The 70,075-nt window shown below is 43.2% G+C and overlaps 5 protein-coding genes across 9 annotated transcripts in view; all 5 read left to right on the forward strand.

The window, feature by feature from the left end:
- Window positions 1-2,641: 2,641 nt before the first annotated feature.
- Window positions 2,642-4,173, forward strand: or95a1 (odorant receptor, family 95, subfamily A, member 1). The gene has a single exon (XM_035792162.1). The coding sequence runs from the start codon at window positions 2,684-2,686 to the stop codon at window positions 3,647-3,649; it is 966 nt and encodes a 321-aa protein (XP_035648055.1). The 5' UTR covers window positions 2,642-2,683; the 3' UTR covers window positions 3,650-4,173.
- Window positions 4,174-4,216: 43 nt separating this feature from the next.
- On the forward strand, window positions 4,217-15,126 carry p4ha3 (prolyl 4-hydroxylase, alpha polypeptide III). Of its 2 annotated transcripts, none has more exons than XM_052467608.1 (13): window positions 4,217-4,704; window positions 5,183-5,350; window positions 5,499-5,728; window positions 7,276-7,425; window positions 7,570-7,621; window positions 8,103-8,266; window positions 8,591-8,767; window positions 10,467-10,531; window positions 11,007-11,166; window positions 11,651-11,713; window positions 12,042-12,110; window positions 12,900-12,996; window positions 13,636-15,126. In XM_052467608.1, exons 2-13 carry the CDS (start codon window positions 5,254-5,256, stop codon window positions 13,704-13,706), a joined length of 1,395 nt encoding a protein of 464 aa, XP_052323568.1. In that variant the 5' UTR covers window positions 4,217-4,704; window positions 5,183-5,253; the 3' UTR covers window positions 13,707-15,126. The 2 variants fall into 2 exon arrangements, with proteins under 2 accessions (XP_052323568.1, XP_035648054.1); XM_035792161.2 differs by having other exon boundaries at window positions 5,196-5,350.
- Window positions 15,127-25,585: 10,459 nt separating this feature from the next.
- c2cd3 (C2 domain containing 3 centriole elongation regulator) lies at window positions 25,586-48,729 on the forward strand. 4 transcript variants are annotated; one of them, XM_052467609.1, is made up of 36 exons: window positions 25,586-25,774; window positions 26,366-26,635; window positions 26,748-26,905; window positions 27,056-27,258; window positions 27,352-27,518; window positions 29,197-29,329; window positions 29,576-29,728; window positions 29,884-30,022; window positions 30,262-30,377; window positions 30,499-30,702; window positions 30,887-30,996; window positions 31,199-31,317; window positions 31,476-31,607; window positions 33,069-33,309; window positions 35,009-35,253; window positions 35,626-35,777; window positions 35,923-36,155; window positions 36,320-36,505; window positions 36,742-36,925; window positions 37,215-37,387; window positions 37,499-37,631; window positions 38,402-38,576; window positions 38,676-38,769; window positions 39,084-39,164; window positions 39,264-39,896; window positions 40,100-40,438; window positions 40,612-40,750; window positions 41,394-41,458; window positions 41,577-41,779; window positions 41,981-42,114; window positions 42,344-42,490; window positions 42,664-42,854; window positions 43,430-43,534; window positions 44,254-45,154; window positions 45,321-45,429; window positions 47,743-48,729. In XM_052467609.1, the coding sequence occupies exons 1-36, from the start codon at window positions 25,723-25,725 to the stop codon at window positions 47,875-47,877; spliced, it is 6,954 nt and encodes a 2,317-aa protein (XP_052323569.1). In that variant the 5' UTR covers window positions 25,586-25,722; the 3' UTR covers window positions 47,878-48,729. The 4 variants fall into 4 exon arrangements, with proteins under 4 accessions (XP_052323569.1, XP_052323570.1, XP_052323571.1 ...); XM_052467610.1 differs by having other exon boundaries at window positions 35,012-35,253; XM_052467611.1 differs by having other exon boundaries at window positions 30,887-30,993.
- Window positions 48,730-49,122: 393 nt separating this feature from the next.
- Window positions 49,123-52,355, forward strand: LOC118397434 (mitochondrial uncoupling protein 2-like). Its single transcript, XM_035792166.2, has 8 exons — window positions 49,123-49,240; window positions 49,468-49,583; window positions 49,697-49,910; window positions 50,164-50,371; window positions 50,529-50,732; window positions 50,965-51,066; window positions 51,152-51,332; window positions 51,473-52,355. The coding sequence occupies exons 3-8, from the start codon at window positions 49,785-49,787 to the stop codon at window positions 51,585-51,587; spliced, it is 936 nt and encodes a 311-aa protein (XP_035648059.1). The 5' UTR covers window positions 49,123-49,240; window positions 49,468-49,583; window positions 49,697-49,784; the 3' UTR covers window positions 51,588-52,355.
- Window positions 52,356-62,509: 10,154 nt separating this feature from the next.
- Window positions 62,510-70,075, forward strand: part of camkk1b (calcium/calmodulin-dependent protein kinase kinase 1, alpha b) — a 23,636-nt gene continuing 16,070 nt past the window's right edge. Inside the window, exons 1-15 of the mRNA XM_035792168.2 lie at window positions 62,510-62,618; window positions 63,280-63,542; window positions 63,799-63,846; window positions 64,004-64,057; window positions 64,203-64,254; window positions 64,373-64,506; window positions 64,598-64,634; window positions 64,830-64,851; window positions 65,235-65,323; window positions 65,707-65,906; window positions 66,117-66,170; window positions 66,432-66,505; window positions 66,743-66,830; window positions 66,998-67,126; window positions 67,514-67,617. Coding sequence (XP_035648061.2) covers window positions 63,288-63,542; window positions 63,799-63,846; window positions 64,004-64,057; window positions 64,203-64,254; window positions 64,373-64,506; window positions 64,598-64,634; window positions 64,830-64,851; window positions 65,235-65,323; window positions 65,707-65,906; window positions 66,117-66,170; window positions 66,432-66,505; window positions 66,743-66,830; window positions 66,998-67,126; window positions 67,514-67,617 — 1,340 coding nt within the window. The 5' untranslated portion in view covers window positions 62,510-62,618; window positions 63,280-63,287. The remainder of the gene's footprint in view (window positions 62,619-63,279; window positions 63,543-63,798; window positions 63,847-64,003; window positions 64,058-64,202; window positions 64,255-64,372; window positions 64,507-64,597; window positions 64,635-64,829; window positions 64,852-65,234; window positions 65,324-65,706; window positions 65,907-66,116; window positions 66,171-66,431; window positions 66,506-66,742; window positions 66,831-66,997; window positions 67,127-67,513; window positions 67,618-70,075) is intronic.

Below are 70,075 nucleotides of genomic sequence, written 5' to 3' on the forward strand. Positions count from 1 at the left end.
TGCTAGATGACTTAACTTCAACCCACATCGCTGGAGAACTCGGGCCAGGATTGATTTTTACTATAAAGTTTTGGCACTATGTTGTCCTAGCTAGGGACAGAGACTGGGCAAGGGTTGTGTTTGACATCAATGAACATTTTAGAGACAAACATATTGATACCATAATAGGTTATAGTTATTATTTTACAATAGTTACTGTTATTGTTATTAAAGGATTACAGTAAGACCACCTTCTCACATTTATTTCTGATTCTGCTGACATTCTTTATGTAGTAGTAAAAAGATGTGTGTGTTTTATGATGGTCAATGTTGGTACTGACAAACTACTAAACGCATAAAAAAAAAGAAACAGCCCTTTTTCTGGACCCTGTCTTTCAAAGATAATTGGTAAAAATCCAAATAAATTCACAGATCTTAATTGTAAAGTGTTTAAACACTGTTTTCCATGCTTGTTCAATGAACCACAAACAATTAATGAACATGCACCTGTGGAACGGTCGTTAAGACACTAACAGCTTACAGACAGTAGGCAATTAATGTCACAGTTATGAAAACTTAGGACACTAAGAGGCCTTTCTACTGACTCTGAAAAACACCAAAAGAAAGATGCCCAGGGTACCTGCTCATCTGCGTGAACGTGCCTTAGGCATGCTGCAAGGAAGCATGAGGACTGCAGATGTGTCCGTACTGTGAGATGCCTAAGACAGCACTATAGGGAGACAGGACGGACAGAAACTAAATCTATTAAATCTATAATGTTTTAAACCCTATCTCTGTTGTTTCAGAAGTTGATGTTAGTGGCCATTTTTTAATGATAGTTTGACTGGAACAATACATGTCGTTTTCATTTTGGGGGCATGCTGAGCTGGCGTTTACAGTACAGGAGTCCAATGAACATCAGGTTTGTCTGGGACCCAGAGTCCCAGGGAGAACACACTGTTTGGACCTGGCCCCAGCTGTCTTCACTACTGACGCATGACTTACGTCAAGAGCAGACCAAGCCCTGGTGTACTGGTCTCAACAGAGTCATCTTGTTTGCCAAATAAAAGAAAACATAAGGTTGCACAATTAGGCTCGACTCCGTTAATAATCAACCAGTCTGTTAATTACTAATCAGGGAACAGGGGACACGCTCTCTCTTTAACTGTACTCTGGAGATATCCATCTGGCAACACAGTAAACAGGCCTCCCTGTTCATCAAATGCAGTCCCCTCACAAACAACCTATGCCAATGTTTACGGTTTCACCATTCTCTCTGAAAAGAATAACAAACGCTGATAGACAGACATGCCTTTTACTCTTTGCCCTGGTCTGCATGCATTTCACCAAAGGTTGATAGAACAGCATTTAAAAATAGAACAAGGTTTTATAGATATTGTAGCGTACGGTGGACCAGAGTAGCAAAACCGAGTCACTGGCGTGAAAGGTAAACACCCTAAAGGTAAACACCCTACACATCGCACCAATAGGGTAAATCCACTTGGTGGGAATTGTAATGTGGCTCATATAAAGAGGGTCGCTACACTGCCCCCACAGAACGGAAAGGCACGTTTACTACTCAGCCCCCTTACACATCTGTGCGTTCCTTTGTCCTCACGGCCGCCATCCCACTTCTGACACCAATTTAGTGAATGACGGGACAGGGAGGAGAAACCTGGTGGCTGGTGTGAAAGGCAAACACCCGATGCATTGCACCAATAGGGTTAACCCACTTGGTGTGAATTGTAACATGCTCATAAAGCAAGGATCGCTCCAATATTTTATACTGTATTACGAATACTGGCATAACAGTACTGAGGTAAATAAACACATTTGAAGAAACATTGACTGGTCTAAGTTACATTTCATAAATAGCAGGCCTCCTGTTGAGCCTTAATTTCAAAACATAGGGCTATTTCAAAATGTAACCATTTTCCAAATTCAAATAAAAAGAAACTGGTCTGCATCTGAATTCAGACACCCTTTTGTCCCTGCACAGAGATAATGTGCTTGACTTATCCAGGAAAATTTGAACTGGTGTTGATTAAATAGAGCCCATAGTTCATCAAATGTGATCACCATTTTAAAGTGACAAAATGGCCTATATGAGTTTGCACTATTGTGAAAGCTGTTTTTTTTATCAGTTAATCTGAGTAAAGATGGCTCTAATAGCTAATGGTTGGACAAGGTGATTGCAAGTGTTGTAGGTTTGATTCTTGTATGGTCCACATAATGGCTCAAATCGTCAGACCATACTATCATTACTTCTAATTGGTTGTTCTAATTAGGTATTTTGAAGAGTTCCCTAAGTAAAAGTTAAGCACCTATTAGACCTTTTCCCTGTTGAGGAACTTGAGCAATAATTATGAACATAATGCACTTTGAGAATGGAATGAAATTAATTTATCCCTTGAGAAATCAAGACACTGTCAAAACATTTAGAATAAGGAAATGCCTCTTCCCAGAGATGTTTTGTATCATGGTGATGTTATGGAGGAAAATGTATAAAAATCCACAATCCATCCCTCCCAAACCTTTACTTTCTCCATCAGAGGACAAGTTGAGGTTAGTTCATGGTATCTTATTCATCTTTGGGATCATGTATATTGTCATAAATGTTTCTGTGTGCATATCAGGTCTTTGTTTTCCACAACATTTCAGATTTGCAGACATCGACCATTCCTCAAGCAGGCTACATTGAAAAATGCAGAATCTGACCGACCTTCCAGGCAATGCCACCAACTCACAGAAGAGCCTATCTGTGATAATCAAGGTGTGTGTGGTGATCCCCTTCTTCTGCATCTTCCTCTACTGCATCGTGGTCATGCTGCACACGTTCGCCTCCCACAGACATTTCCTGGACAACTCCCGCTACATCCTGTTTGCCTACATGCTGATCAACGACACTCTCCAGCTCCTCTCCTCTGTCCTGCTCTTCCTCTTCGTCATGGGCAATGTGAAGTTTGCCATCGTCTACTGTGCACCTCTACTCTTCTTCTCCACCTCCACCTTCCAGAACACCCCTCTGATCCTGGCAGCTATGTCCCTGGAGCGCTATGTGGCCATCTTCTACCCTCTGCAGCGCCCGGCTGCCTGGCGCGCTGACCGTATCTGGATCATCATCCTGAGCCTGTGGCTGGTCAGCTGCATCCTGCCCATTGTGGACTTCTCTCTGGGAGAGCCTCAGCCTGGCATGAACGTCCTCTCCACCCCGGTGCTCTGCAAAACCGTGGTCCTCAACGCATCCCCCGTCCAGACACTGTTCAAGGTGTCGCTCAACGGTCTGTTCTTCGCTGTGGTGGCAGCCATCATCATGTTCACCTACATGAGGATCCTGCTGGAGACCAGGAAGATGCGTCAGGACCGGGCGTCGGTGGGCAAGGCCATGCACACAGTGCTGCTCCACGGTTTTCAGCTGCTGCTGTGCATGATCGCCTTCACCCACCCGGTCACAGAGAGCCACATCAGTATGCAGGCCGGCTGGCTGCAAGAGCACATCTCCTTCTTCAACTACTTCTGCTTCATCCTACTGCCGCGCTTCCTCAGCCCGCTCATCTACGGCCTGAGAGATGAGTCCCTAAAGGGCTACATGAGGAGAGCTGTCTTGTGCTGCTCACACAGACACAGGATCAGCCCCAGAGCCCTGGCCACCAAGCCCAGGGTCAAATGAACTGGTCCTGAAGCGGAGCCACTTGTCAAATCAATGTACAGACTAGTAGCCTGTATATGTTAGTTCATTAAAAGAGTATAACCTTGGCTGGATGACAGCCATTATGTCATTATTAAGCTGGTGTCTTTTAAAAACGTAGATTTGTTGGTTACTATCTAACAAAACTGTGCATTTTTCTTCAAACACAGAGGCTTGTTTGGAATAGAAAAGATTGCTTTAAAATACTTTGATATATACGCTACGCTAGATGTCACTATAATTCCATATTTATCAAGTGGTCCAATTTGGGTCACCGCACTGGATCAATGTGCGCCCACAGGAAGACGTTCAGTTCCTTTCGCGAAATTAAAACATTGATAGCTAAAGCAATAAAGGTTCGATTATTTGATATTCAGAGTTATTATAAAGCAATTTAACGAGACTATTATATAAGTGGAAGACAGGGACTGGGCACATTCATGCATCACAATTCCAAAGTGCAAACTGTTGCAATACATTTAAGCAAATACAGTTTTCCTAAACTACCTAATGTAATATGATTGTTCATTAATCATGCAACTTCATATATGAGATAGGTATTGTTGAACTATTCCTCCCGATGACAGATCATGGGAAGTGGTGAAAGCTGATGTTTTAGGTGTGACTGGCGCGCGCTGTTGAGAAAGAACATTGCAGAGATTTACACAGAACCGCAGGACTGAGCGCAGCTTTCCCGTAGGACAGGCTTGAGTGGTTTCAAACAAGAAACTGCGCTACACTTTATACATTGACAGCAAGAACCATTGTAGATGAGAGTTTACAAAAAATCTAGCACAAGCATAGGCAACATTTTAAACATAATCGAGGGGATCATACGCGCGCAAAATGCTATATTATTTCAAATCCATTTACTCAGCCTGTGTTATAATCCGTGTAATTTTGATGCCGTTATCTTTAGGTGAGATGTATACGTCATTATTGAACGTAAAACAAGCCATCAATGTTGAAAGACAACTTATTGATCATTTAGAAACTTACATCGAACACGAATCGGAGCGACTTCAAGACATAAAAAGGTGAGTAACAGACAGGGAATGTTGTTATGATGCACGCTGGATAGACAACCACTTATATTGTATGCTTAATTATTAAGGCTTCGGAGTGGGTGGTTTTAGAGGGAGACAGAGAACAAATAGAGATAAATAATTGTTTCTAAGTTTGGGCTATGTGTCCTTTATTATATTCCATACAATTTCATGATAGGCTACTGTTACCGTCTTACTTAAGGCGTTGTATTCCTTGCGGAACATATGCCATCGATGAATCGCCTCCAACCGTGTAGGTCACTTTAGAAGAAACTTAACATTTATAATGACTAATTTACTAATGTTAAGTTCGTTCTAAAGCCTATCATAAACTCAAGATGAGTTCTATACTAGTTTAGGAGAAGAATGTTTACGGAAAGCCTCATGCATATATCATTGCATGGTTGTCTCCCTTATCATTATATCACCTTAAGGGGATATATTCTCTCTAAACGTATAATACTTGTAGACTCTTTCTGCAGGTTTTATGCAAAGGTGTCAGACTTGCACAGTGAGGTGTACAGTGGACCATCAGCTGCTATGGCAAACCCCTTGGTGGCGTTCACTCTTATCAAGCGCTTGCAGTCTGAGTGGCTGAATCTGATCTACAGTGATGAAGCACAAGAGAACACCCAAGGTTGTTTCCCTTTACGGTTCTCTTTAAAAACACATCTGGTCCTTACAACTGACATCACCTGGGACCTAAGTTTGTCAAAGCTCCATCCCCCGTTTCTTGTGTCCTATCATTACCTCACTCCCACTCATTCCCCCTGGTTGTGTTTCAGACTTCAGGTCTGGTTACGAGGAGGTGGAGAAGGAGGGCAGCTTGCCCAAACTGGAGGACCTTCAGGGGGCTGCCAAGGGGCTGATGAGGCTGCAGGATGTGTATGCCCTTCAAGTGGGGGGACTTGTGAGAGGTCACTTCCAGAGGATCACTGACGGCAACCCCATTGACATCTACAGTCCCACAGTATCTGTTCCTCTTTCTGGGGATGATTGCTTCCTGGTTGGGAAGGTAAGGCACCAATAACTCACCCATTTAATCACTGGCGGTGCCTGATTCTCCACTCTTCTCCTGAAGTGTGCACTAGCACACTGTCTCGCGTTGATCTAACAATGATGGAATCTCCCTCCAGCCAAAGATTACACAAATCCCACTTGTAAAATGAACTGGTATAAGCGCTCATTCATTCCCATGTCCATCATACCTGAACGGCAATAGTACTCCACTGACGGAATAAGATAATGTTCTATATGTATTATGTACAGTATGTGGCTATATGAGAAGTGTGTATGATAAGGGTAATGTACAATGTATGTATTATGTTATTGTGTCATGTACAGTGTCTTTTGTATACAGCAGTATTGTGTGTTCAAAACCATTTTCCTGTTGGGGACAATAAAGTTCATCCTATACCATGTTTTTAAATCCATAATGGGTATTGCGCAAGTACACACTTCTGGAAAAGGGTGAAGAAAAGGGACGTAGGCTTTATGGGTTCATTTTACTTCATTTCCTTTTGGCATCCGCTCACTATGGGATGTGACCAAAAGGTAATCTCTGCTCACATTGCACTCTATAAAGTGTCAACTGGAGATGTGCTGTTGGAGTCATGGAGAGGAGGAGAGCATGTAACAGGAGGAGTGCTAGCCTGCTGGGCAGATGGTGCTGTGAGATCTTGCTTCCCTAATTAGCATTAGCAGAAGACCATAAAACACAGTTTTGTTCTGAGCCTGTGGTTAGAGATGGAGTAAAGTCCTCTTCCTGTGTGTCAGGGGGGTTCATATAGAATGACAAGACCGGAGTGCCCTCTCAGACAAATTTGAAAAGGGTGCATGATGTGCATCCAATATGGCAGCCTATTCCCTATTTACTGCACTACATTTGACCAGATTTCTATATGTCCTGGTCAAGAGTAGTGCAAATAAAGAGAATAAGGTAGCATTTGGGACACGGAAAAGTCTTCCTCGTGATGAGTCACTTCACAATGGATCCTATTGTTTATGTACAGTGGCAGTGCACAAGGGGCACTGTGTGGGAGAGACAGTGTGGAAAATCATAATCTCTGTTTATGGAAGTATAAGAATGTGGAGTATGGGCGTTTGCTTCACTTTTGTTAACACCAAGATTATCTGACTGTGATCATGTGTAAACAGATGCTCCGTTTGGGGTGTTGTGAGTCAGCATACAGTAACAGTTCTACAACTGCGCTTTTATGGTAGCTAAAGCCCAGTCGTTAAAACCAGCAGGGTAGGCTAAGGGTTAGCTTTATTTCTCACATTTCCGGGGCGCGTACAAAGCCGCAGCCACCATCAACAATCATCAACAATCATAGTGCTACATGTACTTTACGTGCTACATGTACTTTTCTCTTCTCTTCAGCTCTAGATTGTGAGAGAATGATATTTACAATGCTTTAAAAGGTGTTTACTCTTTCCTTCCAACAGAAGTTTTGATTACAGATAATCATTTCCAAGTTCAGGAAAATAATGTGTCTCAATTTGTCATTATAAAATCTTTCTGTTGTTTTCTAATGCTAACATCCTGTTGTTGTATTGCAGGTTGCCTATGAGCTGGAGGACTACTACCACTCGGTGCAGTGGCTGGAGGAGTCAGTGCGTCTGTTCCGAGGGGCAGGGGGGGAATGGAGTCCAGAGAATGAGGGAACTCTGGAAGATGCTCTGGATCACCTGGCCTTCTCTCACTTCAAGGTGTCTATTTTTCACATAGAAATACAAGTTATTCCGACTCTTTTCAAAATAGATAGACCTATTGGTTGAAAAATGTAAAGAATTAGAGAAGATGTGATTCTTTTAGCATTTTGTTGAAAATGTAACTTTTTTGTTTTATTTCAGACAGGAAACATTTCCTATGCACTAAGTCTCTCTCAGGAGTTGTTGAACCATGGTAAGCCTGTTCAATTAAAACATTCCACTATACTGTGGCCTGGGGTGGTCCAGCGGTCTAAACAGCTGTCTCTGGATCACACATACTATGCGAGCATGGGTTTTACTCCGATCCACTACTCCTTCCTTTCTCTTTATTCTGTCCAATAAACATAAAAACATTAAATGAGTGGGACTGCCCCACTCCATATAAAAACATCCCACTACTCTCCCACACTATATAGAGGCAGCCTGCTTTGTATGTCAGCCTACTTCCCCATATGGTAGCTGAGCCCTGAAGTACTGTATACTTACTGTGCATAATGCAGACGTGGGCCTGGACCTAACAATTCAGGCCTCTTTTAATAAAAGTAAATACCTTTCCTTTAAAATGACCAGGAAACATGCTTGCTTGTTCATATTTGACCAACTGCACACTGTGATTTGTTTCTCTAAACTCATGGTATCACATTGATGGTATTTCCATGATTCCCTTCCTGAAGATCCCATGAACAGGAGAGTTTTAAATAATGTACAGAAGTATGAGCGACTGCTAGTTGACAGTCCACCCTTACTGAGCACTGACACTGGGTTGAAGAGGCCCAACACCACCTATCTACGGACAAGGAACACCTATGAGAGACTATGTCGGACACAGGGCACTCAGGTATACTCATCTATGATATTATAATCTTGTCCACCCACCCGGCTATATGGGGTAGCAATTGAGTGATACATTTGCTAACTTTTAGAAATGCTCCAAACAGCAACAGAAATCATACTGTCCTTTTAAATGTATGTCACCATATGAGCCACCATATGAGGAAAACAGTGGTTTTCAAATAATGTGCAGAGACTTGGCTATAGTCTGGAGCTCACAGAGTGAGAAAAGAGTTTTAAAATACAAGTTTTGAGGATGAAAAGAAAATACTGCCGCTTTCTTTCCATGTTTCGGCTCCAATAATGGACAGAAGCTTTTCTCTCCTCACAGCCAACGCATTCTGAAAACCCCCGGCTCTTCTGTGACTATTTCAACAATGACAGTCCTGGGTTGCTACTGCAGCCAATCAGACGTGAGGTGCTGAGCCTGCAGCCTTATGTGGTCCTCTACCACAGCTTCATCACTGACTCAGAGGCAGAGAGCATCAGGGACCTCGCCCAGACAGGGGTGAGTGTCTATCTACTGCCATGGTATCAACCCTTTTACTCAGAAAAGGCCTATAATGCGCAGTATGTATCAAACGCCTCGGATAAGAAATGCTGATCTAAGATCCAGTCCTCCCGATCCAGTCTTGTTGATTGTGATCTATAAGCCAAAACTGATCCTAAATCAGCCATCCAACTCTGAGACGCTTGATACATATGGCTTCAGATGTCATTGTCATAACATTGATTGAGATTACCACATTCCAAGTCAATTGAAAATGAGGAATGTCTTTTAAATCACATAACTGATAAAAGAGACCCCCTGTGTCATGATTAGTTTTTGCACATCTGAAGGATTATTAAATGTATTACATGTCAATGGGCTATTTTATGACTCCAGTAAAGATTGTGCAGGAGAGTGACTCTACACACCGAACAGTGTTCCTTTTGGCTCTACTGGGATAGCGGTTATTTCTGGAAATTTCCCATCGGCCATCTTTTTTTCCTTGTGGTCTGGCCGCTTAGACTGCCACTGAACTGAGGTGCTAGTTTTTCACCCGAGTAATAGTTACACCTTAGATTACATTGGCAGGCTATTATAGGATTTTTATTATATAGTAATCTTTCTATTCTTGCATGTTTGTGATATCAGTCTCAGTTCTGTGACCTGGTTGCAACTTTGAGAATATTAACAAATATTTACAATCTGATCATACATGCCAAAAAGAGCGCAAATAGGCCCATCAAGCTGGTTTGCAAGAAGAACATCTGACTGAATTGACTTTACTTTGTACGGATCCCAATCTAGGAAAAGTTGAACAATAGTGAGAGGTTTAGGGATCTCTCAAAAACCCATTGGAGGAATAGTTGATATTGTTCCAACCATTAAGCAAAGGTTAAAGTAATAAAGGATACATTACTTACGATCCTTGGCGGAGTGCCTCAGACGGTCCAAATTGTTGAGGGCTATGGGTAAAAACTGACTTCTCATCTCAATAGCTAATGGAAAATAATACTGTGTCTGTCCTGTGCCAGCAGCATAATAGTGTTTATGCTAACTCAGTTTTTCTGGCGAGATGCTGTAACCCAAATGATCTCCTAGATTGTGTGAGGTTTTGGCACTGTTCAACAGGTTTTCCACCCCTTCTTCAAATGGAAATCCCTCTACTTATTTCATTATTATGTCAACATTTGATGGCAATCTGGTGGGGTGATTAAAACCAGGCCTGGCCTGCATCTCAAATAGCACCTTATTCCCTATATAGTGCACTACAAAAGTAGTGCACTATATAGGGAGTAGGCTGCCATTTGGGAGTCACATCTGGAGTATTAGTCATTTGGAGCCTGGAGCACATGCAGCACTCCTTGCCCTGAGCACATAGGCACATACATCATTGTCTGAGCATGGCATTTTTGTGTTCATGCTTGGCTCCAATGGTTTAGTATTAGCTGTCTAGTCCAAAGTATTTAGAGAGAGTTTAGATAGAAATGCCAGTCAAGTATTTTCGTCAGGCATGGCTTCATTGGAAAATTACTGCGGTTGCCAGTTTTAACATATTCAAAAAATTATGTTTATTTACTGAGCTCTTTTGGATGTTCTGTTCTCTATCCTCACATCATTAATGTCTCTCTTGTCAGACAGATCCCTGCAGTTTGATCTTAAAATGTTACTGCTGTATAAAATTGAGTATTGACAGTTTTCTTTATTTTTGTGCCATAAGTTAAGAAGATCTGTGGTGGCATCTGGAGAGGAACAGGCTACTGCAGAGTATCGCATCAGCAAGAGGTACTACTATCAGAAACATGCCACTATTAAATGTACAGTTTACTGTTCCTCCTCATAACACTTACAGCAGTAATAAAGCACCAAGCAGAACAATGCACGCGAACAACAACCAGTGAATATACTGTATAACACTATAAAATGTTTGGGCTAATTTTATGGTGCACACAGGATTTGCAGGCCTATTAGCTATATGTAATGTATGATAGTTAAATGTGGGATTTAACTTTAACCTTTAACCTTTAACTTTAACCTTTGAATGGAAATTGGCTGAACACCTCTGGAACCTACAGTGTCAGTGGAAGAGGAAGTGTACGTCATTGTCTTACGTCAGGTTGCAAGACGAGTATCTGCACTGATCGGTTTAGGACTGCACATCACGTAGGAATGACGTCACCTGTCAGAAGAGCATCTGGTCGAGCTCAAACCAAGACAGTAACATGATCTGTATTATGAGAGTTTGTGGTTTGTTTTTCAGTGCATGGCTAAAGGACACAGCCCACCCTATCATTGGGAGGCTGGACCAGAGAATCACCTTGCTCACAAGTCTCAATGTGCAGCCTCCGTATGCGGAGTACCTCCAAGTGGTAAACTATGGGATTGGAGGACACTATGAACCCCATTTTGACCATGCAACGGTGAGTGGGTTTCTCTATATTTAGAACAGTAGATCTTGAATAAACCCAACATTTACTACATTAATCAACACTTGATGCAATAGTGTATCCTCATTTTGTGTGTTAGTGTTGAGTGATGGGTAGTGTCCCAAACGCCATCCTATTCGCTAGTACAAGGGTTCCTAAACTTTTTCACTCAAACACACTGACAAGACAAGAGGAAAACTGATGATGCAATACCCAATTTCGAAATTGCACCCTGTGCATTCTACTATTACAACTTATTTGAGGGAGGGGTACCCGCTCCCCCCTGCCGAGCGCGCCCCACAGTTTGGGAACCACTGCCCTAGTACACTACTTTTGACCAGGGTCCATAGTTCTCTGGTAAAAATTAGTGCTCTATATAGGGGAATAGGGTACCATTTGAGACATAGCCATAGTCTATGACGGTAAAGTAAGGAAGGACATGATATATTTACGATTACTATTTCCTACATATAACCAGTCAGCATCAAGTCCCCTTTTTAGGCTCAACACTGGGAATCGAGTGGCAACCTTCATGATATACGTAAGTTAATAATTTGTTTTATCTTGTTATCTTATTATATGTGCATGATTATCTCATTTGTGGAAATCCAGTAAAAGCATCTTTGGAGATAGTGTATGCTAGATTGCATTTATCAGCATAAGAATTCAGTATTATCTTATTGAAAATTGCAATGATATTTTAGTCCAATGTCAAACTTCCAGTTAAGGCGGTATGGAAAAGACTGTCTGCTTGTGAGTTTTGGACAAACTCCACACTCCGTATTCTGGCACGGATGGCTTTTTTATGACATGTGCACACAGTGGCTAGACTAGACACAACTCAGTGAGAATGTTGTCATCCTCCACAGCTCAGCTCTGTGGACGCAGGTGGGTCCACAGCCTTCATCCATGCTAACTTCAGCGTTCCTGTTCTGGAGGTAAATGAACTGCACACGTCAGCTGCTGGCTAAACTTAGGATGTGTCCCAAATGGCACCCTATTCCCTACATAGTGCATGACTCATTCTTTTTTTACCACGCTGTTTGTCAAAAGTAATGCACTATATAGGGTATAGGGTGCTATTTGGGACATATACTTCATCTTCTTCTGTTTACCCATCGAAATTGCTTCAAGCCAGAACACGTACGCTCATAAGCCTTCACTCTGTTAAAATGGCATCAAGAATAATAAGAAATTCCTTCCTCAGAAAGGTCACATAATTTCTTAAGATGTTTTGAGTAGTACTGTTCTTATGACAGTAGGCCTCTTGAGAAAGGAGGAGCCAAATGTCACCCAATTCCCTTTATAGTGTACTACTTTTGATCAGGGCCCTGGTCAAAAGTAGTACATTATATAGGGAATCTGATGCCATTTGGGACGCAGACACAGTGTAGTGTTTGGTTTAATAAATGAGCTGCTGTTGAAAAGACACAGGACCTCACCAGGTTTTAACCTCTCAACCTGGATTGTATTAAGGTTTCACTTCCTGCCCCATATCCATGTCAAAGATGTTGTACTTGGAGTACAGCTATGCACGTGTGATTTTAACTTATAAGTATACAAAATATATTTTTTATGGAGGAATAATGTCTTAGGATTGTCAAGTAGAGGAGAAGACCAAACAAAATCCAGGCATGATAGTGGCCCACACAAAATCCAGGCACGATTTAAAATGTTTCTTTCCTATGTTTTTTAGTGAAACATTTCCATTGTCTCTCGTGTTCCAGAATGCTGCCCTTTTCTGGTGGAACCTCCATCGGAACGGTCAAGGAGATGGGGACACTCTGCATGCTGGCTGCCCTGTCCTTGTTGGGGACAAATGGGGTAAAAGGCTTTAATGAGACAACTGGGAACACCACATAGTTCCTATAGAAAAGCATACAGACACAGTGAGCAGTGTCAGATGTGGAAAGCTAAGAACCCTACGTCTATTCCAGTAGCCCCTGTCTGTCATACTGAAGTCACAGCAGGAGCCCGGGGCCACATCTGCACTGCATTAGACAGATAGTTAGGGATGATATAGAGAGGAGGTCAGGTACTGAGCACTGCTCTGGGATGCTAAACATGTGGGCCTCCATTCCACGTAATTTAACTCCATCCTGGATCCCACAGTCAGTGACAAGGCTAAAGGAAATGCACAGAGAGGGGTATTAGTCATTACTGTGAGAAGCTGCATCTAAGAGACATTTACAGGAGCAAGTACAGTATATAACTTTTTACTGTATGTTTATGTATTTGAACTAAGATTATAACAAGGAAACTCGGGCCCCATTTGCCATTATTGATGGCTCTATATACAAGGGACCCATTTGAATATACAAATGTTTGTCAACACTTTTAGGGGATCAGTGAGTATTTAACGACTCCTTTTTACAGACCTGTATATTATATTTGATGTTTGTTTGACTACTGTGTGACATACACCACTAATACACACTCTCTGTTGTCCATGCCCTGTTCCAGTGGCTAACAAATGGATCCATGAGTATGGCCAGGAGTTCCAGAGACGCTGTAGCCCCAATCCTGAGGAGTGAGAAGAGAGAAAGCAGCTGCTGGGACCGCTTGGAGTACAAGAGCCAGTCTCCACAATGGAGCCGCGCGCACCACGCAGGCAGAGCGAGAGAGGGAGGGAATGAGAGAGGGCATGAGAGAGCGCTAGCGGCTGGGGGAGGGGAAGGCAACCAAGGAGCAGCCTGCATCTGTGATTGGAGCTTCAGGCCCAAGGGAATAAGGAGCACAGACACTGCTGGAGGGGGCTGGAATGGCAGGGGGGCTGAGTTGGTTTTGAGAAGAGGGTGGTGGGTGTGGAGGGGGCATTTGGCAATCAGCCCCAAAGGCAGAGCGGCCTCTTGCTCCAACTCCCCAGTCAGTCCCTGCTGGAGCAGAGAGAGAGAGGCCTCTACCCTCACACACTGGGCTGGTTTCAGTTAACTCTGCTAGGCTGTTTGCCTCCGGTGTCAGTTTGTTTGGGGGGAAAAAACGTATAATGCATCCTTTTGAAAAGTGATGCACTGAATCTGTCAGGATACTCTTCACACGGACTGATCTCATTAGCACAGCACTGATCTTTATCAGAATATTTAGTTTTAGAATAATATTTCTGGAACCATCTCACACCTTAAGAATGTAGTTAAGAGCAGTGCTGTTATTCAGAGGAAAAGGGTTATTGTAACTGTTTCCCATTCATGCTCAGTCAGTTCAGGAAATCAAAGGAGATGAGGTCGCATTCTCTCCCACTGAGGGGCTTGATGACATTTGGTGTGTTCTCTATTGCTCATGTCCTTGTAGCTAATGGAATGGATATGAGTCAAACCTGTTTAGTCTTCTAACTCCTATTCAGTGGCATCATGCATTAGTCATGGTCTGTAAACCAGATGATTGGAAAGTGGGAATGCATCTGCTTTAGTACCGAGTCTCTGACCTCAAATCCTGGGTGTCTAGCTGCCTACCAACCAGACAAAAGATTTGTCTGTATGTAGGTCAGAGAGTGCATGCTAGCTTTCACACCTAGTCTATGAGGGTGAGGAGTGAAATGTACTTACTATAGGAGCTGTAGGCTCCAAGGGGCTTTTTTGTCAGTGCTGCTGCCTTTTGAGTGACAGGGAGTGTTGAGGAAGGGAGAGGGGTTCAACAGGGACCATATCTCTGCCTGCTGAGATGTAAGGTAGTATTCCCTCCAGTGCTCAACCCCCTACCACTCCTCCCCTTTAGACACACACACACCGATACAAACACAGGGGCCATATACTACAGGAATGCTACATGCTCCCAACTGCATTCCTTAACAGTAGACCTTGATTGTTCCCCCTGAAGTGGATTGACAGGAGGCCCATACTTGATAAAATGCATGGAGGATGGAGGTTGTGCCTTTGGAGTTTCTCCAACCAAGAAAGAGTATTTTCTGGAATTCTCAATCTTTATATGGTTTTAAAATAAATACATATTTTTGTTAAAGTTATGTCTGCCTCATTACTAAGCACTTTAAACAGAACATTCACAAAAGCTTATTTACTCTTTTACATTCAGCAGACTATTTATAGTTGACGTTGCACATTGAGGAAATTGAATTTCTTCTCTCGTATACTGCGTTCATTCCTGACTGGCCCAAGCATGTCATATGGAAATCAGTGTAGAGTCTGTACATATGTTTCAAGGGTGCTGAATTTCTCTTCTCGGTAGGAGCAGGGTGTAATTTCTCTAAAATAGGAAATAAACAACTTTTTACGGCCAGACTGCCTTTTGTCCAGGCACATGCCTCATATTGCAGATTCATCTCATGCACGTTGACCTGAGCTAGTACCTTTTTTTTTAGCTAGTAGTAAAAACTAATTTTACTTTTACGCTATAAAGACTATTTATAGTTGACGTTGCACATCGAGGAAATTGAATTTCTCCTCTCGTACACTGCGTTCATTCCTGACTGGCCCAAGCATGTCATATGGAAATCAGTGAACAATCAGTGAACAATCTGAGTCCATGTAGCTGTCTAATATTCCCTCTGTTCCCTCTGAGACATCTGGTACTGGGTGAACTAATAGTACATTTGGAATCCCAGACCGCAGTTGGAAAGGAGAAGGGGTCTTAATATTAAGTCTATGCAGAATTTCACAGTTGGGAGGGGTTGATTTGATGTGGGACAAAGAAATTGTAAATAGGATTGAAGTGGGCAGCTGGAGGTAATTATAATTGTAATGCAACTAAATGCCATCATACTCCATCTGGCATAAAACATTTAAAAATATATGCTGCCCGACCCTACTGATGAAGTTGTGGAGCAGGCTTACTTTGCAGAAACACTGATGATGATTTACTCAATTTTGGTGACTGAAATATTTTCATAGAATATGATCACTGCATAGTGTCTTAGTCTACCATGTAACAGACAACATGGGAAATGCTATGCTACAGCACCAATTTGTTGCATAAATGTAAACTATTAGAACTGTAGTGAAGTGGCAGATAAATGTTTCTTCTAAAAGTGGTGGCTTTCTTTGACACAAGCAATTTGCAATTTCCTCAGTTCACAGGGAACAGGCCTTTACTTTGCTCTGTGGGAATTCCTATCCGCCATTGACACAGTGTTGCTACCATCACAACAACACACATGGCTTCTGTGGTCCTAGTTGCTAGGCACTTCAGAGTTTCTTCCTAGTTTTATTGCAGACTGGCATAATACCATAGAAGAAAAAGAAGACGAAGAAGAAGAGTTTCTTCCTCACTGTCCAAACATTTGAGTCATGTGACTTGTATCAGGAGAGGAAACTTACAGTAGATCACCAACCTACAATGACCAGATGAACACACTGTATTGTAAAGAAGAAAAATGGTATATGTTGCAACCAATGTCTGGTAGATCAAGTGAAAATAAACTAGAGTAAATGGGGTATTACAATGTGGATCTTTGATGCCATGATGGCATCAGAACTTTATCAGTAGACTACTGTGTACAAATCAATCCCTGAAAAAGCATGAAAAAAGGCAGAACTGGCTTCATGGTCCAGATTTAAATTTGAACGCTCTAACAGTGGTTCCCAAACTTTTTATAGTCCCATAACCCTTCAAACATTCAACCTCCAGCTGCGTACCCCCTATAACACCAGGGTCAGCGAACTCTCAAATGTTGTTTTTTGCCATCATTGTAAGCCTGCCACACACACACTAAATGAGACATTTTTGTCACAACCCGGCTCGTGGGAAGTGACAAAAGAGCTTTTATAGGACCAGGGCACAAATAATAATATATTAATAATCAATCATTTTGCTCTTTATTTATCCATATTACATATAAAACCTTATTTGTTCATCAAAAATGGTGAATAACTCACCACATGTTAATGAGAAGGGTGTACTTGAAAGGATGCACATAACTGCAATGTTGGGTTGTATTGGAGAGTCCCAGTCTTAAATCATTTTCCACACACAGTCTGTGCCTGTATTTAGTGTTCCTGCTAGTGAGAGCCGAGAATCCACTCTCACATAGGTACGTGGTTGCAAAGGGCATCAGTGTCTTAACAGCACGATTTGCAAAGGCAGGATACTCTGAGCGCTGCCCAATCCAGAAATCTGGCAGTGGCTTTTGATTAAATGTAGTTTTCACAGATCCGCTTGTTGCAATTTTGATGAGGCTCTCTTGTTCAGATATCGGTAAGTGGACTGAAGGCAGGGCATGAAAGGGATAACGAATCCAGTTGTTTGTGTCGTCCGTTTCGGGAAAGTACCTTCGTAATTGCGCACCCAACTCACTCATGTGCTTCGCTATATCACATTTAACATTGTAAGCTTAAATTAATTTGCACACAAAAAAATCATACAATGATGGAAAGACCTGTGTGTTTTAATCATAGCCTCAATTTTGTCCCGCACATTGAATATAGTTGCGGAGTCCCTGAATTCCTAGATTAAGATCATTCAGGTGAGAAAAAACATCACCCAGATCGGCCAGTCGTGTGAGAAACTTGTCATCATGCAAGCAAAAAAAAAAACATGTCAATACTTTTCCCCTTGTAAAGGCATCAATCACATGGTCGCTGCCCATATCATTGCATAGTGCAGAAAATACACAAGGCCTTGCTTTAACAAAGTTAACCATTTTTACTGTAGAGTCCAAAACGTCTTTCAAGCTATCAGGCATTCCCTTGGCAGTAAGAGCCTTTCGGTGGATGCTGCAATGTACTTAAGTGGCGTCGGGAGCAACTGCTTGTGTAACTGATGTGAAATGGCTAGCTAGTTAGCGGTGGTGCGCGCTAATAGCGTTTCAATCGGTGAAGTCGCTCGCTTTAAGACCTTGAAGTAGTGGTTCCCCTTGCTCTGTAAGGGCCCCGGCTTTTGTGGAGCAATGGGTAACGATGCTTCGTGGGTGACTGTTGTTGATGTGTGCAGAGGGTCCCTGGTTTGAGCCCGGTGAGGGGATGGACTAAAGTTATACTGTTACATTGATCTTGTTGACCCGGATCACTGGTTGCTGCGGTAAAGGAGGAGGTCAAAAGGGGGGTGAGTGTAACCGATGTGAAATGGTTAGCGGTGGTGCGTGTTAATAGCATTTCAATCGGTGATGTCGCTCACTTTGAGACCTTGAAGTAGTGGTTCCCCTTGCTCTGCAAGGGCCGCGGCTTTTGTGGAGCGATGGGTAATGATGCTTCTTAGGTGACTGTTGTTGATGTATGCAGAGGGTCCCTGGTTCGAGCCCGGGTAGGGGCCAGGGGACGGAATAAAGTTATACTGTTACACTTGCACACACGTTACCACTTCACTATGTCTCCCTGTCATGGCTTTTGCGCCATCAGTACAGATACCAACACATCTTGACCACCTAAGTCCACTTGATGTCACAAAGCTGTCCAGTACTGTAGTCCTGGTTTCCAGTGGTTTGCAGAAGAGGATGTCTTCCTTAATTGACACCCCATAAACATAACAGACATATACCAGGAGCTGTGCCAGGCCCGCCACGTCTGTTGACTCATCCAACCGTAACGCATAGAATTCTCTGGCTTGTATGCGAAGCAGTAATTGTTTCAAACATCTCTTGCCATGTCACTGATGTGTCGTGAAACAGTGTTGTTTGATGAAGGTGTAACCGGTGCTATACTGCACCGCTGTAACTCTGCGTTGTGTGTGGTTGATTAAGACTATAGACGTGGACTTTGGAGATCAGGTAGTTTTAATCAAACAGAACTCACTCTCTGCATCCTGCATCTGCATCCAAAAGGAAATAAAACATTTGTAGAGCACATATGTTCTGAAAATCGTCGCCTCTTTCTCTCTCAGTGCATGATTTTCGAATACAAAAATGAATACACTCTCACCTTATTATACATAACATATTTTACATAGATAAAACTACATACCTGCATCCAAAAGGAAATAAAACATTTGTAGAGCACATATGTTCCGAGAATCGTCACCTCTTTCTACAACAGATGCACAATAGGAGGGACTGGGATCATTCGAGGAGCTAGCCATCGTTCACACATACAATAACTTGCTAATACCGTAGCTAGCTATTAACATGTTGAATTCAGAATGTTGATATCATCCTAAAAAGTACAATTACAAGTGCATCTTAACAATATCATCCACTTATGAGTAACCTCTATGAACAAAACACTGTTTGTATGACTTTGCACTTAAAATAATCAAACTTTTCTGAAGACAGAAAAAGCGTGCCTACCTCTCTCAGTGCATCAAAATGATTTTAGCACGAGCACGCAGGGCAAAACCTAAGTACACACTCCCCTTCTCCCAGGATCCAGGCATGCATAATAACAAATCAACACGACATATGGTGAACCTGGTGAAATTCACATAGTACTTTAACAACTGTTATTCATTCACCCCTCCTGCATTTCACCAACCTTGTAAAACAACAAAATAACCTACCAAGCTCAAGGCTTAATTCTGAATTCAGCTCAAAGCTACCCATAGGGTTCAGGGCAAGTGAAAGTTGGTCAGGCCTTCAACTGCCCCTAGATGCATAGTGCCTCTTACACTATACCTACCTTCTTAGCCTTAAAGACAGTAATTCTGTACTAAATCATCTCTCTGTACAATGTTAAACTTACACCTTCTGGTGGATTGACTCTATTAGTCTCTTGTCTGGTTTAAGTACCCTCCCCACCCTTGTGCGACCTGCCACTGGGCTAGGGGCCATGGTGACTAACAGTGGCTCTGGCCTTAGATCATTGATCAGAGGTGGGTTTGAAGGAATCAGCTCCAGAATCTCAGAGGTGCTTCCCAGGTAATTTTCCTCAAGCCAACAAGGTTCTTCTGGCTCTGACTTCCCATCCGATGTTCAGAGCTCGGAGTAATCGCTTGAATCCTCCGCCAGCCAGGATGCACTTTCCTCCCCAGAGTCCTCCATGTCTTCCCTGTCCAGTCCATCGCCGGAGTGGGTGACCTCTCCTGAATCTACATTGATTGAAGTCCCTGCTGCATCACTGTCATTGAAGTGCACTGAATCATCAATTTCAAATGGCAGGAAATTCACCTACAGCAGTAGATTCCTGTGAACCACTTTCTCTCTGCCGTAACGGTATTGGATTATGTACGTGTGAGTTTGTGGATTGACTGAAGTCACTGTGAAAATCTCGAGGTTCCACTTGTCAGTCAACTTGCGGCGGCCCCTTTCACCCTTGTTGGCGATGAGGACACGATCCCCCATGGACAAACTGATGCCTTTAACCCGCTTGTCATACTCCCGACCTTGTCGTCTCTGTTGCTTGTCAGTGTGCCTTTGGGCAACACTCATAGCTTCCTTCAACCCAGTGATCAGATTCTCGACATACTTGTTGCAATCCACAACACTGGAGTCGTCCAAAACATTGCGGAACATAACATCCACTGGTAGCCGAGGGACTCTACCAAACATGAGAAAAAATGGAGCATAGCCCATAGTCTCGTGAACAGTGGCATTGTAGGCAAATGTTAATGACTGGATTTGTTCAGGCCAATGTTCTTTGGTGTTCAAGGGCAGACTCCTGAGCATGCTACCTAAAGTCCTGTTGAAGCGTTCAGTTTCTCCATTCCCCATTGGGTGATATGCTGTGGTTCTTGACTTTTGGACACCGGAGAGCTTAAGCAGGTCTGCTATTAGCTCACCTTCAAAATTTGCGCCCTGATCAGTATGGATCCTTGATGCAAATCCGTAGACACAGAAGACATGATCCCACGGTTTACGAGCTATTTGCTTGACTGTCTGGTTTCTGCATGGCCATGCATAGGCAAGTTTAGAGAAGTGGTCAGTCCCCACCAGAACATCAACTGAGTTCTTCTTACTGTCTTCCGCTGTCCAAAAATCCAAACACACCAACTCCATGGGAGAGCAAGTTTTGATGCTCTAACGGGGCTCTAGCCGCTGGCTCTGGAGTCTTTGCTAGAACGCATCTCTGGCAGCAGCGCACATACTCCTTGATGTCTCTCTCCATTGCAGGCCAGAAAAATCTCTGTCCGGCCAGAGCTAGAGTTCTAGCTTGGCCTTGATGTCCTGCAAGGTTGTGAATGCCAGTCATCGCTTTGAGTCTCAACACCTCTGGCAAGACATACTGGAACTTTCTCCGGTTTGTGTGACTCTCCTTAATGACAGAACTCCCTCTCTTAGGATCAAGTGATCCCACTGTTTCATCAGCAACAACACTTTAGATGAAACATTGTATCGATCTCGTCTGGTGGGCTGTTTCTTATTGAAGACGAAAGGGATGACATTGGAAGTCACAGAGTCTTGCAGCTGGAGATCTCGAGGTTCCTCGTGCGAGAGTTCAGGCAAAGTGTCAATACCAGGAGAAAGCAGCCGTTGGGTGTTGGAACCAAGCTGGATTGCTTGCATCTCCGTTGAACATTCCCAGTCGATATGGAGCTGACATATGGCCTTCACTTCAGCAGTGGTCAAAGAGGTTATCTCCTGGGGATAAGAAGCCCAACAGAAGGCATCTTGGACATCATCATTAAACGTCCCAACAGCCTCAGACAGAAGAGCTAGGTAGGACTCCCTCATCAGTCCCTGCGCGACAGTCACTGCGAAGGTTTGCGGCTCAGTGCATCTACTACTGTATTCTTGCTGCCTGGGATACGCTTCAAATCAAAGTTGTACGGTGCCAGCTTGGCAACCCATCTTTGCTCGCAAGCGTCCAGCTTGGGTTTTGTCATCATGTACGTTAACGGGTTACCATCTGTCCAGACAGTGAACTCGTGCCCCTTAAGCCAGTGACTGAATTTCTCACACACAATCCATTTCAGTGCTAGAAATTCAAGTCTGTGTGCCGGATACCTTCTCTGCGACTTACTCAGGGTCTTGCTCGCAAATGCTACGGGCCTTGCCTTATCTTCACCTTCAGGTACTTGGCAAAGCACAGCCCCAAGACCATCCAAAGAAGCGTCAGTGAAGAGAATGAACGGCCTCTCGAAATCAGGGTGAGCTAGCACGACACAATTCAAAAGAGCATCCTTCAGCTTCTGGAATGCAACGACACACTCCTCAGTCCAATCCGATAGCGTCAGCTTCCGGAAAATCCCACTGTTGCCCTTCCTCCCATCTCTTCCTCTTCTCCTTTGACCCCCAGTGAGTGCAACAAAGGTCTGTTATAGCAGAACAGTCAGGAATGAAGTGCTGGTAATATAATACCAAACCCAAGAAAGATTTCAGCCTCCGAGCAGAGGGAGTGCATCCGTCTGCCTCCATCAGCTGAGCTTGACTCATCTTGGCAATGGCCTCCACCTTCTCAGGATCCACTGACACACCGTCCTCTTTAATGATATGTCCGAGGAATTTCACTGTTCTTCGTAGGAAGTGGCATTTTTTGGGTGCTAGTTTGAGATTGTTGGCTCTTGGACGGCTAAACACAACTTCAAGTCGCTGTAGAGCCTGTTCCTCGGTGGGTGCAAAGACCAACAAGTCATCTATGTAACAAAGGAGATTTGAGAAGTTTAGGTCCCCAAATATACTTAACATCATTCTCATGAAAGAGGCCGGGCTGTTACACAGACCTTGTGGCATGCAATTGTACTCATAAAGTCCCATCTGTGTGGTAAAGGCGGTGTACTTCTTGTCCTCTTCATGAACTGGAATGTTATAAAATCCCGAGGTCAAGTCCATGGTGCTGAAAAATGCACTGCCACCAAGGGCTGCGAGGCAATCTGCTTGATGAGGAAGGGGAGGAGCGTCCTTCACCGTTCGTGCATTCATCCACCTGAAGTCAGTGCATAACCTCAAACTCCAGTCTTTCTTCCATACCATGACTAAAGGGGAGGCATACTCACTAACCGATTTGCGTATAAGACCTACTTCTTCATTGTCTGTATAGTTTTTTGGGCCTTTTCCCCCAGAATTGTCCCGGCCATATCCACGGCAGCAGGAAGGATTAAGTCCTCCACAAAAGTATTGGGCTTGTCTGTCCTAGCCACTCAGTAGTTCACCATATAAGACGCTTCTAGTCCCTTCTTATTAATGGTAGCTGTTGCTATTATGCATGTCTTACTACTCGAAAGTTGTATTAATTCTTGCTTATTTTCCAAATTGGCCTGTTTTGTTTTAAAATGTCTGCACAAGAGTGAAGGTTTCATCAAGTTGTGAGATAGTCATTTTGCACATATAACTGTGGCTGAGGAAAGGCACTACTCTCAATATACACTGCTCAAAAAAATTAAGGGAACACTAAAATAACACATCCTAGATCTGAATGAATGAAATATGTTTTTAAATACTTCTGTCTTTACATAGTTGAATGTGCTGACAACAAAATCACACACAAATTATCAATGGAAATCAAATTTATCAACCCATGGAGGTCTGGATTTGGAGTCACACTCAAAATTAAAGTGGAAAACCACATTACAGGCTGATCCAACTTGTAATGTCCTTAAAACAAGTCAAATGAGGCTCAGTAGTGTGTGGCCTCCACGTGCCTGTATGACCTCCCTACAACGCCTGGCCATGCTCCTGATGAGGTGGCGGATGGTCTCCTGAGGGATCTCCTCCCAGACCTGGACTAAAGCATCCGCCAACTCCTGGACAATCTGTGGTGCAACGTGGCGTTGGTGGATGGAGCGAGACATGATGTCCCAGATGTGCTCAATTGGATTCAGGTCTGGGGAACGGGCGGGCCAGTCCATAGCATCAATGCCTTGCTCTTGCAGGAACTGCTGACACACTCCATTCACATGAGGTCTTGCATTAGGAGGAACCCAGGGCCAACCGCACAAACATATGGTCTCACAAGGGGTCTGGGGATCTCATCTCGGTACCTAATGGCAGTCAGGCTACCTCTGGCGAGCACATGGAGGGCTGTGCGGCCCCCCAAAGAAATGCCACCCCACACCATGACTGACCCACCGCCAAACCGGTCATGCTGGAGGATGTTGCAGGCAGCAGAACATTCTCCACGGCGTCTCCAGACTGTCACGTCTGTCACATGTGCTCAGTGTGAACCTGCTTTCATCAGTGAAGAGCACAGGGCGACAGGGGCGAATTTGCCAATCTTGGTGTTCTCTGGCAAATGCCAAACGTCCTGCACGGTGTTGGGCTGTAAGCACAACCCCCACCTGTGGACGTCGGGCCCTCATACCACCCTCATGGAGTCTGTTTCTGACCGTTTGAGCAGACACATGCAAATTTGTGGCCTGCTGGAGGTCATTTTGCAGGGCTCTGGCAGTGATCCTCCTGCTCCTCCTTGCACAAAGGCGGAGGTAGCGGTCCTGCTGCTGGGTTGTTGCCCTCCTACGGCCTCCTCCACATCTCCTGATGTACTGGCCTGTCTCCTGGTATCGCCTTCATGCTCTGGACACTACGCTGACAGACACAGCAAACCTTCTTGCCACAGCTCGCATTGATGTGCCATCCTGGATGAGCTGCACTACCTAAGGCACTTGTGTAGGTTGTAAGACTCTGTCTCATGCTACCACTAGAGTGAAAGCACCGCCAGCATTCAAAAGTGACCAAAACATCAGCCAGGAAGCATAGGAACTGAGAAGTGGTCTGTAGTCACCACCTGCAGAACCACTCCTTTATTGGGGGTGTCTTGCTATAATTGCCTATAATTTCCATCTGTTCTCTATTCCATTTGCACAACAGCATGTGAAATGTATTGTCAATCTGTGTTGCTTCCTAAGTGGACAGTTTGATTTCACAGAAGTGTGATTGACTTGGAGTTACATTGTGTTGTTTAAGTGTTCCCTTTATTTTTTTGAGCAGTGCAGCAGTAGCTCTTCGGCTGCATCAGATTCACAACTGTCATTGTCCATGCTAGCTAAGCTAACAACAAATGTAGAATTACTGATGCTAGCATTGGATGTGCTCGTGGAAGCAGAACAACTTGTGTCGTCAACAGGTGCAGGTGTAGTACTGCTGGTAGTAGAGCTGGTATCTGTCTCTATGGACGCGGGCCTTACTTTTTCTAACCATTCGTCCATTTTCGAGCAAACGGAATGAGCAACAGCTACGTTTGGCCACATACGGACCATTATTGGAAGCGAGAGAGTAACGGTTAATGTGATTGGATGTTAATGATTTGATTTGGCTACCTGTATTTGACATTGTGTTGTTAAACTAGATGGTTTCATTTTATTTTTGTCAGTGAAACGAGGATACTCAGGCGAGAAAAAACTCGCCCAAATGTATAGCCCAGTTGAAAAATATAAATGGACTGTATATATAAAAATATAGATATTAAAATATATATTATATATATTTTAAAATATGAATCCCATTTTTATTTGGCGTACCCAGTTTGGGAATACCTGCTCTAAGCACATCTGGATTTACGTATACACTGCTGATCAAGATTTTAGTTTCACCTTCTATGATGATGGTGGACCTGATACGTTACAGTATTGTACAGAACAGTGCTGCTCTCTGGTGGTGACTGGTGTTGGTGATGAGAGGTTGGTGTTGCATTGACACAACTTCCCACAGTGCACCACGGGATAACAGCGGCGGTTTTTGGATTAGAGGCGGGACTGAGGGAAGTTAACGAACGTTGCTGCTCAGGGACAGTTTGCACTGACAACTTGTTTACATAATGTAATTTAGGTTTAATATTGTCATATCACATTTATTGGTAAGGAATGAAGACAAAAAAAATTAAGTCTACCAAATGTGGAAGCATCAGGAGGAAAGGTAGCTAGCTACGAACAACGTCAATCTCATTAGCTAGCTAACGTGAAACTGCTGGCTGTGTGTGGTGACTGGTGAAAAATTTAGATTCTCATTTGAAGCTGCTTGCTGCTAACTAGTTAGTTGCATGCTAATGACATCGATATAGTGAAAACTTGCAACCTCAATTGATGGACCTAGTAGCTAAGACCATTTCTGTCGCTTGTTTGTTGTTGTTGCTAGCTAGCTTGTTGTTGCTAGCTAGCGCTGGTCCAGCGAACAACAACAGAACGTTACCTGCACTGACTTTGTTTATTAACGTTAACTGGCCCCATATACTTTTGTAACGCGCCAGAGTCAATATGTTTCACGGGTGCTAAATTTCTCTTCGCGGTAGGAGCAGGGTGTAATTTCTCCAAAATACGAAATAAACTACTTTTTACCGCCTTGTGTCCAGGCGCATGCCTTGTAATTGCAGATCCGACTCATGCACGTTGACCTGAGCTAGTACTTTTTTTATATGAGCTAGTACTTTTTTTTATAACTAACGTTAGTAAGTAGAAATGTATTTTACCCTGTAAGTAACATCATGTATGGTACATTGACATTTTGCAGTCCCCAGTGATGTGTCCCCAACCACAAGCCTCCCTCCACTGGTTGAGGGTCAGCTGCGATGCTTTCTACGAGTGACAGTAAGCAGAGTTTTATGGACAGTCCCCAAGCCTTCCCCGACAACTTTTATCAGATTGCGCTGGTGGGGAGAGTCTTCCAATGGGACCCACTTCAGACCACGGGATGGGTCACAAACGACACAGAAGACTGTGAAGTCCACCGCTCGCTTTCCCATCCGATGTGGACCGAAGCAGTTCACATCCTACTTAACAGGTAACTATTGGATGCATGGTATGCCACATTGTGTGATCCAAGCTGTCTTCAGAATATTCAAATGACCTCCTGATGTTGTTGATTTTCCCTATATATGTTATCTGTATTACAGATATGGGCTCTCTGGTGTTGGAGGTGCTGACAAAGCCAGAACACCTGCCAATTGCTCGTGCTCAGGTTGCTGGGATTTCTTGTCTCTCTCTGTCACACTCCATCAGTGGGTTCTTCACCCTGGTGTCTCCAACATCTGAGAAGCTTGGAGAATTACAGGTAGGGTGGCTGCAACCCAATTGAAAATGTGTTATTTAATTCTGATAGATGCTTTGTGGCTTATCTTGCTTTCCCAGGCTCTCTGTTAAAAGACATCAGTGAATTGGATGAGTCTACATATAGATTGTTCTTGATTAACATTTTTTCCAGGTGTCGCTTGCTCTGGAGGCCCTGACTGAAACGTACGACAGCAGCTGCTCATTTCCCACCACAGACATGAGTATCGAAACGACTGTGTCTGCATTCAGGTCCACAGTGAAGCCAGCATCTCAACCAAACATTCTGGTGGTGCCCTCCTTGTCCAGACCACTCTCTGTCAACAGTGGGAAAGAGTCAGGGAGAAATACGCCAAGGTAGACAATCTACTAATGTCATATATCTACTGTCTGTTCAAGCAGCTTCTCTCTCATTTCAGTGATGCTTTCATGCTTTTGTAATATTTTCAGAGGGATAGACCATTTGTACTTCCAAAATGCCCAGATGGAAAAAAAGACTGACTTGGCACTTGAGAACCAAAAGCCAACATCAAGTAGATCTCAACATGGACAGGGAGCGGCAAATCCCACAGTGCAGGAATCAACTCACGGACAGACCACCAACGACATACTTTCAGGTTGTAGCCAACTACAGCATCATCATGTACATACTGTAAAGGGATCGTATACAGGGCATTTGGAAAGTATTCAGACCCCTTGACTTTTTCCCATATTTGTTACATTACAGCCTTATTTACATAAGTATTTAGACCCTTTACACATTACTTTGTTGAAGCACCTTTGGTAGTGATTACAGCTTCAAGTCTTCTTGGGTGTGATGCTACAAGCCTGGCACACCTGTATTTGGGTAGTTTCTCCCATTCTTCTCTGCAGATCCTCTCAAACTCTTTCAGATTAGATGTGGAGTGTCACTGCACAGCGATTTTCAGCTCTCTCCATAGATGTTAGATTGAGTTCAACTCCGGGCCCTGGCTGGACCACTCAAGGACATTGACACTTGTCCTGAAGCCACTCCTGTGTTGTCTTGGCTGTGTGCTTAGGGTCGTTGTTCTGTTGGAAGGTGAACCTTCGCCCCAGTCTGAAGTCCTGAGTGCTCTGGAGCAGTTTTTCATCAAGGGTCTCTCTGTACTTTGCTCCGTTAATCTTTCCCTCGATCCTGACTAGTCTCCCAGTCCCTGCCGCTGAAAAACATCCCCTCTGCATGATGCTTCCACCACGCTTCACCATAGGGATGGTGCCAGGTTTCCATCAGAAGTGATGCTTGGGATTCAGTGCGAAGAGTTCAATCTTGGTTTCATCAGAACAGAGAATCTTGTTTCTCATGGTCTGAGAGTCCTTTAGGTGCCTTTTGGCAAATTCCAAGCACGCTGTCATGTACCTTTTACTTCCGTCTGACCTGATTGGTGGAATGCTGCCGAGATGGCTGTCCTTCTGGATGATTCTCCCATCGCCACAGAAGAACTCTGGTGCTCTGTCAGAGAGACCATCGGGTTCTTGGTCACCTCCCTGGCCAAGGCCCTTCTCTCCCGATTGCTCAGTTTGGCCAGGCGGCAAGCTCTAAGAAGATTCTTGGTGATTCCAAACTTCTTCCATTTTAGAATGATGGGAGGGCGCTGTGTTCTTGGACATTCAATGCTGCAGACATTTTTTGGTACCCTTCTACATCTGCATTGCTTGCTGTTTGGGGTTTTGTGCTGAGTTTCTGTATAGCACTTTGTGACATCGGCTGATGTAAAAATGGCTTTATACATTTATTACATGTATACATATATTTGATTGATCTGTGCCTTGACACAATCCTGTCTCTGAGCTCTACGGACAATTCTTTCAACCTCATGGCTTGATTTTTGCTCTGACATGCACTGTCAACTGTGGGACCTTATATAGACTGGTGTGTGCCTTTCCAAATCATGTCCAATCAATTGAATTTACCACAGGTGGACTCCAATTAAGTTGTACAAACATCTCAACGATGATCAATGGAAACAGGTGGCACCTGAGCTGAATTTTTGAGTCTCATAGCACAGGGTCTGAATACTTATGTAAATAAGGTTTTTTGTTTTTAATACATTTGCAAAAAGGTCTAAACCTGTTTTTGCTTTGTCATTATGGGATGTTGTGTGTAGGTAGATCAGGATTTAATTTTTTTTAAATCAATTTTATTATAAGGCTGTTACGTAACCAAATGTGGAAAAGGGGAAGGGGTCTGAATACTTTCTGAATGCACTGAATGCGTACAATAGAGAAACTGTGTATCTTCTGCTAACATCCCTACTGTATCCTTTCCTGTTTTAGTTATTCTAGAGCGTGGAAGCAAGCTTAGAAATGCCATGGTGGTATCAGCTTTAAAGTCTGACATGGACTCTGAACTGGCTCTGAAAGACACTCCTCTACCTCTTCCAAAGGACAACATAGGAGCACCACCAATGTTAGTATTAAACTGAGTTCAGGGGGCGTATGTATCAAGCGTTTTAGAGTACGTAGGAGTGCTGATTTAAGATCCGTTTTGCCCTTTAAACCATAAGAAATAAGACTACATGGTTAGGGGGAATCTGATCCTACATCAGTGCACCTACTCTGAGATGCTTGATACATATGGCTCCAGTCCTTTTAAAAATCTCTCTCATTGACTTATGCGTGGCTTAGAGAACTTGTCTTGTTTTTGTTTCTCTAGGCCGTCCATTCCTCCCCGTGGGAGGCTACTGCAGAACATTCTGCATGCTGACTCCAGTCTCCTGCAGTCTCCCCACAGTCCCCCAGACTACCTCAGCCCAGACTGTACTGCTGCTGACACTGAGAACAGGGCAGTGGATCTGCTGCTGGGCAGGTAGCCTTGACCCCCATCTTAGCATATTAAGAAACAAACAAAACTGTGTCTTTACCTAGTAATTGGTACCAAGTTGATTAAATGTATCTGTATAAGTAACTTTGCAGTATAGTTCTATAAGTAACTGTGTGTCGTGTTCGCTCTCCTTTTGTTAGTTTGAACGGATCTGCTCTCCCTATCTGGGATGGAGAGGGCTCTCCTCCTGATTCTTTCCTCAGTGTGTATGGAGACAGTGAACTCAATGACCCACAGTATGACCAGAGCCTGCTAGAGAACCTCTTCTACAAAGCTCCTGTGAGTGTCAGCCACCAGTCAGCAACACCTGTCCTCTGTTTACCAAGGAAACAATGGGTTTCTGCACTCTTTTCTAGTCCTTAATAAAAAAAATGTTGTCAGTTATAGGTACGCAAGTTTGAAAAAGCAGGATAATGGAAAGATGGATACCTGCACTCTGTTTACCAATATTACCGTATATGTTTACATTTGCAATACTGTAGACTTTAGGGTCACTCTTTTACCTCTGTGTCCTTCAGATGTCTAACAGCAGTCCAAGTGATGATGACAAGGATGGTCCTTCTCCAAAGAAGAATCTCAAGAAGAGGGGTGATGATAAAGAGCTGAGGCACTCTGGTCCAAAGAAAAGTGGAGGGTCAGTTATACTCATTTCTGCTGTGGTCTCTACTAGTGTCTCTGTCTTTACTTTGTAAAGATATATTGAACATTTCAAAATTAATTTAAGTCATTGTACAGTAATGAACCTTCTGTGTCAGCCTGGACTCAGAAAATGTGCAGACTCCAGGGACTGGGGATATGCTTCCTGGGCTGTGTATGGACCAGCTCACTGTCCTAGGTGAGGTCCGGTTGGCCAGAGTAGTGATTCACTCCCTGACTGTGCCTGCCGACAGCACCACCACCATACCTAAGAAGACGTCTGGCAAAGGGAAACCTCCTCGACCCCTCTCCTCTAAGAAATGGTATGCACCATAATGAAACATGCCAATGGGCACATTTGTTTTGCATCGCTCGGTTCCCTTTAGGATGCAAAACTAACGCGCCCAATATTTCAAATGTTTGTCTCCCCTTTTGTTTGATTACCATTATAATACAGAATACCTATCTATGTCTGCTCCTGCTTCATGTCTGTCTCTCTTTTCATAGCTCCTATTTTGTGGAGTACCTGTTCCCCGTAGCTTCCAGCAGGCATGATCCTAGTCAGGCCCTGGCAGCAGAGGTGACACGAGTCTTCTCTAGTAAAGTTACAGGAGGTGGTAAGACTTTAACATTGTCAAAGATTGTGTCCTTTATGGCACCCTGTTTCCTATATAGTGCACTACTTTTCGTACCATTTGTGTTGTAGACACATTTCTTTAGCATTATCAGAGAGTTTGATATTTCAATTTGTATTGTGAATTATTAGGAATGATAACATGAAGGTTTTGTCAAAGATGTCTGTCTCACTCTGCATTGTAGTGGTGAACTTTCAGCAGCGCAATGTGTTTCCAGTCCACTTCAGTGGGTCAACTATTGAGCAGTGGTGGGGAACAGAACTCACATTTAACATCTACTTCAGAAACAGCTCCCAGAAGAAAGTATGTGGACACTTGTAGGACAACAAAAATCTACTTTCTTTTATGTTTTATTGTACAGTAACCAAGCCTCTGTGCTGCTTTACCCAAGTTATGTATTTATAGATAGTATATAGTTGGTATATTGCAACTGAATGGATGTGTTCTGTTTTGTTCTGCAGCCTGTAGCCATTGGCATGGCTGTGTTCCCCCTCCGCTGTCTACTGCAGAGGGAGCAGTTGAGTCAGACTATCATTCTGCCTGTCCAGAGTTTGCAGGGGACTGGTGAGAGCCAGGACATCGGCCCCCTCAAGGTGAGCCTGTCTGCCACTGTCCACCATTTTGTCTACATCCCAAATGGCACCCTATTCCCTTTATAGTGCTGTACTTTTGACCAGAGCCCAAAGGGAATATGGTTACATAGAAAAGATGGTACTATTTGGGACACAGCCGTTGTTACGTTTATCATATTTAGGTGGTTGTTGACATATTGAGTGAGCCTTGGTTTCTCAAATGACTGCCTAGCCTGGTCCACCAACTGCTTCTCAGATAGAGTTCAGTGTGTCAAATCGGAGGGCTTGTTGTCCGGACCTCTGGCAGTCTCTATGGGGGTGCCACAGGATTCAATTCTTGGGCCGACTCTTTTCTCTGTATACATCAATGATGTCGCTCTTCCTGCTGGTGATTCTCTGATCCACCTCTACGCAGACGATACCATTCTGTATACTTCTGGCCCTTCTTTGGACACTGTGTTAACTAACCTCCAGATGAGCTTCAATGCCATACAACTCTCCTTCCGTGGCGTCCAACTGCTCTTAAATGCAAGTAAAACTAAATGCATGCTCTTCAACCGATCGCTACTCTGGACGGTTCTGACTTAGAATATGTGGACATCGACAAATAGTAAAACTGACTATACTACCGATCCTTGACTTCGGCGATGTCATTTACATAATAGCCTCCAACACTCTACTCAGCAAATGGGATGCAGTCTATCACAGTGCGATCCATTTTGTCACCAAAGCCACATATACTACCCACCACTGCGACCTGTATGCTCTCGTTGGTTGGCCCTCGCTTCATATTTGTCGCCAAACCCACTGGCTCCAGGTAGTCTAAGTCTTTGCTAGGTAAAGCCCCGCCTTATCTCAGCTCACTGGTCACCATAGCAGCACCCACCCTTAGCACGTACTCCAGCAGGTATATTTCACTGGTCACCCCGAATGCCAATTCCTTCGTTTGCCGCCTTTCCTTCCAGTTCTCTGCTGCCAATGACTGGAACGAATTGCAAAAATCACTGAAGCTGGATACTCATATTTCCCTCACCAACTTTAAGCATCAGCTGTCAGAGCAGCTCACAGATCACGGCACCTGTACATAGCCCATCCAACTACCTCATCCCCATACTGTTTTTGATGTTGTTTATTTTGCTCCTTTGTACCCCAGTGTCTCTACTTGCACATTCATCTTCTGCACATCTATCATTCCAGTGTTTAATTGCTAAATTGTAATTATTTCTCCACTATGGCCTATTTATTGCCTTACCTCCCTTACCTCATTTGCACACACTTTAGACTTTTTTCCTATTGTGTTATTGACTGTTTGTTTGTTTATTCTATGAGTAACTCTGTGTTATTATTTGTGTCGCTTTGCTTTATCTTGCCCCGGTCGCAGTTGTAAATGAGAACTTGTTCTCAACTAGCCCACCTGGTTAATTAAAGGTTAAATAAAAATAAATACAACAATTATCTCAATCTCCCTCTTTGTTTCTCCAGGTGTCACTTGAACTGGCTGCAGACAACAAAGATTTCTCATCAGCCAATGGTCAAAGGTCAGCTGGAGCTAGTTACAGAGCCCCCTCCCATGCCCTGACCAGTCCCCAGAGAGAAGCTAGTCCCTCAAGGGACATGACAACCATTAGGCCTCAGCATCACAACACGAGAGGGGAGGATATCCCTCTATCTACTGTTAATAATAGATATTCCAGGACGGGAAAAATAACTGTGGCCCCTCAAGGTCAGTAAAGGAAGGGAACACGCTCAAATCATCCATGTGTGTAAACAATAAAAAGACTACTAGGAACAAAAATCAATCACATACAGTTGAAGTCGTAAGTTTACATACACTTAGGTTAGAGTCATTAAGACTCGTTTTTCAACCACTCCACAAATGTTTTGTTAACAAACTATAGTTTTGGCAAGTCGGTTAGGACATCTACTTTGTGCATGACACAAATAATTTTTCCAGCAATTGTTTACACACAGATGATTTAACTTATAAATTACTGTATCACAATTCCAGTGGATCAGATGTTTACTTACACTAAGTTGACTGTGCCTTTAAACAGCTGAGAAAATTCCTGAAAATGATGTCATGGCTTTAGAAGCTTCTGATAGGTTAATTGACACCATTTGAGTCATTTGGAGGCGTCGCTGTGGATGTATTTCAAGGCCTACCTTCAAACTCAGTGCCTCTTTGCTTGACATCATGGGAAAATCTAAATAAATCAGCCAAGACCCCAGGAAAAAAATTGTAGCCCTACGCAAGTTTGGTTCATCCTTGAAAGCAATTTCCAAACGCCTGAAGGTACCACATTCACCTGTACAAACAATAGTATGCGAGTATAAACACCATGGGACCACGCAGCCGTCATGCCCGTCAGGAAGGAGACACGTTCTGTCTCCTGGAAATGAATGTGCAAATCAATCCCAGAACAACAGCAAAGGACCTTGTGAAGATGCTGGAGGAAACCGGTACAAAAGTATCTATATCCACAGTAAAACAAGTCCTATATCGACATAACCTGAAAGGCCACTCAGCAAGGAAGAAGCCACTGCTCCATACCCGTCATAAAAAAGCCAGACTACCATTTGCAACTGCACATGGGACAAAGATTGTACTTTTTGGAAAAATGTCCTCTGCTCTGATGAAACAAAAATAGAACTGTTTGGCCATAATGACCATCATTGTGTTTGGAGGAAAAAGGGGGAGGCTTGAAAGCCGAAGAACACCATCCCAACCGTAAAGCAAAGGGGTGGGAGCATCATGTTGTGGCGGTGCTTTGCTGCAGGAGGGACTGGTGAACATCACAAAATAGATGGCGTCATGAGGAAGGAAAAAATCTCAAGACATCAGTCAGGAAGTTAAAGCTTAGTTGTAAATGGGTCTTCCAAATGGACAATGACCCCAAGCGTACTTCCAAAGTTGTGGCAAATGGCTTAAGGACAACAAAGTCAAGGTATTAGAGTGGCCATCACAAAGCCCTAACCTCAATCCCATTGAAAATTTGTGGCCAGAACTGAAAAAGTGTGTGCGAGCAAGGAGGCCTACAAACCTGATTCAGTTACACCAGCTCTGTCAGGAGAAATGGGCCAAAATTCACCCAACTTATTTTGGGAAGGTTGTGGAAGGCTTCCCTAAACACTTGACCCAAGTTAAAAGATTTAAAGGCAACGATCCCAAATACTGAGTGTATGTAAACTTCTGCCTCACTGGGAATGTGATGAAATAAATAATAGCTGAAATAAATAATTCTCTCTACAATTCTGACATTTCACATTCTTAAAATAAAGTTGTGATCCTAACTGACATAAGATGGGGCTTTTTTACTAGGATTACATGTCAGGAATTGTGAAAAACTGAGTTTAAATGTATTTGGCTAAGGTGTATGTAAACTTCCGACTTCAACAGTAAATGGTTTTTCTTATGGCCCCAGAAGGTCCCTCACCTCTCACCAGCCTCCAGACATCTCATGACAGACCTCAGGCCCATCAGGTGGTGGAGGAGGACAGTGGGGTTCTGCTGCATGCTTTGCTCATGGTGCCTAATGGAAAGGACTTTAGCTGTGGACCCATGCAGCCTCCTAATGTCTACTTGAACTGTAAGCTCTTTGGCCAGGATGAGACGTCCAGATCAGTGATCAGCTGGGGCCAGGCAAACCCCTCGTTCAACTTTGTACAGGTAACTAACTGATGGAACAGATTCATTTTATACCCAGTCAGCGTGATGCTGCTGAAGGCAGATGAGGCTGGTAGGATGAGCTATAGGAGGACGGGCTTATTGTGGTGGCTGGAGTGGTTTAAATGGAACAGAGTCAAACGTATTTTCCATATGTTTGATACCGTTCCATTGATTCCATTCCAGCCATTACAATTAGCCCGTCCTCCTACCAGCCTCCACTGGCTAAGGGTATTCATATCATAGGTGATGAAAACCCCTCCCAAATGGGCCCTCAGCCTAGTCAAAAGTAGTGAACTATAAAAGGAATAGGGTGTCTTTATGATGTGATTCTGTCTGCCTGGTAGATGTGAGTTTAAATACTCTGTTTCTCAGGTGGCTCCTGTGGCCTTGACCTCAAGGCTGCTAGAGAGGATGAGGAACAATGTGATGGTGATTGAGGTTTGGCAGAGAGCAGGAAGCTTAGGGCAGGATCGGCTCAGAGGGCTGGTCAAACTACCCCTCCACCAGTTCTACATGTCCTTCAGGTGAGGGAAAGGTTTGAAATACATTATCTTGTTATAACTCAACCTTTGTACTGTATATAAATGAGTCCTATAACACCTGTTATTATGGAAACAGCTACTCAATACACTGTATTTTTGTTTGATTGATTCTTCTTTTGTTTTTCAGAGATCCCAAGATTTCCCACCTTCTGCTTCAGGCTCAGTACCCAGTGTTAGGGGTGGACAGCTACATGCCAGTCATCGATGTGTTTTCAGGCATTATTAAGGGCAACCTCCGGGTGCTTCTAGCCATGGGTCTATCTGTCCAAATAGTATCTCTGCAGCATATGAGGGATGAAGAACTTGGCTCTGTGTCTCATCTCCCAAGACCAGCCCATTTGCTGGATCACCAACCACACAAGGAACAAAATTTTATTAGCTATTCATTTTTTTCTGTCTTTAAAATGTTTTTAATGCAAGTTGTTTCAGGATTTTGCTGCTCAATGTTATTCATACAAGTCCAGGATTTCCGGGTAAATTCAATTCCAGCGGTCCTTGTAACAGTATTATCCTTGTTATCCTCCAGGTGAAGCCGTCTCCCGAGGAGACTATGAGAGAGCACTTGTTTGTGGTGAGAGTGGAGAGAGTGAAGGGGCTGACACCACTACAGTCTACAGTCTGGGGGGAGGCTGACTGTTATGTCCAGTACACCTTCCCTACTCAGGAGGAGCCTCCTGCTCAAAGTCTGGACCCAAATCTGTTAAACTGCAGTAAGCAAATAGCTCATGTTTAAGTTTCTTGTCTTTGGCTGCATCCAACCATATACCCTTTATGGTGCAGTGCATTTGACAAGGGCCCTTTGTCTCAGTGTTGTAACAGTTAGCACTGCACTAATATTTTTCTTGTTCTAACCTTGAATACATATTTATCACGTTTGACATGAGGGTTTGAGGTCTGTTGTCTGTTTATCCTCTGCTAATGTACTGTCCATTTCTCTCCTCTCTAGGTGTGAATCTGAGGCAGTTCCATACCACCACTACCCTGTGTGTTCCTGACCCAGTGTTTGGCCACAGTGAGAGTCACGTGCTGCTGGCTCCTGTAGAAGTCCCAGTCCAGAGACTGCTACTCAGCTCTTTCTCCAGCCAGGGCCTGGCCAATGGAGGAGGCATCCCGTTTGAAGTGTGGTGCAGGTCAGTCTGTGAGCCCTGGTCAAAAGTAGTGCGCTATATAGGGAATTAAATGCCATTTGGGACAGAACCTGTTATGTCTCTCCTGACCACTTGAGGCCAGTATACCCGACGCAACGTTGTTTTAGCCTTGTCCCAGATCTGTTTGTGCTCTTGTCAACTCCATTGCTGTCATTGTCAAGCCATGTTTGGTGTCAAGTTGACATGATAGCACAAACAGATTGGCACTCAAGCTTCCATAGTTTTTTTTAGACTGGTGGTTTAATGGAATTTATTTGACCCACCTTTGCAGGTACTATTACCCAAATGTCCGGGACCAGTTGGTGGCTAAAGGGATGCTGCCCCTGTCCAAGCTGTGCGCCATGGTGACCATGCAGAGACAACAGCCCACTGAAGCCCAGGTCTTCTCCCTTCCGCTGATGCCCAGGACTGACAGCCCTGCTGGACACCAACCTCAGCCCTCAGGTAACACGCACAGGCAATGCTGTACTGTACTTACAAAACCTGAAATCAAGACACTTTCCTTACATACATACAGTATTTGATCAGTTAACTTTGTTGTATGTACTCTCCAAGGATTGCTTGATGTGTTTGTTCATTACAAACAACGTCCGTTGATATCTGATGTAAGGAGTGGGGGGGCTGCCTCTCGGGTGGTGACCATGGTGGTTCAGGTGCACAGGGCAGCAGGACTACAGGCAGCAGCAAGGTACTGCCATCTCTCACTCTATTCCAATCATTGGAATGTTCTGCATGTTTTATTTATTTAACCTATTTTAACAGGGATGACCTAGGTCTCTTTTCCAAGTACGCCCTGTATAATATTAATATATCACACACATTTAAAATACAAAAACTAAGTTATGGTAAGCACAATTAAAACTTCCCAAATCACCCAGAATATGCTTACATTCTTCCACAAATAAGTCCACAATCAATACTTTAAATTGCCCGAAAGGAACCAGAACATCAAGATGAAATATATTTTGAATTTTGTTACAGAAATACGGTGCATTAAAACTAAAAGCAGATTTACCTAGCTCGGTGGAGACCATAGGAACCTCAAGTTAACCAATCCTGTGAACGTGTTAGGCAACTCAAGTGTCTATACTTCAACAGCAAAGTTAGATAAGACAGAAGTTTATGAAGTAGGGCCTTGTTAACAAAAAAGGACTAATGTAGAGATTTACGGGTCTTTAGCAAAGTCCAGCTACCATTTGATACAGGATACAGTGATGAGTATCAAAACTGTCACCTGTAACAAAATGAAGGGCACTATGGTAGATGGCATTCAAGGTTTAAGAGTAGTAGAATCTGCACTTTGATAAATATTCACTGCATTTCAATTGGTTCAATCAAACCAAAGCCCTTTTTATGTCATCGGTTGTCACAAAGTGCTTTACAGTAACACGGCCTAGTGCTTTACAATAAATGTGCATTTAAACTCCATTTGTTTCTAACAAACATACACTCCCACAGGGCTTTGTCAGAGCAAGATGAAACGTTTCAGTACTATGCTGATGTTGGGGTGAATGTGTACGTTACTGCCCATCTCTCCTTCCTGCCTGAGAGTGAGAGACGCAGTACCCGTGTGGCCGCCAGGACCTTCTGCCCAGAGTTTGACCACCACACTGAGTTCCCCTGTGAGCTGCAGGTGATGGAACTCACATGATGTAGATGAATGCCTGTGTTGTCACAAGTTTTCCTATGGGACAATAAAACAAGAATTTAATTAATTAATTGGTTCATACAGGTCCAGAGGAGCTCTGGGGAGACCTGCAGCCTGGCTGAGCTCCTGCAGGAGGCCACAGCTGTCTTCACTGTCTGGAATAGAGACAGTCGCATGGGTGAGGAAGCAGCTGCAATGGGATTTAGTCATACAATCAGAATACTGTGTTTATTTGGTATTTATTGGTATTTATTGGGTGCAATTGTAAACAAAAGCCATATCAGACATTTAATATATCCAATTGACAATCATGGGTTCACTGTAGCTCAAGTACTCGATCCTACAAGTTGTGTTTTAACGTCAATTGTTACAAGGAAATATTATTATACAATTAAATTTCACAGTTTGCTCATCTTCCTAATGTAACAATGATGGAAACTTGATCCAGTGGGATTTATGTATTTATGCATTTTGTGTGTTTTATTACTGCAGTGATGGTCAGCCCGAGATCAAAGAATACTCTGTTGGGTACAGTGAGAATTCAGCTGGCTGATCTCATCCATAAAAGAACAGGTTCAGTATGCTGTGTAATACACTCAGTCAGTGCTGTTATAAGGTCAGTGGGTCAGTCTTTACCAACCAACAGACTGCTAATGTGTTGTAAATTCCCAGGGATCAGTGGGTGGTTTGGAGTGTCTCTGCCGAAGGACCTGACCTCATCTCCCAGACATCACATATTCGTGGGCGGCCTGGACATCTCCATCAACTTTGCACACCATGCAGATAGAGAGAGGGTCATCACTGCCGCCCAGGGCCTGGGCTGGGAAGTGGGGAGGGAGGAGGAGGAAGAGGAGCTACCCAATGAGGGAGATATGTGGGCTGAGACTCCAAGAACGGTGTCCCTGACCATGTCCATGCCCAGAGCTTGGCTGCCTGTCCACTGTCTCCTCCTGCCTGGACACAGCGAGCTGCAGCGCTCCACCTACTGCTACTTTAGATATAAACTCTACGACGGAGAGGCCTTCTGCTCCCAGCTCAGACACCCTGGCCTGTCTGTGGAGGAGGGAGGTGGAGGGGAAGAGGGCCTGGCCACGGTGGCCTTCAGAGGAAGCAGGACTGTGGAGCTGAGGAGCAGCCAGCCCCTGCTGTGGTACCTCCGGGAGGAGAAGCTTGAGATTCAGATGTGGGTGGCCTTTGGGAAGGACAGGAGACCTAGGCCTCATGACATGGACCGGCTGGTGGGCTCAGCCTTCGTGGACCTCTCCTCCCTGGCCAAGATGGCAAGGCACAAGCTGAATCTCAGTGGTACGTAATACGAATAATACATTTAGTAAAAAAATAAGACATTTTATTTGCTCCTTTCAAGATACTAAATAGCACAGTACTGATATAACTAACAGTCAATGACGACCTCAAACTAATCGTTGACTAACTAGCCTTTGTAAATGCTATGTTGTAATATGTTACATAAGGGTCATCAGTAACACACCAGTGTTTTGTTTGTGTAGGTGTGTACCCCCTGTTCAGGCGCTCCGCCCCAGATCTGAGTGGAGCTGCCCTGAGGGTCCACATCACCCTGACCCCTGGATCCCTCCCAGAGGCGCACACACCTGGAGGAGGGGACAGCCAGGACCAGGAGAACTGTGACAGCCAGGGAGAGGAGGAGGAGGGAGGGCAGGGAGTCCCCTCATCCACAGCAGCTGTGTCCAGACAGTCTGGAACACCCAGCAGACACCAGACCAAGTCCTCAGTGAGTGTAGAGCCTTCACAGCCCTTCAAGGTCAGCATGGAGGACACGTTCACTGTCACCATCACTGTGGACAGGGCCATGCACCTCAGTCTTAAAGGTACACAGATTGCCTCCCAAATTGCATCCTATTTAGTGCACTACTTTTGACCATTGCCCATAGGGAATAGGGTGCCATTTGTGACACATCCTTCCAGTAGGGTCATCCATTTTGATTGTGTCCTTTAACACTTTGTTGATGAGTCTGATGGTTGTGTTGCGTCTCCTTGGCAGGCTGTCCTCTAGCTGAGCGTAGTGGAGTGCTGCCTAGTTGTTGGGTGTCCTACGTCACGACTGACTCTGCTGAACCAGTCACCACAGCTCTCATAGCAGACAGTCACTGCCCCGTCTGGGACCACCAGCAGGAGTGCAGGTAGACTACCTGTGTACCATCTATAGCTTACTTCAGGTTTAGACAACTCAGGGGTTAAAGTTATCCGTCACTGAGACAGATTTACATCATATGGATTATTTTTATTTAATTTTTCATATTGAAAATGACTGGAATTGGTCAAACTCAGTTTAATACATTTATAAAATCATCCTCTTTCCCTTAAAACATGATGGTCATTACTTTTTGGTATGAAAGGGGATACAATACAAATCACTTATCGCAGGAATTTAGCTGATGTCCTTCATTACGATATGTAGACTATACTAGAGATTGGAGATAAAATTAAGGTTTATTTTGAAAAAACTGGTGCACATTAATGTTAACGTATTGTTCTATTTATCATTATTGAATCAATTCAGGCAATTTATCGCAATATGGATTTTTTGGCGGGAGATATCTCTAGTCATGGTATATATTTTAGTTTTAACCCCTGCAACACATACTGTTTATGTAATATTCAGGTTTAATGGGCCCAAAGATGTAAAAGTTTTGAATCCATATTAAGGATTGTTTGGATGATTATGAACAAATGTGCTGTTGATATGATTGGAACATGCCTAGTTTAGAATGCCCTCTGTCAGACCGTGTCACGCTGAACTAATATACTGTTTGATAATCACAGGCTGTCAAAGCAACTTCTTCTGGATCCACAACAGTCCCTGGTGTTCAAAGTCTGGCACAAAGGAGGTACAGTACAGCAATGTAGTAATACTCTAGCTATCAACCAACAATTCTTCAAGGGGATCAAGTTAGTGTTGTTTTAATGTTTAATGCACTTCATTAGTCCTGTGTCTTGTCTTGTTAGATGTGGAGCGGGTGATTGGGTTTGCCTCAGTGGACCTGTCCCCTCTCCTGTCAGGCTTCCAGTCAGTGTGTGGCTGGTACAACATCACTGACTTCAATGGCCAGTGCCAGGGCCAGCTCAAAGTGTCTGTCTCCCCACTTAAGGGAGTCCAGGAGCTGCGGGGTCAGAGACAGGCTGTGTGTGACGGCAACAAAGACTCCTCAGTGAGTACAGCAGTGGCTTTCACTGTTAGTCTGTATTAAGTTCTTCCTAAAGCATCTTAGCATTTAGTAAGTAGGTAAGTAACCTTGTCTGAGCCAAAATGGCTCATAGCAGTCACAAAAGGATTTGAGTGCATCAGTGTTTTGTACTACCTGTATATCTTTGTGGGTTTAACGGCTGTGGTGCGTGTGTTTATTTGTCAGGCTTTGTTCCAGACCCTGCCCCTCTATTACCACACGACAGCCACATACAGCAGCTTCCCCTCCCACGTCAGCCGCTACACAGAGCAGAGGATCAACTCCACACCCCACCTTTCTGACAGGCTGCTGCCAGAAAGGTACTGTAGGGCTCGTCTCTAGCTCTGTCCCTCACAATTCTTTCTTTAACATGCAAGTAATCCATTTCAATGAGATGCAACAAAGTGTATGGTATCATACAAACCTACCCTAAATTCACTTTGGAGAACCACTTCAACAATTCGTAATGGTGTTACTTTTTTTTCCTTCCTGGTTTCCTCTCCTCCTGCTCTCCCCCTTTCTGCTCTCCCCTCCTCCCTGATGTCTCAGGTCCAGTGAAAGTGACCGGCATGATGAGCACATGGACAGGGTGCGTCTGTACCACCAGAGTCTTCAGGAGGGGGGAGGGGGCCACCCCACCAGTGCTGCTGCGGTGGACGCCCATCCCTCCAGCTCCGTTCTGTTCTCAGCACTCCGGTAAATGATTGGACATTAAGTCGGCATCCCAAATGACACCCTATTCCCTATGAAGTGCACTACTTTTGACCAGGGCCCATAGGGCGGGGCTGGACTGTTTACTGTATACCCACACAGAAAGTGTCACCGAAGTAACTTTTCAATAAGGAATGTGCTTGTTGTGTTTGTTCCAGGAAGAACCTAAGTGAGTTGGATGAAATCCAAAGGTACTTCAGCCATAAGCTGTCCACCCCTACCTTCCCCTCTCAAAGTGAGCAGGGCCAGCGCTCCAGACTGGACGAGCACCAGGTCTCAGACACAGACTCCTCCCAGCTCCTTCTCAAGTCCACCCGCCTGGTTGGGGAGGTTAACAACCTCATCAGTGGTGAGATGCTCTTCACCTGATTAGTGCCAAATGGCAGCCTATTCCCATAGGGCTCTGTTCAAAAGTATAGCACTATTTTATTTTATTTCTTTCACCTTTATTTAACCAGGTAGGCAAGTTGAGAACAAGTTCTCATTTACAATTGCAAGATAAATTGCAAGATAAAGCAAAGCAGTTTGACACATACAACGACACAGAGTTACACATGGAGTAAAACAAACATACAGTAGGAACAAGTCTATATACGATGTGAGCAAATGAGGTGAGATGAGGGAGGTAAAGGCAAAAAAGAGGCCATGGTGGCAAAGTAAATACAATATAGCAAGTAAAACACTGGAATGGTTGATTTGCAGTGGAAGAATGTGCAAAGTAGAAATAAAAATAATGGGGTGCAAAGGAGCAAAATAAATAAATAAATACAATAAATTCAGTAGGAAAAGGGGTAGTTGTTTGGGCTAAATTATAGGTGGGCTATGTACAGGTGCAGTAATCTGAGCTGCTCTGACAGCTGGTGCTTAAAGCTGGTGAGGAATATAAGTGTTTCCAGTTTCAGAGATTTGTGTTGTTTGTTCCAGTCATTGTCGTTCCAGGCAGCAGAGAACTGGAAGGAGAGGCGGCCAAAGAAAGAATTGGTTTTGGGGGTGACCAGAGAGATATACCTGCTGGAGCGCGTGCTACAGGTGGGTGATGCTATGGTGACCAGCGAGCTGAGATAAGGGGGGATCTTACCTAGCAGGGTCTTGTAGATTACATGGAGCCAGTGGGTTTGACGACGAGTATGAAGCGAGGGCCAGCCAACGAGAGCGTAGAGGTCGTAATGGTGGGTAGTATATGGGGCTTTGGTGACAAAACGGATTGCACTGTGATAGACTGCATCCAATTTGTTGAGTAGGGTATTGGAGGCTATTTTGTAAATGACATCGCCGAAGTCGAGGATTGGTAGGATGATCAGTTTTACAAGGGTATGTTTGGCAGCATGAGTGAAGGATGCTTTGTTGTGAAATAGGGAGAAGGAGAAATGGGGAAGGCTTGGGTGAGTTGCTGTGGGGGGTGCAGCGCTGTTGACCGGTGTAGGGGTAGCCAGGTGGAAAGCATGGCCAGCCGTAGAAAAATGCTTATTGAAATTCTCAATTATAGTGGATTTATCAGTGGTGACAGTGTTTCCTATCTTCATTGCAGTGGGCAGCTGGGAGGGGTGTTCTTATTCTCCATGGACTTTACAGTGTCCCAGAACATTTTTGTTCTCACTATATAGGGAATAGTATGAGATTTGGGGTGCATACCTATTCAAAGGGTAACCAAAATATGTTACTTCATGTCTACGTCTTGGATTGCCTTGTTAATTTATTATACTGTTATTAGTGTCAGGCCACTTAACACATCTCTTTCCTTTCTCCAGGTCTACAGGGACATCATCGCATGGAGACAATACCTTCTAGCCCCAAGAACAGCTCAACAACTCCCCCTGTTCCAGATGACCACCACCTGCCCGAAGGCTATGAAACATTCCCCCAGAGTGCTCCATGTTTCCATAAAGCATCAGGCTCCCCCCAGGAGGATTTGTCTCCTGTCCCTTCACCTGTACCATGTATGTATCAGGAACACAGTGATTCTCAGGCTGATGAAGAGGAGGAGGACAAGGCCCCTGCATCTGAAGATGATGAAGGAGGAGGTCCCAGAGAGGAGGAAGAGGATGGAGATTATGAGGAGACCGTGGTAGAGCCCAGGCCTCTGAATGAGTTTGCATCTCTAACAGACAGAACCAGCCCCTGGACCAGCCTGCTGTCAGACCCAGACCTAGCCTCTCTGGAGAGTCTGGAGACACCAGAGGAGCGCCAAGCCTTGGACTACTCCTACCACCCCAGCCTCACCCAACAGGAGGGGGAGAGGTCTGATCTGCAGACTGACACCCTGCAGGCTTGGAGGTCTAGTGAGGCCATAGGCAGCAGACTAGAGGAGAGGGAGCAACATGTTAACTCTGAATTCTCTCATGGACCAGACACAGATGAGGAGGAAGACACGGTGAGTGATGGTGAGAGGACACTCCAAACCTCTGACAATGAGGCAGCACTACATCAGGAGTCCATCACTGCTGCTCTACACGAACAGTCCTTATTGTGTAGTGGAGAGACTGCGAGCAGGGTTCCTGGTGACAGAGAAGCTCTGTCAGAGGTTGAGACCTCCGGGTTGTTGTACGACACAGCTGCTTTCTCAGAAGAGGACACAGAACATGTTGTCACATCTGACACATATCAGCCAGAAACGTTCCTACACAAAGAAGACAACAGGAAGTCTAAACAGTATCCTTGCATTGTCAGCGTTGGTTTCTTACCTCTTTGTTATTCTAACTGTTTAGCTGAAGCTGAGCTTTTAAATTTTTTTTTTACAGTTTTAACACGGACCCAAGAATAAATACAGTACCTGCATGCTTGGTTTTTCCTTGTTCCTTAACTGCCTTTTGTCCAGCTCTGACCCTGTGGAGATCCCTAATTTCTTCCTCTCATCTCACCACATGGAGGCTTCTATGAGAGCGCTACGCATAGCACCTGTCTTCCCCCTGGCCTCTTCTGACCCAGTAAGTACAGTACCAGCCCTGTCCCCTCTTTCTCTCTGCCTCAATCTACTTTTCTTCTGCTTCTGGGTTGAGCCTGAATATGCTATTATAACAGGTTTTTGCAAGTCTAGACATGAGTAACTGAGACACCGATCAACATTTAGAGTAGTAGCAAATTCCACTAAAATAATTGATTGTTGCATTACAAGCGATGGGTTACAGAATATTGAGTCATTCATTCTATCAAGCGCACGCTGCTGACTAATAAGGAAACTGTCTCTACAGTCTTGAAGTTGCCAAGTCATCATCTTCCAGTGCTAATATTCTGTCATACCAATGCCAAAGGAGGACATAGCTACTAATAGGTCACTATGTGCCATTCCTCGTCCAGCTTGGATGTCGGCGAGTAAAGGGGGCCAGTATAGGAGTCACACAGAGTGCACCAGTCTATTTTTGTGTGTGAATTTTACCCCTTTTTTCTCCCCAATTTCGATCTTGTCTCATTGCTGAACTCCCCAACAGGCTCGGGAGGCAAAGGTCGAGTCATGCATCCTCCAAAACATGACCCGCCAAACCGAGCTTCTTAACACCGGGCTGCTTAACCCGGAAGACAGCCGCGCCAATGTGTCAGAGGAAACACCGTTCAACTGACAACCAAGGTCAGCCTGCAGGCGCCCGGCCTGCCCCAAGAAGTTGAGAGCTAAAGCCCCTCCAGCCAAACCCTCCCCTAACCCAGATGACGCTGGGCCAATTGTGCACTGCCCTATGGGACTCTCGATCAAGGACGGTTGTGATACAGCCCGGGATCAAATCCGGGACAGTAGTGACGCCTCTAGCACTGTGATGCTGTGCCTTAGACCTCTGTGCCACTCGGGAGTCCAAGAGTGCACCAGTCTAGACCAGTCTAGCGACTGCGAGAACTGAGTCACTCTAGCGACTGCGAGAACTGAGTCACTCTAGCGACTGCGAGAACTGAGTCACTCTAGCGACTGCGAGAACTGAGTCACTCTAGCGACTGCGAGAACTGAGTCACTCTAGCGACTGCGAGAACTGAGTCACTCTAGCGACTGCGAGAACTGAGTCACTCTAGCGACTGCGAGAACTGAGTCACTCTAGCGACTGCGAGAACTGAGTCACTCTAGCGACTGCGAGAACTGAGTCACTCTAGCGACTGCGAGAACTGAGTCACTCTAGCGACTGCGAGAACTGAGTCACTCTAGCGACTGCGAGAACTGAGTCACTCTAGCGACTGCGAGAACTGAGTCACTCTAGCGACTGCGAGAACTGAGTCACTCTAGCGACTGCGAGAACTGCGTCACTCTAGCGACTGCGAGAACTGCGTCACTCTAGCGACTGCGAGAACTGAGCCAGTGCAGCAGCTAGTAGTATAAGAGGCCACCGCCTTCTTTAAAATATACTTCTACGGTGGGGTGCTTTTATCATGAGAGGAACTGTTTTTCCTGCCCTGAGGATTAGTCTTTAGCAGTGGGGTGATCTCTCTCAAATGGTTGCATTGCTATTGAGCTAAGGAGAAAATAACCGTTAAGCTCATCTCTAGAGAGAGGGAGAAACTCAGGGCGCTCCACATGCCATTGACTGAAATATCATAAAACAAGAACCCTGAGTGTCTTTCCGTCTCAGTGTTGTGTTGACCTTTAACTGTGGGGTCACTGGGCTGATATGTCTGTCTGTGTGGTAACACACTTGGCAGTCTGGTTATGGGAGATTTAGGCCTACTATTGGTGAGAAATCAACATTTCTTGTCTTTTATCATTAATAGCTCAGGAGTTGTTCTAATGAGAATAATCATTATGGTTTGGCTCATAACTTAACTTAAATAACTAAAGGGCAACTGTGGTGATAGGGAGGTATGCCTGCTTGTCCGGGCCCCTGCGTCAGACTGGCATGTATCCAGTTTCAAGAAGGGGGTGTGGAGGTGCAGTTGTTTATCACGCAGTGGGACTACAGAGTTCGCAGGACATGTCAGAGAACTGGTTCCAGCTAGTCACTCAATGCTAAAGGAAACTAGTTCCAGCTAGTCACTCTGTGCTAATATTAAAACAAACATCTGACCAGCCCTCTTAAGAGTAGAGTTCACCGTGATTGATCACATATTTGTACGTATTTGACCAATGTGGGGCTGGTTCTATTTGAAGGAGAAAGGACTGACTCATTAACACACAATGGTAGACATTTAGATCTTTGCGTTTTCACATGTTTTTTTATCTCACAGTATCTCCATTTAAAGCCTAATGATGCATTTTGTTTGCTTGCAAACTAGGAACAATAGGCCAGTTTCTATGCTAAACAATTGATTGAATCTCTTTTTTGCAGAAAAAGAGCTCTCTTAGACATGGGATTCTCTGTCGGCGCGTTCCTCGTCCCAGGCCCAATATACCACCGTCGTCCATGAAGAAAGAAGAGACCAAGAGAATAGCAAAGATATTTGCATCTCATTTTAAAGACTAACATTAGCACTTTCTCTAAATGCTATTTGATGTTGTGTCGTGCTGTATATACGGTTGGGTGTATGTTTTCTAAAGGTTTATGAATGACCACACATCTTGATTACATAAGTGGCAGCTCATGGACAGTGCTTTCTAATTATGTAAAGAATATGTACATTTCATTTAAGTAGTTTTTCTATTATTTTTATAAATTAAATGGTTTTGCCAGTGTAACTGATATTTTATTTATTTATTATTAGGTGTGTAACCATGATCACTGATGTGGGAGACTCCCATAGCCTTTTAAGGATTATTGTCACAGGGGAAAACATTTTTTCTAATAGTCAAAAGGGTGTTGACCCCCTTGTCCAGTAGTCCTTGTTTTTCCAACAAAGTGATGAACAGTTTGTTCTGAAAGTGACGTCACCTTTGTTTGTATTTCAGTAGCTGTCATGGTAAGTGGGCTGGTGTTAGGATATGTATGTAATAGTTGTATGTTCTATTCTCTGCGTCACCAGGCAGTCACACACAATTCAAGAGCCGCTTCTGTTCCTGAAACCAGAGACTGTAGGGACTTCTGACAGTGAAAACATGCACTAGCTCAGGCACACAGCCCCTCAGGGACATGTATGGATTGGCTCAGCGGATGGGTGCATGGGCGTTTTTATATATATAATTATGGAGTGTTACATAATTATTATAAAGTCTAAATTAGCTCTGTGCTATTTCAACAAGTCTTATTGCCTTGGCTCCCTGCTGAAATGAAATTCATTGGATGTAATACCTTTTGAGTTTAAGACGACTACTGTATCTTGCATATCGGCTGTTCATTGTAACTGAAAATTACCAATTACATAATAAATGATGTATCAAAGAGTGTTGCATTTTTGCGCAGATATAATTAAATGCGTGTTTTTTTAAGGTTCAACAGAACATTGACTGTTGTAAACTGAGGCTGACTGACATGTCTCATACTGTCTTGTACTCCCAAAAGGGAGAAATAGTTTATATGAACTTTCATCATGGTTTGAACATACATTTTTGGAGTATTTCTTTTTAATCAAAAAAAGCTAAATGCAGTTGAAAGTGTGGGCTCTTGACTCATTTGGTTTGAATCGATAACAAAATCGGATCATTGTCATCGCATACTAGACAAATCATTGAGCCAGCCATGTGTCAACATATCTCATGTGCGACACGAGCTTACGCATACTTTTCAGGTCAATGTATGTCATGGAACTATGTGTGACAAGGGATGGGCAGGCTATAATAATCCACACCCACCCCAGGGCGTGAGAATCAAATCCGAACTCTCTCAAGCCAGTGCTCCTTAATAGAACCTCCCAATTCAGATTTTGGATTACAGTACTTTTCATTCCAATCAGGTAAGCCTAATGTTATACCAATATTTGTTGTATTGCTAGTTTGTTCAATATCCATTTTGCCCATCTAATGTCTGCTTAACATTTATCTAGAGCTTCCATTTAGAATTTGAGATATGACCTAACTTGTACTACACATTTTAAAAGCTTATTTTAATTTTACACGTGCTTATAGGGTATGCCAAAGTATTTTTTTTTTCATATTCGTTTCATGGTCGTATGTTTCACAGGCGGTGGTATGCTTTTTTGGAGCAATTTTATGGAACAACAAAAGACAAGAGGATCTTACATTCATAAAGATAACTTTCCAATACCTGAAACTTGAACATCAATTGCATCTGTCTAAGTAAGTGAGATTTGGGGTGCTTACAAAAATCATTTAATGAATACTGACTAAAAAGCCATCTTTGTGTTCCTTGATTCATTCTGATTACTTACTATTTGCTCTATACTCTTTAGGAATGGACAGAACCTATTAAACTACGTTATATCTTCTCTACGTGTAAGACCTTCAGTACTCTGGGAAATTATCTGCACCATCTCAGTCATGGCTGGAGTGAAGCCCACAGACTTGGCCCCTACAGCTGCTGTTAAGTTCTTTGGCGCTGGAACTGCAGCCTGTTTTGCTGACCTGATCACCTTCCCTTTGGACACAGCTAAAGTTAGGCTGCAGGTGAGAGGGTACACATGCTTTACATACAGTAAAGTGATTTTTGCAACCATGATTATGCTTAAAAAGTAAGTAATGGTTTCTGTTCCATTATCTTCACTAGTATACTATTTAGAACGATATGTTAGTATGGTCATTGCAATGTTGCCATGTTCTACGTAACAATTATGTAAAGGTATTCTGTCTTGATTGAATTGTGTCACTAGGATTACTTTAAATACAAAGATGAATAAACACTTGTGTTTGTCTGTCTTAGATCCAGGGTGAGTCCAAGTCCTCTGAAGGGAAGATGGTGGTGAAGTACAGAGGTGTGTTTGGCACCATCAACACCATGGTGAAGACAGAGGGGCCCAGGAGCCTCTACAATGGCCTGGTGGCAGGTCTCCAGAGACAGATGAGCTTCGCCTCGGTCCGCATCGGCCTCTATGACTCCATGAAGCAGTTCTACACCCGGGGAACAGACAGTATGTAACCTAACAGACATTTTCATTTTATTTATCTCTCAATTATATTTTTATCTGATTTAGTGCAAGTAGAATATCATGAATGTGGCTGAAAGAATGTGGCTTGGTGTTTTATGACAGCATCTCTCATCCTCGCTACTCCTCTCTACTCTCATAGATGCAGGCATTGGGAGTCGGCTGATGGCAGGCTGTACGACCGGGGCCATGGCAGTAGCCTTTGCTCAGCCAACAGATGTGGTGAAAGTGCGGTTCCAGGCTCAAGTCAGGGGAGCAGAAGCGGAGGGGGTGAAGAGATATAGCGGCACCATGGATGCCTACAGGACGATCGCCAGGACTGAGGGCATCAGAGGGCTCTGGAAAGGTAGGCCTAATGCAGTCTGAATTTCAGTCCAATTAGGAACATTTGCTTTACGTGCATAAAAGATCGAATCCCCAAGCTGACAAGGCAGTTAACCCACTGTTCCTAGCCCGTCATTGAAAATAAGAATTTGTTCTTAACTGACTTCCCTAGTTAAATAAAGATTTATTTTTTTAAAGAAAAAAAGATGATTCCGTAATTGTAATTACCAGTTTCATTCATAATTTTCCTTCAGGTTGTGGCCCAAACATAACTCGTAACGCCATAGTGAACTGTTCGGAGCTGGTGACTTATGACATCATCAAGGAACTTATCTTGCAGTATAACATCATGACTGGTAAGCAGGCATGTGATTTGTTTTATACCACACAGGGTAAATTTGAATCGTTTCAAGTACTTCAAAGTGATTTTTTTTTTTTCAGATAACCTGCCCTGCCATTTCACAGCAGCCTTCAGTGCTGGTTTCATCACCACTATTGTGGCGTCTCCTGTAGATGTAGTGAAGACCCGGTTCATGAACTCTACAGCTGGAAAATACAACAGTGCTATTAACTGTGCTGTTACGATGATGAGAAATGAGGGACCCAAAGCCTTCTATAAAGGGTGTGTAGTAATCAAAAGCCATTTCTAAATTCCAATTGCTTTCAAATCATCTTTGGCTGAATCAAGATTCCTAGATATGAACAGTGAATTAAGCAAATTGTTCTGCTTGGTTAAATATTCTGATTCTCCTTCCCCTCCAGGTTCATGCCTTCTTTCCTTCGTCTTGCCTCCTGGAACATCGTAATGTTTGTCACTTATGAGCAAATCAAGAAACACGTGATGAGAGCACAGCAGTCCTGGGAGTCTCCTATCTAACCTGTCTCACCTGACTGCTGTGTGGATTTCTCCTACTGACTATGATGTTCAAGCCATGATCGCCTGTATAGGCAGAGTACATTTTCATCTAAAGGAGGAACCACACAAGTATTAGCCTGGTCCCTGATATGTTTGAGTGACAAGGAGTTGGCATGATCGCACAAACAGACTGACAATCAAGCTACGAGTCTGACTCTGACTGGGATGTGTGACCCAACGTGTCTCCATGATGACCTGTTCCAGACAGCGAGACCATGGGCCACACAGAGACTATTGATACAACTTTGTGACTCAGTAATGGAATGAATGGCCTGATAAACCCCTATCTAACCTGCGTTTAGGTTAGGGATACTGTATTATGCTTCCTCGCTGGTCGATAAGGTGCATAATGTGACCTTCAAATGTTATTTAAGTTGTGTTATTTAGAATACCTATTTGAAATGTATGAGAACTTTACCACAAAATATCCATGAACCTGGTGGTTTTGTATTCATAACAAATAATCCAACATTCTAGTAAGCAATGCAATGTCATAACCATTCACTTTTAAATAAGGAGGTGGTACTATGCATTTTACAACTGTATGTGAAGTTGTTTGATATTTTATTACTGCTGATATGCAGTAACTGCAATTTTGGACCAAGCCTTGAAGAGTCCAAAATAATTATGAATATAGGATGACCTAAATATGTTATTTATTATGTCCTGTTATGTTATTTTAGAAGTAAAATATTATTTTTTCATTAGTAAAATAACTGAATTTCAGAATAGCTGTCTGTGGTAGCCTTTTTCTGCTTAGTGTTCAGAGGTGTGTCACAAATGACACAGTATTACCTATTCAAATAACTTTTATTTGTAACATGCTTAGTCTACACCTATTGTTTACAGTAAAATGCTTACTTACGGGTCCCTTTCCAACGATGCAGAGTAAAAATAAAAATAGTGACACGAGGAATTAGTACACAGTGAAAAATTAGTACAAGTAAAACTGAAATAACATGGCTATATACAGGGTGTACCAGTACAGAGCAGGGGTGCACTTCTTTTGATCAAGGCCCATGGGGAATAGGGTTCCATTTGGAATGCAGACCACAGGTGCTTGTTAGTTTGAAAATGTTCACAGAACTAGGTCAGCCAAAGCTTCCCCATATGTATTCGTACACAATTAAACCCCTCTAAGAGTCACCCAATACATACTATACCAATGGAGAGTGACGCAGATACTCCATTATTCGAATACACATAGCTAGTTGTTCCTGGAAGGAAATATAAACACCCTCATGAAGATGTATTCCTTATTTAAGATGATAGCCTTATTTGGTATTGCTGTGCATTGAAGAGGTTCCTTTCAGATACCTTTCAGTGATGGGATAGTGTCATTAAATCCAAATTACTTTAGTAATTGTGATCATTTGTAGGGTCATCTGTGGCCTACAAATTGTATAGTGCTCCCCTATTGATATAAAATAACTGGAGCCCATTGACTTCAACTGATAAAGGAGAGACACGGAGATGTGGAGTTGACAGGCGCATGATGATTAGCTGACAGATGAGAAAATTGCCCAATTACAGTCGCTTAGGACAATAGAGGCTGCTGACATGGCTGTAACAGAAGTAAGCTGTCAAACAAAGGCCTTCACATCCACTGCATCACTAATCAGCTCCTGTAAACTCACTGGCCACTCTCTGACAGCTAATAAGTACAGCGAGCTTGATTAGGCAAGATGGCAGTCTGGCTAACCTTATGGCTGACCAGGCGAATCCTTGGTCTGGTGATCCACATAACTTGGGGAACAAATGACAACCACTGAGTAAGGTAGGCAGAGTGTTAGTCATTCAATGGAATCAGGCAACTGCTTTCATTATGAATTTTAGGAACAATTAATCAACATTAGGTTTGGATGTAATAAAAAGTATAGAGAACGTGTGATTTAGAGGCTTGAAAAAATATATAATATAATAATAATATATAATATAATAATAATATAACAAAACTGCAGTTTGACAGTTCCAGACATGGTCATTGGCTGACCTTAGCAGGAGTCTCTGTGGAGAGAGGATGATCTGAGACATCAAGTGTAGCTAGGTGAAGAGTTTAAGTACACCTTGTGACCTACTGCACTGAAGCACAGTGAGTTCAGGGTTTTCCTACCCCAAGAAAGCATTGATGCCTACAGTATGTTGTGACATGTTTTAGGGGAGCCTGGATATAAAACAAAACCCACAAGGTGTTGTCTTTATTCACCCTTCTTAATCGACTTGTTTCAACTATGTGGTGCTATTTTACAGACAATCATAAAGTACATAAATTCATTATAGTCCAGAGAGTAACTGTTGATGCCCTTTCTATCCAACAGTGTCAATGTGGAGATGGGTCCTGCTGATGATGTCTAGGCTGTATGTTGTTGAGTCGCTGCAGACGTACAGGTCTGGCTGGCAAACTGGGAGTATGACCCTTTCCATACACTCTAAGGCCTACAGGCTGGCCAGTGTCAAAAGGCAAGGCTGTCGGCCTCAAGTTGAGCACTGTTGATGTGGTCACTCGGGCGGTTGATATGGACCCATCCGGCAGTGGACTGGAGCAGAGCTGAAGGAGTGGTAGACATTAGGAAGATTAATATCAGAGGTGAGACCATAGAAAACATGGCAGATATTAGGAGGGGGGCTCAGGGGCAAGTCAACTGATGGAGGCTCCCTACTATTGTGATTCTCAGTGGGCCTTTAGTGTTTCTCTCCGGCTTGATAAACTCTTGGATTTTCTCTGCCTGAACCAGACGTACATGATCTTTGACAGGACCTTACACCTTACAAGATCTTTGACAGGACTCCACAAAATGCTCTAGGGATATTCTCCCATCTGTGAATTTCTGTGAGAGAGCCTTTAAGATACAAAGACACAAAATGTTGGTATTGTCTACTATTACACTCAGAGGATGGGAATTTGATTGCTTAATTGATCATTTGTGTTACACAATTATTCCAGCCTTACTGCACATTCTTCTTCAGAGTGGGCCAGGTTCTTCAGGAGAAGCCACTGGACCATGTGAAGGCTATGTTTCTCTAGTAAAACTACTAAAGGCAACAGTATATTTGTATAATAAAAGGGGCATAAACACAGTTTTGACTAACTGACAAAATTGCAGAAGCAGTTGGAGAGAATGACAAGCATTCTGGAACTTTAATGTTCCCTAAAATAATATAAAAAATGTGACATTCAAACTCATCAAGTTGGTTATGTTTGGCTTGGATGATATTGGTAAGTTTCTCCACTTCCTGGTACTTCTTGGCTAACCATAGCTTACCAGTGCTGAGCTACTGTTGGAGAGCAACACAGTCTCCTTTGCCCCCGAATGACATTCCCCCCCAAAATGTTGTCATATCTTACTAATGACCCTAATAACACCCTGTATTCAGTCATATTTTACAGGAACTAATACATATATTGAAATATTTGCTGACCCTCAAAATATACCCATTCTAAAGTGAATAAAAAGTTGCATCACTAAAACACAAGAAACAAAACACTCTTTATATACAGAGTAACATCAAACGGTGTGTAAGATTTTCAGTAAATAAAGGGAAAAGACCCTTTGGCTGAATCTGATGATGTGCCTTATTTATTTCTCATCCTGCAGAAACTCCCGCAATTCAACAATCCTCAACACCCTTATTTGGTCAGATACGGACTTTGAGTCGCAATGCCATCATGTCCAAGCAGCATACTTTTTATCTGGAAATGTTCCTTTATTTGGTCCCCATGATGCGCATCGGGTGATCAATTAAGCATGATCATCACACTAGTAACTCGTAATGACATGACAGTGTCATTATCTTCACCATAAAACTGCAGTTTTCCCTTCCAATGAAGAGCAACGTAGACCACGCTCCAAAATAAAGATGGAAAGTGTTGTCCTCTGCTGGAGGTTTTGAGAAGCACACGGGTTTCTGAGAAGATATTGAGTTTTGTATTACTGGTACATCGCGGGAGGGTCGTCACTAGTTACCACAGCCACAAAGTCATAAACCCCGCCTATTTCTGCAGTTGGGGGCTTTGAGACTTGCTCTAAAGGCTTCAGGGCCAATCAGAACACTCCGTCTCCTTTATGGTCCATGCTATCCGGGGACGTCCCTACCTCACTGAAGTTGATACCATCCTGCATCTCACTGCTGGCTTGCCTCTGAAGCTAAGCCGGGTGTGTCCAGGTCAGTCCCTGGATGGGAGACCAGGTGGTGTTGGAGGGCCATTAGGAGACACTCTTTTCTCTGAAGAAAAAAAGATCCCAATGCCCCAGGGCAGTGATTGAGTACATTTCTCTGTGTAGGGTCTTTCGGATGGGACGCTGAACAGGTGTCCTGAGTCTCTGTGGTCACTAAATATCCTATGGCACTTATCGTAAGACTAGGGGTGTTAACCCTGGTGTCCTGGCTAAATTCCCAATCTGGCCCTAGTGGCCACCTAATTATCCCCAGCTTCCAATTGTCTCATTCATCTCGTCTCCCCTGTAATTGTTCTCCAGGTCATTGCTTTAAATGACAATGTTTTCTCAGTCAACATACCTGGTTAAATAAAAAATACAATTTAAATGGTTAGGGTAGCTGTGAAAGTGATACAAATAGTGGAATGATACCATATTTGGACTAGATAAGATTAACATGGTTAGAATGTTGTTATATAAATTCAACAAAAGACAATTAGTTAATTTGGCACATAAAAAGTCTAAATAATTTGAAATCACACTGTGGATGTATTATACATTAGAATTGCATTGGGGGCATACTTATATTCACTGTACAGCCTTACCTATGGATCTTGGGTCCATGAATTGGGGTATCAGCGTACTCGTGACACCAAGAGACTAGAATTCTGAAGGGTTTTCAAAAAACTTGAGTACATTAGCATATATGAGTTGACAGAAAACAAAGTACTTGTTCGAGAGCATCCTCACGGGTTGCATCACTACCTGGTATGGCAACTGTTCAGCCGCCCCGACCGCAAGGCTACAGAGAGTAGTGCGTACGGCCCACTACATCACCGGGGCCAAGCTTCCTGCCATCCAGGACCTCTATACCAGGCAGTGTCAGAGGAAGGCCCTAGTCTAGGTCCAAGATGTTTCTAAACTGCTTCTACCCCCAAGCCATAAGACTCTAGAACATCTAATCAAATGGCTACACCAGACTAGACTGTTCTCTCTGGTACCAGAGCTTCAAGTCTAGGTCCAAGAGGCTTCTAAACAGCTTCTACCCCCAAGACATAAGATTCCTGAACATCTAATCAAATGCCTACCCCAGACTATTTGCATTGCCCCCCCTTTACACTGCTGCTACTCTCTGTTATCTAGGCATAGTCACTTTAATAACTCTACCTACATGTACATATTACCTCAATTACCTCGACTAACCGGTGCCTCCTCACATTAACTCTGTACCGGTACCCCCTGTATATAGTCTCACTATTGTTATTTTACTGCTGCTCTTTAATTGTTTGTTACTTTTTTTAGATATTTTTCTTGAAACTGCATTGTTGGCTAAGGGCTTGTAAGTAAGCATTTCATTGTAAGGTCATTTTGAATGAATAATTTCATGAATGAAGTCATCTAATGAATTGTAGATGGTGCTTGAATCTCAGAGGTTTAACTTTGTCTTTCAGGAGTTGAAAGTCTGGATCCTTGAGACGTGATGCTCCTCACCCTTGGAATTCGCTGAAATCACAAAGAGAGAACAAAGTGGAAGTTGTGCTGATCTTCATTTAAATATAGTGTTTATATTCATAAGCACATCTTATGACTTTTTTTAACAGGTATTTTCCTAACAGTATGTCATATCCTACAGTATTTGTCAGTGGTGGCTAACCCTGCTCTCAGAGCCACAGCATGAGCAGGCGTTTGTTCAATCACCATTCTACCACACCTGTTTTATTAATCAATTGCTCAACATGACCAAGAGTGGTAGAATCAGGGGAGGTCGGACTGGTCTGCAACAAAGCCTAAACATCCTGTGGTTCAAGCCCTGTCTACGCCAGGCATTTAGAATTTTAAGACCCCTTTAAGTATTCCAAAAATATATTACAAAATTATTTTTGTAAAACAACAGAGAGTAGCAACGATGTAAAAGAGGGGGGGGCAATGCAAATAGTCTGGGTAGCCAGTTGATTAGATGTTCAGGAGACTAGACTTGGCACTCTGGTACCACTTGCCATGCGGTAGCAGAGAGAACAGTCTATGACTAGAGTGGCTGGAGTATTTGACCATTTTAGGGCCTTCCTCTGACACCGACTGGTATAAAGGTCCTGGATAGCAGGAAGCTTGGCCCCGATAATGTACTGGGTCGTACGCACTACCCTCTGTAGTGCTTTGCGGTCGGAGTCCGAGCAGTTGCCATACCAGGAAGTCATGCAACGCTTTCGATGGTGCAGCTGTAGAACCTTTTGAGGATCTGAGGACCCATGCCAAGTATATTTAGTCTCCTGAGGGGGAATAGGTTTTGTCGTGCCCTCTGCACGACTGTCTTGGTGTGCTTGGACCATGTTAGTTTGTTGGTGTCAAGCAAAAAGGCATTGAGTTTGAGGCTAGGCCTTAAAATACATCCACGGGTACACCTCCAATTGACTCAAATGATGTCATTTAGCCCATCAGAAGCTTCTAAGGCCATGACATAATTTACTGGAATTTTCCAAGCTGTTTAAAGGCACAGTCAATTTAGTGTATGTAAACTTCTGACCCACTGTAATTGTGATACAGTGAATTATAAGTGAAATATTCTGTCTGTAAACAATTGTTGTAAAAATTACTTGTGTCATGCACAAAGTAGATATCCTAACCGACTATAGTTTTGGCAAGTCGAGTGGTTGAAAAATGAGTTTTAATGACTCCAACCTAAGTGTATGTAAATGTTCGGCTTCAACTGTAAGTGCTACGATGCTAACATTTGTGTAAACTCTTCAGAATTGTAATCTGCTGGTGTCATTGAGTAGGCTGATACCTATGGATCGTTTGTCCATAAATTGCAGTAAGGCTGTACAATGCATTTAAGTATGCCCTCAATGCAATTCTAAAGTCTAATACATCCACAGTGTCAGATTTTTACAAATGATTGTCTTTTGTTTAATTTATGAAATCAAATTCAGACCTTTTATTAGCATTATCTAGTCCAGATATGACACGATTCCACTAGTTGTATCCGTTTAAATCATTTTTGAAGGGGGACATTTATTTTTTACACAGCTTCACACAGGTCAGTCTACATACTATCAGGTATAAAGGTAAGCCCCAGATGCAGACAATGTCGAATTAACAATGGTTTAAGGGGATAGGGCTGTTTACTGCCCCCTCTGGAGTGCCCATAGTAAACATAATTTTTTTGTTGTCAAAAGTTGCTAATATATGCAAATAAAAAATATTATTGAATAGAAAACACTCTAAAGCTTCTAAAACCGTTTAAATTATGTATGTATGTAAAGCAGAACTCTCAGGGCAGTCATTCTCCCAAACTCTCTCTTGTCATCAGAAAAGTTGGCCCAAATTTGACGTCATCGCCCCCACCCTTCCCAAGCACTTACAGGTCTGGGAACAGTCTCTTTGTCTTCAGCGCGATGTCTGCTTCCAATGGGGCTTCTCATTGTGAGAATCGCTCGCTCACGAGAGTTTTGGCGGGCCGAAACCTTTCGGTCACGCGAAAAAACAGGTTACTCTCATGCGCGCTCTGCTCCGGTCCTGTCTTTTTTCCAAGATCGATTAAACAATGCGTGTGTTTCTGTTCGTCCTCACGATTACTGTACACCTTTATAACATGTTAAAGCTTGATTATGAACATAGTTTGACAAGTTTAGTCGACATATAATATGTAATTTCGACGTTTTGGTGCGCATCCACTTGACTTTTGGCTGCATTTCAACCGAAATGTGTCGTGTTTGAGAACCGAAAGACACAGACTGCAAAACTAAACGCTGTTTTTGGTAAGTATAATTCCTTCCAGGTCTTCTGATGGAAGAACAGCAAAGGTAAGGGAATATTTATGTGGTAAATTTGGGTTTCTGTGGACTCCAAGATAGAGGAGCCATAATGCTACTTTTTGAGCGCCGAATCATAGTATAGCCTAGTGAACGAAACCTGTAACGTTAAAAATAAATGTAACACAGCGATTGCATTCAGAAGAAGTGTATCTTCCTATATATATGTAGAACATGCATATTTAGTCAAAGTTTATGATGTGTATTCCTTGTTAGCTGACGTTATCTGCCGGAGCTATCGTCATTTCTCAGGACATTTGAGTAGCATTTGTTGAATGATGCATCATTGTAAACAGAGATTTATGGATATATATAGCATATTATTGAAAAAAACATAAATGTACTGTGTAACATGTTATATTACTGTCATCTGATGAATATTTCAAAAGGTTAGTGAAATTATTTTTCTTTTAATCCTGCGTTTGTTGATTGCATATTTTTTCAACTTGGCTATGCAAATTAGCTGTGTCGGTGGTGGTTTGACACAAATATGTGCTATGTTTTCGCCGTAAAACATTTTAGAAATCTGACTTGCTGGATAGATAAACAAGGTGTTTATCTTTCATTTGAGCCATTGGACTTGTTAATGTGTGGAGGTTAAATATTTTTAGGAATATTTTTGCGTTCCATGCGCCACCTTCCAGCTGAACTTGGGGGGGGGGGTTCCCAAATGGGAACCATAACCCCCTTCTGGTTAATAATCCAACAGGGGCAGGCAATAGACAGGTCAAGGTAGACAGGGGTCAGTAAACCAGAGGTGGGGCTATGGTACTGGATGGCAGACAGGCTCAGGGTAGGCAGAAGTCAATAATCCAGAGGTGGGGCCAAAGTACAGGTGCAGGCTCAGGGGCAGGGGCAGACAGAGTGGTCAGGCAGGCGGGCTCAGAGTCAGGACAGAAAAGGGTCAAAACCAGGAGGGCAAGAAAAAGAGAGATTGGGAAAAGCAGGAGCTGAGACAAAAATTTGTCTTGAAAAACTGGCAACAGACAAACAGAGAACACAGGTATAAATACACAGGGGATAATGGGGAAGACGGGCGACACCTGGAGGGGGGTGGATACAATCACAAATGCAGGTGAAACAAATCAGGGTGTAACAGTACTGCAAAAACACTGTACACATTATTGCCTAAACCATTTCAGTTAAGATAAGATAACTAATAATAATACATGTAAATATCTATATCTTAAATTGTTGCAAAATGTGACTGGAATTGTTGGAAATTAACTTGTCATGTCTAATCTAGTTTGATATGTTGCTGTCACAACAAGTTATTAAATCTGATTATCGCAAACCTCACCGCTCAGGCGGTGTCGATCAGAGAAGTGGTGACAGGAGAATGCATCCACATTCGTCTCTGGATGAATGACATACCACTGTGAGACAAATGGGGAGGCAGGTAGTGGTTAGAGCGTTGGGCCAGTAACCAAAAGGTTGCTGGATCGAATCCCCGAGCTGACAGGGTAAAAATCTGTCGTTCTGCCCCTGACCAAGGCAGTTAACCCACTGTTCCTTGGGTGCCGTGGATGTCGATTAAGGATGCCCCCCGCACCTCTCTGATTCAGAGGGGTTGGGTTAAATGCGGAAGACACATTTCAGTTGAACGCATTCAGTTGTACAACTGACTAGGTATCCCACTTTCCCAATGGAAGGGTCTTTCGCAGCCTGATCTTATAGACATAGTAAATGAGAATCCGGGACACTCAAATTAGTATGATATGTTATGTTTGTTATTGTTACATACAACAAAAGATTACTTAAGGGGTGGATGGGTAGGTGTATAACGCAAACGTCTAGCAACCCAAAGGTTGCGTGTTTGAATCTCATCACGGACAACTTTAGCATTTGAGCTAATTATTATTTATTTTTTATAAATTTTGAGCTACTTTGCAACTACTTAGCATGTTAGCCAACACTTCCCCTAACCTTAACCCTTTAACCTAACTCTTAACTTTAACCCCTAACCCCCAATGTTAGCCACTTAGCTAACGCTAGCGTTAGCCACCTAGCTAAAATGAGCCACAATCATGTGTGACAGCTGGGTGAACCACATATCGTATCACAGTCATATCAAGTATATTTTCCCTCAATTAAGTAGTTATCAGCAAAGTCAGTTCATCTGCCTTTGTAGTTACTGTAGATTCTGTGATTAATGTTGCATTGGCTGTGAGGGTGATAATTAAAGAATTTAGGAATAGGTTATACCTGAAATGTTATTTGGGCATAAACTGGATTGATTGCAATTATCCAATAGCTTTTATTTTGTATTTCAAATATGTTGTTACAATTGTATTGTTTTGTATTAGAACTTATCCAAACAAGCAAAATCTTCAACAATTTCTGGTTGATTGGTATTCTATGTTCAGTGTTGGAAACTTCTCTCCAGGGGTTTTATGTAACACTTGAGCCAATTTGCTCTGAGGTAAACAGCAAGCTTAAGAACCTCCTTGGGCACTCAGCTCGGCAAACTCCCATTATGTCTATAGCATTGTCCATAGAGAAATCACAGAAAGCATAGGTTGTTCCACCACCAATGGTCATCCTTCACTTCCAGTGGTTTTCCTAACGTCAATCTCCAGTCTCTGTTAGATCGAACTGTTTCCGGGCCGTAACTCATCATGTGTCCCAAATTGTACCATTTTCCCTATATAGTGCACTTCTTTTAACCATTGCCCATAGGTGTTTGGTCAAAAGTAGTGCACTAGATAGGGAATATGGTGCTATTTGGGACACACACCTAATGTCCCCATGATTCCTAATGTCCAATCATTTACCTTTTTCCCCTGTTGCACTGGCCCAGGGGTGAAGTTTATCAATGTAAATACTGATGGCTACCCTCTGAATAACCTTAATGAGGCTAAATACAGCAAGGATTTATCCTTAAGGCTGGAGTAATCCTACAGTCTTTGGCTCAGTAGTGAAAGTCCTGATCTGAGACTCAAAGGGGTTTTCTCTCTTAAACATCAGCAGAACAGACCATGAAGCTCATCCACACTGACAGGCAATGTAGGATCCACAAGCTGTGTGTAAGTAAAACAACCATAATATGAAAATGCTTCCTTTATGTAATTTGCTATGTTTGCTGCAGAAAATCTGATTTTTGTAGGTGTGAAAGTTTTAGTGGTAGATTTGGGAGGGATTTGCAGTTAGTGCTATTTGTGTTGACAGGAATCGGTAGGCAGCAGAGCTCAGGTGGTTGTCATCTATGATGTGTTTAGACATATTATTTGCATGAAAAGTCATAGTCATTTAGTTTTGTATTGTACATGTAGAAAGGTACAAGCCAATTACAGTTCATTCAATTGATATATAGTTTTTTTTCTTATTTACCCTGTTAAATAATAAGCTAGTTAATGTGCATGCCTTAATGTGCATGCCTAAATTCTCCAAAATTAAGTTTGGAAAATATGTTCAATATTCAAAGTTGAAAAGCCAGGTTAGTGTAGTCTCCCATTTCAGGGAGATGTTACAGTTGAATGTTGGTTAAGTAAGTAAGCCTTGTCTGAGGGCAGAATCTCTACAGCAGAATCTCCTGTTTCTGTAGCATGAAACAGCTTGATCTACAAGTACAGAACGTTAGTGAATGTCGGTTAAAATGTACAATTTAATGTTAATTATCTAATTAGCTGGCCCCTGTGACATCTCTGACCTTTCTCTGTGATTAAACCGGGACTGGGACAAGGACAGGGACAGCCATGAGTGAAGACACTGATGGACTGGCAGAGCTGGACTCTGAGCACAATGCAGAGCTGGCCGACATGGTGGCCGCCATGAGCATGGCATCCAACCGGATGACCCCTCCCAACAGTCACCGAAGGCCCCCTGCACCAGCGCGCCGGAAGCTGTCATTGTCAGACAGGAAGCTATCATTGCAGGAGCGATCGACCCAGCCGCGAGAGGCCCGACAGCCCACCATCGAGTCCAAGCGGGTGTCCATCTCAGATTCCCAGGTCAGAGATCAAGCCTGCATCCCAAATGGAGGTCAGGGCTGTGTCCCAAATGGCACCCTATTCCTTATATAGTGTACTACCTTTGACAAGGCCCCATAAGGGAATAGGGTGCCATTCAGGAAACAGTATATGGGGGATAGGGTTCCATTTGGGATTCATCTATGGAGTCTCAAAATAAATAGGCATGAGCCTAAATAATGTGTAGTCAATGTGCAATATCCCACCACTAAATACCCTTCACTTTGTTTCTCCCTAGAATTGTATCCAGCTCAACCAATACAAGTTGAAGGATGAGATTGGAAAGGTAAGAAAAGAAAAGTTAGAATACTCAGTCTGGTACAAACCTGGATATCAAAACTAGATGCTGAATTTGTCCAACAAGAGAAAACATTTTTTCATAAAGCATTCTTGTGTAATAAGTAAAAATGATTCTGTCAGACTTTCTTCTTTTTCTATTGTAGGGCTCATATGGGGTGGTGAGATTAGCTTACAATGAAGATGATGAACAATACTATGTAAGCATGTTTTCAGCTCTGCACATTCCATCCCTTATCATCCCCTTTGTGGAAGCAGAGACATGTACAGTTACTCAACTCTCTGTTTTGGCCTGATTGGCTCTTATACCATAGGAGCAAACTGATCATGTCTTTCCTTTCATAGGCAATGAAAGTTTTTTCGAAAAAGAAGTTGATGAAGATGTGTGGATTTCCTCGTAGGTGAAATTTTTCCTTTTAAGTCCTTTTAAGTATGTGCTTTAGAACCGATATGAACATGAACTGGTGATGCACACCACTATATATATCACTATATATAATGGCGGTTGGTTATAGGGCGTCCCCCTCCTCGAGGAGCCAGCACAGAACAGGGACTGCCACCCAAACCCCTGGGGCCACTGGAGAGAGTCTACCAGGAGATCGCCATCCTGAAGAAACTAGACCACCTTAACATTGTCAATTTGGTGGAGGTGAACACACATACATAAGTGGAAGATTTAAAAGGTTCTACTATTACATGCAGTTGTATTAATTTAATAGATTTACACTTTCCAATTGTAGGTTCTCGATGATCCTGCTGAAGATAATCTCCACATGGGTAAGTATGCATTCATCTCAGTGCCCTAAATGATGAAATAAGGTGTTATGCGGTAAATGTATGTTTTCTGTTGTATCTCCTTGTACTAGGTCCATAGTTTGTAGACTATAATACAGTCTATCCAGGTTGTTTATTACATAGAAACTAATGTAAGCTCTGACTAGTCCTTTAATTCCCTGTTTGGTTATTTTCTAGCCTTTGAGTTAATGCCAAAAGGGTAAGTTTTACTGCTTTCTGATATATACTGTATTGCATTACATTATAACACTGGTCCGTTGTAGCTCAGCTGGTAGAGCATGGCACCTGTAACACCAGGTTAGTGGGTTTGCATGCATGACTGTAATTCATTTTGGATAAAAGCATCTGCTAAATGGCTTATGTTATTATTATATTTAACACTGAAAGGATGAATTTAGTTATTTATATATAACTCATCCAGTTACTGAATTTTGTGAATATAAGGTATCCATTGTTAAGGGACATAAGATAACAATGACAAGGTTCAGGCATTTTTAGTGGTAGGAAGACCACTGTTTGGAATATTATGATGGTGATGCTTGATTACCTTTGCCTGTCTCTGTTGCTTTTCCTTGGCTCTAGCCCAGTGATGGAGGTGCCCTCAGACACTCCTTTCACAGAGGGACAAGCCCGCTTCTACTTCAGAGACATCATCCTGGGGATTGAATACTGTGAGTCCTTCACCTGGATTTAGTCTCAAATGGCACCCTATTCCCTATATAGTGCACTAATTTTGACCCGAGCCCTATGGGACATGGTCAAAAGTAGTGCACTAAATAGGGGATAGAGTACCATTTGGGACGTAGGACCTACAAGCCTTCTGCTCAGAGACCTGCAGCATACTGCTAACCCTGCTCACGCTTTAGCAAAACATTGGTTTAAAAGTCATTCGTCAGATATGTTCTGAAAAGACAGGATCAATTGGTGCTTTGACAGCTGAATATCAAGACCTAAATTACTCAGTCAATGCTGTTCATAGACGTATAATAGTTGATTTAAAAAAGAGCTAAAGTAGTGTCTCCTGTCATTTTCCCCTGGTACCCCTCCCTCCCAGTGCACTACCAGAAGATCATCCACAGAGACATCAAGCCTTCCAACCTGTTGCTGGGAGACAATGGGCATGTGAAGATTGCAGACTTTGGTGTCAGTAACCAGTTTGAGGGGAGTGATGCTCTCCTGTCCAGCTCAGCAGGGACTCCAGCCTTCATGGCCCCTGAGATGATGACTGACCATGAACAGAGCTTTACTGGCAAGGTTAGACACTAATCGCTAATTTATCTAATTAGATCATTAATCTTTGATTATATTGTAGAAATAGCATTTACCCCATGAAAATGTATTGTATTGACTGGTATCAAAAATAATTAGAAAAGTACTTGTTATCAAAGGTCAACATTTTACTGTACTATAAAATATACAGCAAGCTCTCTTTGTAAAGTACTGGTCAATGTTCATGTTTGTTAGGCCTTGGATGTGTGGGCCATGGGAATCACCCTGTACTGCTTTGTCTATGGGAAGGTAGGTTCTGTTATTATCATAATGTACGCTATTCTGCCATGGATTGTTTTGGCCTGCTGGTTTCTCATCTGATTTACTGTGTCCATTATGCTGACGACTACAAATATTGTTCGATCAACCGATGCATCTCACATAATAATGCTTTTAAAATAAATCAATTGAATGCTTTATGTGGGAAACAGACAGCATGTGTATGCATGTAGCCTGTCTCTTTATAGCAGCATTTTAATGTTTTTTTTCTTCACTATGTTCTTATCTCAGTGCCCTTTCATCGATGAATACATCATTGGCCTGCACAATAAGATCAGGAACAGGCCTGTGGAGTTCCCAGACATGTGAGTTCCACTAAGGGACACTATTTACCATGTAAAAGCAATGTCCAAATATTTAGCCTGCACTACATGCACCTCTCTGAAATATGGGTAGAACTTCACAATATGTCATGTAATAGCACGTGATAATAACATAGTAATCGTATTGTTTTATTGTTCTTAGCCATTCACTACTACTCTAGTTACTGTACTGTAGATGGTTTGGTGGGTATTCATCTCAGTCACTCTTTGGTACCACAGGCCGGAAGTTTGCAAGGAGTTGAAGGATCTTATTGTAAGGATGCTGGATAAAAATCCTTATACAAGGATCACCATTCCTGAAATCAAGGTGAAAGCGGGCAGAGCTAGACCTTCAATGGTGCTTTAAAAAAACAGTCCTTCATGAAACCATCTTTGACATTTCAAATTATGAAATGTTACAGTAGTAGAGTTGTCCCAGTAGAGCTGTCTCATGTGTTGTGTGACTATTGTCCTCCCTGTCCTGTGTGTTACCAGGAGCACCCGTGGGTGACGGAGGATGGCACTGACCTTCTACCCCTGGAGGAGGAACACTGCACCGTGGTGGAGGTCACTGAGGAGGAGGTCCAGAACTCTATCAAACTCATCCCCAGTCTGTCCGCTGTGGTGAGTCAGTTCACTAGTGTCCTGTCCAGGGGATGTACATGAGATAGGCTCCTGCCCTATGAGCCGTTCTGGCTCGGACAAGACTTACTTAATTACTCATCTATCACAAACAGGGACTGGAGTTTTTCCTGAACATCTGTGTCTTAATAAGGGGAAAAGTCTGGGACCTACAACAGGAAAAAATTGAGTTTTCCAGGTCAAGACACATGGTCAGGGAAAAGTTAAGTCATAAGGCAAATTGATAGAGTAGTTCTCTGTCCTAAATGGCACCCTATTGCTAATATAGTGCACTATTTTTGACCAGGTCCTCTGGTCAAATGTAGTGCACTATATAGACAATAGGGTGCCATTTGGGACACCCTGTGACACTCTCTCTCCCCACATTAGATCCTGGTGAAGTCCATGCTGAGGAAGAGGTCCTTCAGTAACCCATTTGTGTGTCAGAACAGGAGGGCAGAGAGGTCCATGTCTGCTCCAGGAGGATTCCTTGCGTAAGTCCCCTAGAAATCGTCCTTATCTGGTTTCTCTATCTGACGACTTTGGGATTAGGAAACAAACAAAACAAAACAAAGTGACAGAAATACACAGAGTAGGTTAGAAATATAGGCTACTGTAAATGGAATTAACATAGGATGACAATTCCCCCATCCACAGGGCACGAGTGATCACTGGATGGTTTGATGAGCATGAAAATGGTGTAAACCAGGATCATCAACCAGATTGGATGGTCGGGGGGGGGTGGAACATAGTTACAAATGACTGCACTAAAACATGATAATTTCAAACCTTGCTTACATTTGTATACGATCATGTGTCTCTTTATTATGCATGGGAATACATGGGAACAGATTTCCAAAATTGTAATCACTTGAAGCTGATTTCCTGGTGTTTGAAGATAAAAAAAAACATGTTTTTGTTCAGAAAACTTGGCGGGCCAAATACAACCACCCATGGGATTCCAGTTGGGGAGCCCTGGTGTAAACTACAGTGGGGAAAAAAGTATTTAGTCAGCCACCAATTGTGCAAGTTCTCCCACTTAAAATGAGGAGAGAGGCCTGTAATTTTCATCATAGGTACACTTCAACTATGACAGACAAAATGAGAGAAAAAAAATCCAGAAAATCACATTGTAGGATTTTTAATGAATTTATTTGCAAATTATGCTGGAAAATAAGTATTTGGTCAATAACAAAAGTTTATCTCAATACTTTGTTATATACCCTTTGTTGGCAATGACAGAGGTCAAACGTTTTCTGTAAGTCTTCACAAGGTTTTCACACACTGTTGCTGATATTTTGGCCCATTCCTCCATGCAGATCTCCTCTAGAGCCGTGATGTTTTGGGGCTGTTGCTGGGCAACACGGACTTTCAACTCCCTCCAAAGATTTTCTATGGGGTTGAGATCTGGAGACTGGCTAGGCCACTCCAGGACCTTGAAATGCCTCTTACGAAGCCACTCCTTCGTTGCCCGGGCGGTGTGTTTGGGATCATTGTCATGCTGAAAGACCCAGCCACGTTTCATCTTCAATGCCCTTGCTGATGGAAGGAGGTTTTCACTCAAAATCTCACGATACATGGCCCCATTCATTCTTTCCTTTACACGGATCAGTCGTCCTGGTCCCTTTGCAGAAAAACAGCCCCAAAGTATGATGTTTCCACCCCCATGCTTCACAGTAGGTATGGTGTTCTTTGGATGCAACTCAGCATTCTTTGTTCTCCAAACACAACGAGTTCTATTTTGGTTTCATCTGACCATATGACATTCTCCCAATCTTCTTCTGGATCATCCAAATGCTATCTAGCAAACTTCAGACGGGTCTGGACATGTACTGGCTTAAGCAGGGGGACACGTCTGGCATTGCAGGATTTGAGTCCCTGGCGGTGTAGTGTGTTACTGATGGTAGGCTTTGTTACTTTGGTCCCAGCTCTCTGCAGGTCATTCACTAGGTCCCCCCGTGTGGTTCTGGGATTTTTGCTCACCCTTCTTGTAATCATTTTGACCCCACTGGGTGAGATCTTGCGTGGATCCCCAGATCAAGGGAGATTATCAGTGGTCTTGTATGTCTTCCATTTCCTAATAATTGCTCCAACAGTTGATTTCTTCAAACCAAGCTATTTACCTATTGCAGATTCAGTCTTCCCAGCCTGGTGCAGATCTACAATTTTGTTTCTGATGTCCTTTGACAGCTATTTGGTCTTGGCCATAGTGGAGTTTGGAGTGTGACTGTTTGAGATTGTGGACAGGTGTCTTTTATACTGATAACAAGTTCAAACAGGTGCCATTAATACAGGTAATGAGTGCATAATTAGCAAATAAATTCATTCAAAATCCTACAATGTGATTTTCTGGATTTTTTTTCTCATTTTGTCTGTCATAGTTGAAGTGTACCTATGATGAAAATTATAGGCCCCTCTCATCTTTTTAAGTGGGAGAACTTGCACAATTGGTGGCTGACTAAATACTTTTTTGCCCCACTGTATATGCCATGGCCGTCTCAGTCACCAGATCTGAACCCAATTGAGCACTTTTGTGAGGTTCTGGAGCAGGGCCTGAGTGTTTTTCACAACCATCAACAGAACACAAAATTATGGAATTTCTCGTAGGAGAACGGTGTCGCATCCTTCCAATAGAGTTCCAGACACTTTGTAGAATCTATTCCAAGGTGCTTTGAAGCTGTTCTGGCAGCTCATCGTGGCCCAACGCCTTAATATGACTTTATGTTGGTGTTTCCTTTATTTTGGCAGTTACCTGTATCTGTAGCAGAAGCATTTGGCCCCTCCTAAAAAGCTAAGAGGAAAACCCAGAGGAAAGCAGAGCTAATGGTGTGCTGCCAGCTGCGTTTGTTTTCCAAAAAGTCAGGCTGGGTGTACAGTAAGTGCACTGGGACCCGTGCGGAGCTGTTTGGTGCCTCTGCCACAACTAATTATACCTTCTTGTGAAGTGATGTA

Source organism: Oncorhynchus keta, chromosome 18 (genome assembly GCF_023373465.1).
Source record: "Oncorhynchus keta strain PuntledgeMale-10-30-2019 chromosome 18, Oket_V2, whole genome shotgun sequence".
Lineage (NCBI taxonomy): Eukaryota > Metazoa > Chordata > Actinopteri > Salmoniformes > Salmonidae > Oncorhynchus > Oncorhynchus keta.

Excerpts from the sequence above, each read along its gene's own strand:
- c2cd3 (XM_052467609.1), top strand. The coding sequence starts at position 25,723 with ATGAAGACAAAAAAAATTAAGTCTACCAAATGTGGAAGCATCAGGAGG. Across the intron at positions 26,906-27,055 it reads AGAAGCTTGGAGAATTACAG|GTGTCGCTTGCTCTGGAGGC; the intron begins GTAGGGTGGCTG and ends CATTTTTTCCAG. Across the intron at positions 40,751-41,393 it reads GACCACCAGCAGGAGTGCAG|GCTGTCAAAGCAACTTCTTC; the intron begins GTAGACTACCTG and ends TGATAATCACAG.
- LOC118397434 (XM_035792166.2), top strand. The coding sequence starts at position 49,785 with ATGGCTGGAGTGAAGCCCACAGACTTGGCCCCTACAGCTGCTGTTAAG. Across the intron at positions 51,067-51,151 it reads GCAGTATAACATCATGACTG|ATAACCTGCCCTGCCATTTC; the intron begins GTAAGCAGGCAT and ends TTTTTTTTTCAG. Across the intron at positions 51,333-51,472 it reads CCCAAAGCCTTCTATAAAGG|GTTCATGCCTTCTTTCCTTC; the intron begins GTGTGTAGTAAT and ends CTTCCCCTCCAG.
- or95a1 (XM_035792162.1), top strand. The coding sequence starts at position 2,684 with ATGCAGAATCTGACCGACCTTCCAGGCAATGCCACCAACTCACAGAAG.
- p4ha3 (XM_035792161.2), top strand. The coding sequence starts at position 4,514 with ATGCTATATTATTTCAAATCCATTTACTCAGCCTGTGTTATAATCCGT. Across the intron at positions 10,532-11,006 it reads GAGTATCGCATCAGCAAGAG|TGCATGGCTAAAGGACACAG; the intron begins GTACTACTATCA and ends TTTGTTTTTCAG. Across the intron at positions 12,111-12,899 it reads TCAGCGTTCCTGTTCTGGAG|AATGCTGCCCTTTTCTGGTG; the intron begins GTAAATGAACTG and ends CTCGTGTTCCAG.